The following is a 57719-nucleotide window of genomic DNA, read 5'->3' as shown; positions in this document are numbered from 1 at the left end:
ATGTTAAATCCCTTCAAAATCTACTGGAGAAGACCATATTATGGGAATGAGGACCTCCAAGGTAATACCGCTGTGCATACTGAAGTCCTAGACTCAACCATAGGGTACAGTTCTGCTCCTGAAGACTATATAGTTTCACAAGTTGAACATCCTCTCTAAACCTGTTAAAGCTGTGTCCCGTGTGCCTAAAGTATCATTCAAATATTTCATGAGATAATATTCTTTTATTAGCCATACACACTTATTCAAAATTAAAAACAGCATAGTTGGTAAGACATACCATTAAAGGACACAGAAAAACCATCCTTATATATGTGCTTGTATTACTGTAACAATCCTTGCTATAAAAAAATAAGAGTAAGGAAACCATTATTGACATTGTACTTATAATGAAAGGAAACTTCTGAAAATATGTTCAACCACTAAAAGTACAAAATTTGCCATAAACACCGGGATCACTTAGAAAAGGAAAATAAAGATTATTATTTAAGAAAAGGGAACATTTGTGTTTATATGTTTGCAGACAGAACTGTGTATATTTATTTGGATGCCTTAAATTGTCTAGAGCTTTTTTAAAAAATGTACTGCAGTTTGGGTGGTTTAAATCTACAGAAATTTGTTTTCTTATAATCTGGACGTCAAAAATCTAAAACCAAAGTATTAAGACCATATATACCTTTTAAGATTTTCTTTTTAAAGATTTTAATTGTTATAAAATTATTAGGTTCTATTATAACATTTACAAATGCGTTTTTACTAAACAACCCTCTCCTCCTCATTCCTCCACTAACTTGGACACTTTCCACTTCTAGAAGTTTCTGTGTCACAAGTATTCTATTGTGTGCCACCTCTTCTTCAATATTCTTTCCCTCTCATGGTCCCATGTCCAGCTTTATGGTCTACACACACACACAAACACACACACACACACACACACACACACACACACACCAAACACACACACACACACACACACACACACACACACCAAACACACATACACACACGCACACTCATCCAAAGCTATGAGTGATATATGAAAGTGAACATATAGTATTTGTTTATTTGAGTCTACCTTAATTTATTTAATGATTTCCAGTTGCATTAATTTTACTGTAAATGTCAGACTCTTTTCACTATTCAATTATGTCTGTGAATTGGGATAATTGGACTTCTTCTTTTCATATTTTTATCCCCTTTATATTTTTCTCTTGCCTTATTCCTCTAAGTAATATATTGAATATTACTTGCCTTATTCCTCTAAGAAATATATTGAATTAAAAGTAGAGAGAGTAGGCACCCTGTATTCTTCCAAATTTTAGAGGAAACATTGTTTTACCCCATTTAGTTTAATGTTGGCTACAGGTCTGTCATAAATAGTCCTTATTGTTTTGATTAATGTTTTGTCTATTCCAAATTATCCCAGGACATTTTTGTAGCTTTATGTCAGCTAGTGTGCCATATTTTACTATGCTAGTTTCATGAGACTAATAGATTAATATATACGTACATGCATATGCATATATATATGCCTGTACATACATACACTGATCAGTATTTTCTCTGAAAATAGCTACCTTTATTTTTCATTTTTAAATTAATATTTGAGTATTCCCCTTATCCTGGTGTTCTTTTTAAATTTTTTAATTGCTCCCTAACTCCATTTTTGTTGGCCATATCCTTCTCATTCTGGAGGCATCCATTGTAGTGTGGACGGCCTGCCAGAAGTAGTACCCTTTAAAAACCTGACCCTCTCTCCCCGAGAAGCTATCAACTGCTCATAACCCTTACATCTGAATGCACCCAGTCCTGTTGAATGAGAAATTTTGCTTGGATTTTCACCAGGAAAATTGGCTGGTAGTTTTCTTTTTCTGTTATATCTTTATCCAGATTTGTTGTCAGAATTATAACTGGCTTCATAGAATTAGCTTTTTTTTTCATTTGAGATGAGGCAGGGTGGCTATATTTAGTAATTTTCTTCCATGTTTTAGAATTAGCTTTTTATTGCTCCTTCTGTTTTTATTTTGTGGAAAAGTTTCAGAAGTGTTGCAATGTATTAGGCTTTCCTTTAATGTTTGATAGAATTCAAAAGTCAAGGCTTCGCCTTGTGGACTTATAATTATGCTGTCAATCTCATTGCTGTCTGGGTTTCTTTTTAATTTGTTTGTATCATCTTCTGGATTTAATTTCAGTAGAACATAGGAGTTGAGAATTTATTTATTGTTTTAGGGTTTTCCATCTTTTTAGGATAAAACTTTTCAATGTGTCTCATAATTGAATTCTGTTTAACAACTTCACTTTCATCTCTGGTTTTATTGACTTGAGTTTTTTCTCTCTTTTGTTAGTTTGGCTAAGATGTTGTGAAGATCATTAATCTTCTTGAAGAACCAAACCTTTGATTGGTTACATGTATTGTTCTTTTAGTTGATGATTCATTAATTTCTCCCTTAATCTTGATGATTTCTTGCTATGTGTTAAGGTTGGACTTACTTCTTTGTTTGTTTGTTTTATTGTTTTTTTTTTTTCTAGAGCACCATCATTATGTGATTCTCTTGAGATTTAAAAAAAAAATTGTTTTTTGCTTTTTTTATTGGATATATTTTATTTACATTTCAAATGTTATCCCCTTTCCCGGTTTCCGCTCCATAACCCCCTGTCTCATCTTCCCTCCCTCTGATTCTATGGGGGTGCCCCTACCAACTCCCTCCTGCCTCCTAGTCATGATATTCACCTACACTGGGGCATCAAGCTTTGGTAGGACCAAGGACTTCTCTTCCCATCGATTCCCAACAAGGCCATCATTGGGTACATAAGCGGCTGGAGACATGGGTCCCTTCATGTGTACTCTTTGGATAGTGGTTTAGTCCCTGGGAGCTCTGGTTGGTTGGTTCATATTGTTGTTCTTATGGGGTTGCAACTCCTTCAATCATTTCTCTAACTCCTCCACTAGGGACCCTGTTCTCAGTTCTATGGCTGGCTGTGAGCATCTGCCTCTGTATTTGTCAGGATCTGGCAGAGCCTCTCAGGAGACAGCTATATCAGGCTCCTGTCAGCTTGTATTTCTTGGCCTGTTTTTGTTTTTTTTTAATGACAGGATCTCACTATGTAGACCCAGCTGGCCTGGCACTTGCTGTGTTTACCAGTGTGGCCTCAAATTCACAGAGATCTTTCTGTCTCAGTGGAACTGGAGGTGAAGCAGTTATGATAAGAGTCCACAAAGAGTTAACAACCAGAACATAGGATTCTCCTGGAGATGGATGAAAAGAAAAGCATGCAGTCTAGGAAGCCCCTTTTCCCCTCACCCAAGAGACACTTGTGTAATTTACATGGAATCTACAAAAGTTTAGGACACTTTTGTGCTTTCCAATATGGGAGCAGACCTCTAATCAATACTAAAAGGTCCAGGGGAAGACTTCTGGAAGAACTGGAGAAGAGAAACCAAAGGTGATTTCTCCATGTTGTTTTGAAATATACAACAGGAAACTACCTGAATGTAGGAAATGAGGGTCTCTGGAATTTGATGGTAAGGAAACCAGCGCCTTCCTAATCTCTTTTTATCTTTGATCCCTCAACCCTCATAGCTTTTACTCTTTGCTTAGGTCCTTAAAGCTATCCATAGTAATAGCCAGTCATTTTCAGTTGGTAGCAAAAGCCTTTCTACAATTGAAGAATTATGGTAATTATAGGATAAAACAGAACAGAATTATTTATTAATACTTGGTATTGGTTCCAGAAGGGGAAAAGATTGCTTACAACAAACTACTATGCTATAACAACTGGACCTGTTTCTTAAAATATACTTAACAGATTTTACTTCATTAATTTTTTTTTGAGATAGTCTTTATTTTTTATTTTATTTAAAATTTTTATTAGATACTCTGTATTTACATTTGAAACATTATCCCCTTCCTCCCCCTACCCCAACTCACTTCCATGAAGGTGCTCCCTCTCCCAACCACCCCCTCCACCTCAGTGCCTTAGCATTCCCTTACATTGGGAAAACATGCCCTCCCTGGACCAAAGGCCTCTTCTCACATTGATGTCAGACACTGCTGTTCTCTGCTACATAGGCAACTGGAGTCATGGGCCTCTCAATGCGTGCTCAATGGTTGGTGTTCTAGTCCATGGAGCTGTGGAGGGTTTGGTTGGTCGATAATGTTGTTTCCATGAGGCCACAACCCCTTTAGCTCCTTCATCCCCTGTAAGCATGCTAAGCTGCATAACTCTGGTCCCTGAGGAGGCACCCCTATCTGGTTCCTGCCAGCAAGCACTTCACAGCATCAGCTATAGTGCTTGGGCCCAGTGGCTGCACATGGGGTGGACCCCCAGGTGAGGCAGCCCCTAAACGATCCCCTCTTCAATCCCTGCTCTTCCACTTGATCCTGTACCTCCTCCTTTGAGTACTTAGCTGATTTTAAATACACAAATTGTTCAAGGAGATCCTCTGTTTTCAAGTTTTTCAGAAAAAAAAATTAAACTATAACGTTCTAAAAATAGTTTGTGACTATCAGAGTAATATATTGAGTGGAGCAAAGGAGATCATTTGTTTTTCATGTTTGTTTTGTTGGTTTTTACTTTGCCAATTTCAAACATTTTGGTCAAAAATAAAATCTCCTATTTTTCAAAATTTGAGGAAAGAAATTTTGTTTTGAAAGAGGGTCTCATTGTGTGGCCAAAACTGACTTGAAATTCACTCTATAACCTACACCGGTCTCAATCCATGGTGAGTTTCCTACTTCAGCTTCTACAGTGCCAGGATTTCAAGAGTGAGTCACTAGTTGTGGGTGAAACTCATTAATATTTAAAAAGAAAATAAAGAGAAATTAATAGAAAGGATTTATACAGATGGAAAGAAGAGAGCAAACAGACGGCCGAGATGAGGGTGTGGTGGTGCTGAACCAAGGAGGATGGTGCAGACTCTCCCTGGTAACCGGGAAGGGAGATGTCCAACCTCCTGACGGTGATGCCACTTGTGGTTCCTCAGATTGGTGCGGACCCGCGTGAGTGACGGGTGGGGCCTGAGGTGAGCGCTGGCGGCCGGGAGGCGGGGGCGGGGCCTCCTGTGGCTCTGGCCTCCCGAGCTGGGGGGGGGGGATGGAGGGGGAGCGAGCTTGGCAGTGACGCGGGGCCCTCACGTGACCCGGGGCTGCAGAGCGACGCAGCCTTGGGTGCAGTCGTCACTCGCGTCTGGCCAGCAGCTCAGAGCTCGTCTGCGCGCGGCGGGCTGGCATCGGGCCCGAGGCGAGCGGGGCAGGTAAGGGGCCCGCACGCAGCGGCCCTGAGGGCGACGGCCCGGCCCCGCGCGACGGCGCCGCGGCTTTGTGCACGGCCGACGGAAGGCCGGCCGCGCCCGCCCGGGGAAGGGGCGCCCCGGGCCCAGGGGCGGGGACGGCGCGGGGGTCGGGGGGCAGGGCGGGGGCGGCTGGGCGGGAGAGCGCGAGGCCTGGCCCGGGAGAGCGGGGGGGAGGGCTGCTGGCGAGCGTGGGCGGCCGCGGCGGGGAGGGGGATGGGCGGTGGGTCCGCCGACGGGGGTGCGGTGCCGAGCCCCCCGCCGACTCCCTCCCGTCCCACCCCTTCTGCAGCTCTACTAGCCGGAGTCGAGGCGGCGCGTCTCGCAGAGAGGATTGAGAGGAGGACGTCGCGGCGAGGGATAGGCCCAGGTCGGTTCAGGGGCTGTGGGGGAGGGGGGAGGGTGGAGAAAGCCCGGTCTGGGCCGTCAGTCCCCTCAAATTCCCCTCATTCACCCCTCCCCACCTACTATCCCATGTCCCTCATTCTACCTCCCAGCTCCCCTTCCACCACCCACCATCCCCACAATTTCATCCTCCATTTTGATGCCTGCAAAAACCTTGGAGATAGATCTGCAGGGAAAATGGTGGGCTGTGGGGAGGAAGGGTCTGGGACTGGGGGCCCCCTAGAGGGCGTGTTGGGCCTTTCAGGTAGAAAAAAAATAAAATTTGAAAAACAAACATATGGACATCCAAGATAGGGAATGGAGGAAAATGGGCCTCTGTCCTCGGTGCTGAACTTTTGAATATTTCTCTTGTCTTCCAGGAGAAATGGAGCCCAAAGTGGAACAAGGAGTAAAAAATCTCAACATGGAAAATGACCACCAGGAAAAGGAGGAAAAGGAAGAAAAGCCACAAGATGCTAACAAAAGGGAGGCGGTTGTGGCCCTGCCTTTCGAAGCAGGAGAATACTGTGTGCCTAGAGGAGGTCGCAGGCGCTTCCGGGTTAGGCAGCCCATTGCTCACTATAGATGGGACCTGGTGCATAGGGTTGGAGAGCCCCAAGCAAGGATGAGAGAGGAGAACGTACAAAGGTTTGGGGGGGATATGAGACAGCTCATGGAGAAGCTGAGGGAAAGGCAGATGAGCCATAGTCTGCGGGCGGTTAGCACTGACCCCCCTCACCATGACCACCATGATGAGTTCTGCCTTATGCCCTGAGTCCTGAGGTTTTCTCTGAAGATGGTATGGGGACCCCTGCTTTCAAAACATACATGTTTGTGATGTACTGTTGTAATATTTTTGGTGTTAATAGTTTCCCCATGGGTCTCCACCTCTGCCAGCTTCTAATCGAAACTTGTGTTTTTGACTCAGTCTTAAAAAATTTTTGTTAGCAGAATTTATCTATTGCATGGGAAGATGCTCATTATATATTGTGAAGCTAATAAAGCAGATTTAAAAGGCTATCTGAGTAGTTCTTTAAAGGCTACTTATATACATCTATACCCTTATATATGTCATACACAAAGGGAAAAGTGGTGGAATTAAATTGTAACATGATTAATGCTGGGCCTCATTCTGTGGAAGTAAGACAGATAAACATAGGGAACGTTTTCGTAGCCTGAGGCCCGTTTGGTTTCGGTTAAGCACACTTCCCAATGGTATAATAATACACATTTGGACCTATTTCTTTTTGTGTGTAGTTTACACACACCCCTCTCAGTACAATGTAGCTAGCGATCCCACCCACTCAGTCCCTCACCTGAGGGTTTGCTCATGTGTCATGATACACATATTATCATCTCTGAGCAAACAACAATGTGTTTTCCCATTCTCCCCCTGGTAACCATCATATTTAGATTGTTTCTAGTCAATGAATTTCCAAGATATCTGGGTGTGGAGAATAGAAGGGCTGATCCGTCTGGCTTTACTTGTCTTGGGTACATTCAGAGTAAGGCAAACATTTATCCTATAGTAAAGTTTCAGTGATAATCCCTTACTTCCCATTGTACATCTTTCATAAGTGGTCATATATTATTAAAATTGTATGCATTATGGGAAGGGACATGTGCATTAGGGAAAATTAATATCCAACCTGATTTGGCAATCAAAAATAATCACCCAAACTATGTCCTATAGTAACCTTTTAAGTCCTATAAAAGTAAGCCCCACATTATAATGGGGCCTTTGAATGTTCTAACGTGGTTTGCAAACAGTCGTGAAAATGCATTCCTCTATAACCTTTACAGTTGCTTTGAACAAAATTCATCTTGCTTCTTTAGCAAATCTGTGGGCCCTTCTTTTCAATTCTTTGGGTAAGAGATCTGGGAGCTGGAAACACTTTACCCAGATCCCAACCACCAGTAACAAAAAGGTAGGATCTTACACTGTCAACCCAGACTATAAAACACCTGCCACAAGCAGCTCTAAGGGAGAACAGATTTATTTTGGTTCCTGGTTGTATTTTAGTGTATCAATATGAGGAGGATGTTGTTCATCAGAGGAGCTCACACCATGCTATTGAGGAGTAGGGAAAAGAAAGAAAATTAACACCACTGCTTTTTTTCCCCTTCATTCTATCGCTGACCTGGCCAAGGGAACTCATGCTGGTCTCCTTAGGGGTGAGTCTTTTTCACCTTCATAGTAATCCTCTAGGCCTCTTAATCTAATCAATTTGTTGTGAGAAATATAGACTGACATATTTGTTTTTTTTTTGTACATTATGGAAAGAAATACTTTTAATCACTGAAATGGAGTCTCATAACCACATAGATTGAGCCAAGGAAATTTTTTACAAATTGAGAATGACATTGCCTTCTCACAAGTGAAGCAAGGTTTATCTGGTTTTCACCCATCCTCACCCAGTAGGCAAGAGTATCTGCATATTGTTCCCTTTAGGTACTAAGCAGTGTCCAAGACCAGGTTGCAGTGATCCTCTTGTGTCCTGATAATACCTGCTGATCATGTTATGATCTCTGCCTGACTGGAGGCAGACATGTTCGGAAGGAGTAAAATAATGATTGGATCTGGAGCTCTTATTTCTTTTTTATCCGAGTACTATTCCTAGCTGGACTAATAACTTTGAATGTATAACTTCTTCTGAAAGGGATTGCTTGTAATTTCTAAAAGAACATTGGACTTATTTAGACATGCTGAAATGTTCACGACAGTATGTTAATCTATTACCAGTGCAAGAAACACGGGAGTCTATTAAATTGTGGGTTTACACATGAATGTAAGATTCCACACAAGGTTCACTAAATAGGAACCTAGAACTTTCATTTACGGGGGGAGGGGCTTTTGTGGCTTTTATTTTGGCATGTAAACCACGAGGGCCGGGGGAGTCTTGATGGTGGGCGCCCTAGAGATTACACTGGAGTTCTGCAGGCTCCAGACAATAGCTGGGAAGTCAGGTGACAGAAACAATGATTCAGACTGATCACATGATTACAAAGCTGGACTCCAGCAGGGCTCCAGGAGGTCAGGCTTGGGTGTTTAAAGGAGCAGTGATATGGGAGCAAGCACTGGCCTTGAGCCACCTAGATGACTCCAAGGACAGAGCTGGTGGCTGGAGGGATCTCCTGTCCAAGCTTCACTTGGACAATGGGTTCCTGAAGGACCTGCCAGAAAACTTGGCCTTGCTGCCCACCTCGTCCTCGATTCTAAGGATCTGACTGTACTTGTCCAGGTGCTCAGATCAGCAAGGGACACCAGTCTTGATATGCCCAGTACAGAGCCATGTTGGCAGTGAAAGTGTCCTCAATCTCCCCAGGCCAATGGGACACCTTGACACCCCAGTCATTGGACTGGGCCAGCTTTCACATATGCAGGAACTCAGGCACAGAGCTGACCTAGCTTACTTTTAGCAGGAGGCAGTTGCAGCCTTGGCAATTCACTTAGGGTTGGTCACTGTGAGGTCATCCCCCATCACCTGGATGCCTGTACTGGCTGTGAACTTCTGCCAAGCATCCCAGTTGTCCTGGTCAAAGGGGCCTTCAATGGACACCACTGGGTAGTCCTGGATGAAGGACTTGTACAGGTCAGCCAGCTGGTGGGGTGTGATGTACCGGCTGAGGTTATTTGGAGACTTGAAGCCCAGGTCGTACTTGCCAGCCCTGTAGAACTCAGAGGCAGCCACACCCATACCAATGACAACCTGGGCGGTGTAGCCGGCCTTTGCAATTGCCGTCTTGAGCAGCTCCAGTGCTTCTTTGTTCTCCAGGATGTTAGGTTCGAATCCATCCTCATCACCCACACTGGTGGTGTCTTTCCCATACTTCTCCTTGATGACATTCTTCAGGTTGTGTTATACCTCTGCTCCAATGTGAATGGCTTCCCGGAAACTGGATGCTCCCACAGACAGGATCATTAGCTCTTGCATGGCCATCTTGTTGCCAGCATGAGAACTGCCGTTGATCACACTGAAAGCTGAGACCAGCAGGATGACTTCAGGGTTGCCCGCCAAGTCAGCAATGTAACAGTAACAGCCAGGGACACTCCCGGGATGCCATTTGCACCAAATTTAGATTAATTCTTGTGCTGTCCATCTCGATCATTAGCTGGTAAGTCTTCTCTTACTCCACAACATTCAGTTTTTTGCTAAGCAGAGCCGGTGCAATAGTGTTATTGATGTGCTAACAGCCTTTGAGACAGCCTTCCCCATGAAGTGGGCCTTATCATTGTCTTGGAGTTCTTAGTCCTCGTAGATGCTAGTGGATGCACCGCTGGGCACTGCAGCTCAGAAGAGACCTTTTGCAGTATAGAGATACACCTCAACAGTGGGGTTCCCATGGGAGTCAAGGATCTCTCTGGCCTGGATCCTGAGAATAGACATGGTGAACTTCTGTCAGTCAGATTGCTGAGAAGGAAGGAAAGAGGGTTCTGTAGACACTAAAGAGAGCCTTGAACTTTCATTTATTAATAAGCATCTTTGTTGATTCTGCTGCACATTGACATTTAAAAGATTACTGATAGGTATATACTTATCTCAATATTTAAAGAACTATAATTAACTTGTAGTGTTTTTCAGTGGATCATTCAGGGATTAGAAATAATATGCTTATTGCAATCACCTTTGTTTTTTCCTACAAACCCATATTTCTTGACCATTATTGCTCCAGAACTGTCTGAAAAGATGCAGACACAATTTTTCCACTCTAAATCTTTATTTGTGAAAATGCCATCTTAAGATGTCCACTTCTGTAATAGAATAGAACACCATGACTGAACATAACCTGGGGAGAAAAGATTCGATTTCACCTTATTAATTATAAGTCCATCTCTGAGGGAAGATATAGCTGGAACTCAGGTAGAAACTGATGCACAGGCCATAGAACAATGTTGCTTACTGGTTTGCATTCTATATATGATTTACTTCTTCTATGCATAATAACTCATACTTCTTTCTTATATACCCCAGGACCAGCTGACCAGAGGTGGTCCCCCTGACAATGGGCTGTAAGATACTAGGCGTAGCTTACATCTTGATGGTGGCTTTGTAAAAGATTTTGAGGCAGAGGACTCAGATAAATCATCCTAGACTTCTGACTCAGAATTTCTGGAATTATAAAGTCATAATGGTGCTTTTCCGCCCGCTCCCCCCCCCCCAGCGCCGCTCTGGCTCCACCGCGCTGGCTCCGCTCTGTCAGGCTAGCGCCGCTGTCCCCAGCCGTCACCATGATCATCTACCGGGACCTCATCAGCCATGACGAGCTGTTCTCCGACATCTACAAGATTCGGGAGATCGCGGACGCGCTGTGCCTGGAGGTGGAGGGCAAGATGGTCAGTAGAACAGAGGGTGCCAGCGATGACTCGCTCATTGGTGGAGATGCTTCCGCTGAAGGTCCGGAGGGCGAAGGTACCGAAAGCACAGTGGTCACCGGTGTTGACATTGTCATGAAACATCACTTACAAGAAACCAGCTTCACAAAAGAGGCCTACAAAAAGTACATCAAAGACTACATGAAATAACTCAAAGGAAAACTCGAAGAACATAAACCAGAAAGAGTAAAGCCTTTTATGACTGGGGCTGCAGAGCAAATTAAGTACATCCTTTCTAACTTCAATAACTACCAGTTTTTTATTGGTGAGAACATAAATCCAGATGGCACGGTTGCTCTCCTGGACTACCGTGAAGATGGCGTGACTCCATTTATGGTTTTCTGTAAGGATGGCTTAGAGATGGAAAAATGTTAACAAATTGGATCTATCGCCTGTCACCGTAATTGGCTGCTGCTTACCATCTATACAACACCAGGACTTAGGACAAATGGGACTGATGTCATCTTGAGCTCTCATTTTGACTGGGATTTATTTGGAGTGGAGGCACTGTTTTTTAAAGAAAAACATGTCATGTGGGTTGTCTAAAAATAAAGTGCATTTAAATTAAAAAATAAAGTCATAATGGTTTATATGTTATATTTGTAGTGAATGATACATAGCAGTAAATAAAACATTACATTTCCGAATGTATGTGTAAATGTGAGAGCTGTACATGTCTATGTGTGTGAGCAGTTATGCGCTCATGAATGCTTGTGGAGACCAGAGGACAATCTTCTGTGTTACTGTTCTCAGGTACAGTCTACTTGTTTTTAATGATTTGCCTTTATCTTGATGTTTAGCCTGCATGTATTTGAAGGTATCAAACCCCTTGGGGATAAATTATGGAGTTATTAGTGACCATGTGGGTACTGAAAAATTGAACCTAGGTCTTAACCCGTGATCCATCTCTTCAGCCCCTCCACCATCTTTTATTTACTTAATTATTTTTTGTGCATGGGTTTTTTGCTCTCATGTATGTCTGTTCACTATGCCTGTGCCTGGTGACTGAGGAGGTCGGAAGTGAGCATTGAATCCCCTGCAACTGGAATCATAGACAGTTGTGAATTGCTCGTGAGTGCAAGGAATTGAACTCGGGTCCTCCAGAAGAGCAGCCAGTATTCTCCACTGCTGAGTTATCTCTGTCGTTCCTATCATTTTAATATTTAGGATACAGTCTTTGACTTAAACTAGTCAAATAGGATAGGTTGGTTATTCTATTTAATCCCAGTGAGCCCCAGAGATTGACCTATCTCTACCCTCCCAGTACTGTGCTTACAAACACTTGACACCAAGTCAAACTTCCATATTTGTAAAACACTGGCTGTAAGGATAAAATTCAGGTCTCAGTTATTGCAATGCAATATCTCCACCCAAACCAAAATGTCGGTTATTTTTTTTTTAAATGTAGAAAAAAACTTGCACATTAAAATGTCTAGTTAGTATTAAAATTCTCCATGGTCTCATAAATGTTAACCCCAAACTACATAAACTAATGTAAAATAAATTATATGTCTAGGGAATACCTTTTGCTTTATTGGGTTGTAAAATAGCAAGAGGAACCTATGTAAATATTTCTACTAATTCATAACTTGCTTTACAAAATAACATGTGTTTGAAAAAAGCTGTCTCAGATTTAGTAATGGCCTGGAGCTACAGATGCTGAAAGTCTAGAAAATGCTAGGAGGAGAGCCAGTCTTTTATATGCAATAAAAAGTAAGAATAAGCTGAGAGTCAACAAGGGGTTTCACCTATATAACAGAGTAACAAAATATTTGTTTGATAACATGAAATTTGCATTTTGTAGATGTTTGGAAAATAATTATATTTAACCAGATTTTTCAAAATAACCTATTTATCCCTAGAAGAAGAAAAGAATTGCTAGATGACACAGAAGGCTGGAAAAACTTAGAAACATGCAGACATCGACCATGTAATTACCAGTCACACCATGGCAAACATCAACAGTGAAAAGTTATACTTTGGTACTCTTTATAGAAAATGTTAGAACAAGACCATAAGGTAAAAAAGGAGAGAACTGGTGTCAGAAGTTCTTTAATCATTTGATTTGATTATTTATGATGCAGCTTAGCAAAGAGACCTTCAAGTTATTCCCAAGAAGCTCAAATTTTGGATATTAATATGAATAGGTGGAGGCTATAACCAGTGGCTCCAGGGGAAACCTCTGAGGATTATAAATTGGTAAATATGACAGTGTGTATAATTTTACATTTCTGTGGATAAAGAAGTTGTCAGTGAAATATCTGTTAGCATAATACTGAAACATTTGGGATCATTAAATTTGTAGTCCATATAATCTCTATTTCCATGTAGGCATTGTTATAGAACTGTTTTAGGGGAAAAAAATTGATGATGGTATAGCAGGACCTTGTAGATATTTTTAATGTCTTGAGGTTGAAACAGGTAGAAGCTGAATGACAAATTTTACATAGTAGTGAAGGAAGTTGTAAAACTAAAGTTAGAAATGTAGAGTAAGAGACAGCAGAGAGAAGAAAAGATGCTAACACAGGGTAGGATTGATTTTCTTTTGGACTATAGTATCCAGATGGCACGGGGAAGAAGAGGCATTAAGAGCAGGAATTAATTAGTGAATATTTGGGATACTAAGGTACATGTTTAACTAGAAATAAAAATTTTCAGACAACAGGAAATGTTTAGTAAGATCTTTCAGTAGAACCAGAGAATAAAACTGACTTTGAGTGTCAGAGGAATAAAATGTACCACACACTTAGAAGCATAATTAAATGAAGAAGCCCATGTTAAAAAAAGACAATATAATATTTATAGCTCCATAAGAACGAGTAGAAAGAAAAAATATAAAGATGGGGGTTTAATATGTTATTAATATATTAAAAGTTATCAACACATCACCAATTTCGAACATATTAAAACATGTTTTTAATATGGCTGCTTTTCATCAGCAAAAATAATCAGGAGGTGCAAAAGCGTAAGGATAAGAGCATAGTGTTAGTCTATCCGCACTGTGTAAATACTGTGACAGCTGACTTCATGCTAGTAATATATTGTTTAATGTGGAATTGAGAAAAAAATGTATACAAGAATCTATCAGGAGTGCACTGTCAGCTTAACAGTCTCCCTCATAAAATTGATGGAAACAGGCACAGTACCATGTAAGGAAAATGAAAGACAAAGCTGAGAAAATGGAATATCCTTTGTAAAGTAGATCTAACCTAGGTGTTAGGTTAGAGAAAATTTGACCAAGTCAGACAGGCAGACTACAGATGTATGCTGTAATCGTGTGAGAACTGACCACACAGACAAAGTGGAGGTGGAAGGAAGAGAGTATGCAGACATGGCAATCATTTGAGGGAGTGTTTGAACAAGCATAGACTTTGGAGTGAGGAGGCAAACCATAGTTCAAATATTGACACCTCTACTTAGAAGTCCTATGACTTGGAACAAAGTTGCATGACATTCTCTCTTAGCTGCACTTCTCTTACTCATAAAGCATCAAAAATGTTCATTGAGATGCGTATCATAAAGCAAGTCTAGTAAATGTTAGTTCTTTTAAAAAAGATATTTATTTATCTTATTTATATAAATACACGGTTACTGTCTTCAGATACACCAAAAGAAGCTATCAGATTCTGTTTCAGATGCTTGTGAGCCACCATGTGGTTGCTGTGAATTAAACTCAGGACTTCTGGGAGACAGTCATTGCTCTTAACCGCTGAGCCATCTCTCCAGCCCGGAATGTCAGCTCTTAATATTATAAAACATTCACAACATGCAGAATGAAAGCAAAAAGATTTCATTCACTAAAACGAGTACCCTAGTATTTAAAAGTTAAGAGAATTTTTGGGATTTAATAAGTATTTATTGATCCCAGGTGTAATAATCTGTCTTACAGAGTGGTGTACAATATTTGAATCCTTGATGAACTTAGAAAATTTGAGATTTTACGTCTAGTTCATATCAACTTTAATTCCCAAGTAAAGTAGTGGTTGATCAAATATTTGAGATTTAGACTGATTAGAGATTCAAGATATTCTACCAAGTCTACAGTGACCATAAACCACATATGGCTACTTAGAATTTAAAATGTTTATAATGTAAATGGAGATATGCTAAAAGTATAAAATGGTTACAAAATTTAAAAGCCATTAGCATCTTGTTGATAACTTTCATCATTTATTAAATATCATGCCATTTTGAATGTTCTGTCAAAATACATTTTTCTTTATTTTTTATCATACAAAATGTCTTAAACACAGCCTTCTCTCCCTCCTGTTCTCCCAATTCCTCCTCTACCTTCCCTTTCCTTCGCATTCGCTCCTCCTCTGTTTCCCTCCAGAAAAGCACAGGCCTTTCAGGAATATTAACTGAACAAAGCATAACAAAGTTACCATGATACAAACACTCATATCAAGTTTGGACAAGGCAGTTCAGTATGGGGAAAATGCCAGGTTAAAAAGTCAGAGACTCCTCTACTTCCAGTGTTAGGAGTTCCCCCAAACCGCAACCTAAATAAACATAGTGTATGTGCAGAGGGCCTAGTTCAGACCCATGCGGGCCCTGAGATTGCTGCTTCAGTCTCTACGAGCCCCTATAGGTCCAGGTTAGTTTATTCTATGTTTTCTTGTGGTGTTCTTTACCACTCTGGCTCCTACAATCCTTTCTCCCCCTCCTCCACAGGTTTCTCTAAGCTTTGCCTAATGTTTGCCTGTGGGTCTCTGTACCTGTCTCCATCAGTTACCGGAGGAAGTCTCTCTGGTGACAACTGGACGTGCCAACTAGTGTGCTCATTATGCAGGTCTTATATAGGTGAACATATTGTTCAAATCTCAACATTGATTGGTTTGCTCCTTTGGCATCTTGCATAGTACTTTTAGATACTATGAGAGCTAGTTTCCAGGGAGGAGGTTTACAGGCCATTTCTAGTTAGGTTCCTTCAAATTCCTGAAGTATGTGGTGTCTTCAGCAACAGGGTTTTACCTCCAAGTTCCAGGAAGTAACAAAGGGCATTGGAAATAACCTATGTGGTTACGGGAGTCTCTTGAAAATCCTAGCCAGAAACAAAAGGGAAGGTTTTCCATGCTTGGCACTGCTTAGTTGGTTGTTTGCTTGCTTGCTTGCTTGTTTTGTTAGATAATCCATGACTCTAAAACGTTTTTAAGTAAATCTTTTTTTTTAATTTTTTAAACGACTTTATTTTGCAAAACAAAGATAAATGTACAGATTTTAAACATTTTTGCTTAAAATTATACATTTTTGTCAGTACTGTTTTTTCAGACATTAAAATAAATTTTACATAAAACCATGTGAATATGTTTTATAGTCAGTACTTGATTTTTTTCAAGGGCTTGACAGTATGCATTGAAAACCTACTAGTTGCAATAAGCGTAAAGTACATGCAAAACAAAACGCAACATGGAAATAGTCAAAGTCTTCTTGTTTTGTGAATATATGTATATTTTTTGTTTTCTTTATTTCTTGGACTTCATACAGTCTGTGAGTTGTTTCTGGGGGAGTGCAAGCCTCTGGGGTTAGCATCCCACTATCAGTGACTGCATATTATGTCTGTTCTTTTGTGACTGGGTTATCTCACTCAGGATGATCTTCTCTAGATGCAGCCATTTTCATAAGAATTTGGTAAAGTCTTTGTTTCTGGTGGCTGAGTAGTATTCCATTGTGTATATGTACCACAATTTTTGTATCCATTCGTCTGCTGAAGAACATCTGGGTTCCTTCGAGCTTCTGGCTATTATAAATAGAGCCGCTATGAACATTGTGGTGCATATACCTTTGTTGTGTATTAAAGTGTCTCTGGGGTACATGCCCAAAAGTGGAATAGCTGGGTCTTCAGGTAGTACTATATCCAATTTTCTGAGGTATCGCCAGACAGATTTCCAGAGTGGTTGTATTAGCTTGCAACCCCACCAACAGTGGAGAAGTGTTCCTCTTTCTCCACAGCCTCGCCAGCATCTGCTGTCATCTGAGTTTTGTATCTTGGCCAATCTGACTGGTGTGAGGTGGAATCTTAGGGTTGTTTTGATTTGCATTCCCCTGATGGCTAAGGATGTGGAGCACTTCCTCAGATGTTTCTTGGCCATTCGGTGTTCCTCAACTGAAAATGATTTGTTTAGCTCTGTACCCCATTTTTTAATAGGGTTATTTGATTCTCTGGTGTCTAGCTTTTTGAGTTCCTTGTACACCTTGGATATTAGGCCTCTATCTGATGTGGTGTTGGTAAAGATCTTTTCCCATTCTGTTGGTTGCCGTTTTGTTTTCTTGACGATGTCCTTAGCCTTACAGAAACTTTGCAATCTCATTAAGTCCCATTTGTTAATCTTTGGCCTTAGAGCTTGAGCCATTGGTGTTTTGTTCAGGAAATTTTCTCCTGTGCCTATGTGTTCTAAGGTTTTCCCTACTTTCTCATCTAATAGTTTCAGTGTATCTGGTTTAATGTGGAGATCTTTGACCCACTTACACTTGAGCTTTGTACAAGGAGATAAGAACGGGTCTATTTTCATTCTTTTGCATGTTGAGTGCCAGTTGGACCAGCACCATTTGTTGAATAGGCTGTCCTTTTTGCATTGAATGTTTACTGCTCCTTTGTCAAAAATCAGGTGACCATATACATGAGGGCTCATTTCTGGATCTTCTATTCTATTCCATTGATCCACCTGCCTATTTCTGTACCAGTACCATGCAGTTTTCAGCACAATTGCCTTGTAATATAGCTTGAGATCAGTGATAGTGATTCCTGCAGATGTTTTTTTGTTGTTGAGGATGGATTTCGCTATTCTATGTCTTTGGTTATTCCATATGAAATTGCACATTGATCTTTCCAATTCCATGAAGAACTGGGTTGGAATTTTGATGGGGATTGCATTGAATCTGTAGATTGCTTTTGGTAGGATGGCCATTTTTAAGATGTTGATCTTTCCAATCCATGAGCATGGGAGATCTTTCCATTTTCTGAGATCCTCCTCAATTTCTTTCTTTAGAGGTTTGAAGTTCTTGTCGTACAGGTCCTTCACTTGCTTAGTTAGAGTCACACCAAGGTATTTCATAGTTTTTGTAACGATTGTGAAGGGTACCTTTTCCCTAATTTCTTTCTCCACATGTTTGTCCTTTGAGTATAGGAAGGCTACTGATTTGTTTGAGTTAATTTTGTATCCGGCCACTTTGCTGAACTGGTTTATCAGCTGTAGGAGTTCTCTGGTGGAATTTTTGGGGTCACTCAAGTACACTTTCATGTCATCGGCAAAGAGTGATGTTTTTATCTCTTCCTTTCCGATTTGTATCCCCTTGATCTCCTTTTGCTGTCTAACTGCTCCAGCCAGGACTTCCAGTACTATCTTGAATAGGTAGGGAGAGAGTGGGCAGCCTTGTCGAGTCCCTGATTTTAGTGGGATTGCTTCAAGTTTCTCGCCATTAAGTTTGATGTTGGCTGTTGGTTTGCTGTATATTGCTTTTATTATGTTTAAATATGGGCCTTGGATTCCTGTTCTTTCCAGGACTTTTAACATGAAAGGGTGTTGGATTTTGTCGAATGCTTTCTCAGCATCTACTGAGATGACCATGTGATTTTGGTCTTTAAGTTTGTTTATATGGTGGATTACATTGATGGATTTCCTTATGTTAAACCATCCCTGCATCCCAGGGATGAAGCCTACTTGATCATGATGAATGATGTTTTTGATGTGTTCTTGGATTTGGTTTGCAAGGATTTTGTTGAGTATTTTTGCATCAATGTTCATAAGTGAGATTGGTCTGAAGTTCTCTTTCCTTGTAGGGTCTTTGTGTGGCTTAGGTACTAGGGTTATTGTAGCCTCAAAAAATGAGTTGGGTAATATTCCATCTGATTCTATCTTTTGAAATAGTTTGGCGAATATTGGTGTTATATCCCCAATAAATGTCTGATAAAATTCTGCACTGAACCCGTCTGGACCTGGGCTTTTTTTGGTTGGGAGGCTTTTGATGACTTCTTCTATTTCTTTAGGTGTTATAGGGTTATTTAGATGGTTTACTTGGTCCTGGTTAAACTTTGGGACCTTGTATCTGTCTAGAAATTCGTCCATTTCCTCCAGATTTTCCAATTTTGTGGAGTATAAGTTTTTGTAGTAGGATCTGATGATTTTTTGAATTTCCTCAGTTTCAGTTGTTATGTCACCACTTTCCTTTCTGATTTTGTTAATTTGGATACTCTCTCTTTGCCCTTTAGTTAGTCTGGCTAAAGGTTTATCAATCTTGTTGATTTTCTCAAAGAACCAACTCTTTGTTTTGTTGATTTTTTCAATGGTTCTTTTTGTTTCTATTTGGTCTATTTCTGCCCTAATTTTGGTTATTTCTTGCCGTCTACTCTTTTTTGGTATATCTGCTTCCTTTTGTTCTAGGGCTTTTAGCTGTGCTGTCAGGTTGCTGATGTGAGTTCTCTCCAGTTTCTTCTTGGAAGCAGTTAGGGCTATGAGTTTTCCTCTCAATACTGCTTTCATTGCATCCCATAGGTTTGGGTATGTTGTGTTATCATTTTCGTTGAATTCTAGAAAGTCCTTAATTTCTTTCTTTATTTCTTCTTTGACCCTGCTATCCTTTAACAGAGCGTTGTTTAGTTTCCATGTGTATGTGGGCATTTTGTTGTCTTTGTTGTTGTTAAAGACCAGCCGTAGACCATGGTGATCTGAGAGGATGCATGGGAGTGTTTCAATCTTCTTATATCGATGAAGGCTCGTTCTGTGCCCAATTATGTGGTCAATTTTCGAGAAGGTGCCATGGGGTGGTGAGAAGAAGGTGTATTCTTTTACTTTAGGATAGTATGTTCTGTATATATCTATTAATTCTAGTTGGTTCAAAGTCTCTGCTAGTTTTGCAGTGTCCTTGTTCAGTTTCTGTTTCCCTGATCTGTCCATTGGTGAGAGTGGGGTATTAAAGTCTCCCACTATTATTGTGTGGGGTGAAATGTATTTTTTGAGCTTTAGTAGAGTTTCTTTTGTGAATGTGGGTGATTTTTTATTTGGAGCATATATGTTAAGGATTGAGAGTTCCTCCTGACAGATTTCCCCGGTAATGAGTAAAAAGTGTCCTTCTTTATCTTTTTTGATAACTTTTGGTTGGAAATTTACTTTATTCGATATTAGAATAGCCACTCCAGCTTGCTTCTTGGAGCTGTTTGCTTGGAAGTTTTTTTCCCACCCTTTTACTCTGAGATAGTGTCTGTCTCTGTCTCTGAGATGAGTTTCCTGTATGCAGCAAAAGGCTGGATTTTGTTTATGTATCCAGTCTGATAGTCTATGTCTCTTTATTGGGGAGTTGAGACCATTTATGTCAATAGATATCAAGGAATAATTGTTTCTGTTTCCTGCCATTTTTGCTTTTGTGGGTTGAGTTGTGTCTGTGTTTTTTTCTTCTTTTAGTTTTCTTGTTTAGGAGTTTTCTTGTTTTTACTAGGCTGTATTTTCCCTCCTTGTATTGGGTTTTCCACCTATAATTCGTTGTAGTGCTGGGTTTGTGGTCACATATTGTGTGAATTTTGATTTGTCTTGAAATATCTTTGTCTCTCCATCGATGGTGATTGATAGTTTTGCTGGGTATAGCAGCTTGGGCTGGCACTTGTGTTCTCTTAAGGAGTGCATGATGTCTGTCCAGGCTCTTCTAGCTTTCATAGTCTCTGTTGAGAAATCGGGTGTGAGTCTGATTGGTCTGCCTTTACATGTTACCTGACCTTTTTCCCTTACTGCTTTTAGTATTCTTTCTTTACTTTGGGCACTTGATGTTTTTACTATTATGTGTCGGGAGGTATTTCTTTTCTGGTCCAACCTATTTGGAGTTCTGAAGGCTCCTTTTATGCTCGTGGTCATCTCATTCTTGAGGGTAGGGAAGTTTTCTTCTATGATTTTGTTGAAGATATTTACTGTGCCTCTTAGTTGATACTCTTCTCCCTCTTCTATTCCTATTATCCTTAGGTTCGGTCTTCTCATTGTGTCTTGTATTTCCTGGACATTTTGGGTTAGGAGCTTTTTGATTTTTGCATCTTCTCTGGCTGTTTTGTCTATGTTTGCAATGTTGTCTTCTGCCCCCGAGATTCTCTCCCCGATCTCTTGTAATCTGTTGGAAATGCTTGCTTCTGTGACTCCTGATTTCTTTTTTTGGTGTTCTGACTCTAGGGTTATCTCTTTTAGCGTTTTCTTTATTGTGTCAATTTCTGTTTTAATTTCCCTCTTCCATTCCTTTATTTCTTTGGTTCTGTTTTCCTCTCGTTCTTTGAGTTCTTTGAGTGTTTTTCTTGTTTCTTCTTTAAAAGCTTCTGAATCTTTTTGCTTTTCCTTTCTTTCTTGTTTAAGTAACTCTATCAGCGTCTTGAGGCATGATTCAGGTCTGTGTCTTCTTTCTCTGGAGTGTTTGGAATTCCGATGTTTGCTACTATCGGAGAGCTGGGTTCTGGTGTTGCTAGATTGTCTTGGTTTCCTTGGAATATACTCTTTCTCTTTCCTCTTGTCATTTTGTTGTCAGTGATATGTTCTTGCCTTTCCCTTGTATCTGGTCTGTGTCCCTGGTACACTTTCCGTGTGCACTCCGCAGATATCTCTCTACTCCCCGGCAGCCCAGGTTCCGGGTGGCAGCTGGGCCAGGCTCTGCTCTGCGTCCCAAAGTCGCCTCTGGGTGGGAACAGACGTTCCTAAGATCTGTTCCTGGTCACAGATACTCAGCCTCTCCAAGCCACCTTTCCGGCTGGCAGGTGGGCCAGGCTCTGCTCTGCGTCCTGAAGTTGTCTCCGGGTGGGAACAGAAGTTCCTAAGATCTGTTCCTGTTCACTGGATCGGGGAGGACAGGGCAGGGCAGGGCAGGAGGTGCCCTTTCCGTGTGCACTCCGCAGAGATCCCTCTGCTCCCCAGCAGCCTAGGTCTCCCACTCACCAGTTGCTCAGCCTGTACGAGCCGCCTTTCCGGCTGGCAGTTGGGCCAGGCTTTGCTCTGTGTCCTGAAGTCGTCTCCGGGTGGGAACAGAAGTTCCTAAGATCTGGTCCCGGTCACAGTTGCTCAGCCTGTACGAGCTGCCTTTCCAGCTGGCAGTTGGGCCAGGCTCTGCTCTGCCTTTAAGTAAATCTTAATCTAGTGTAGGGAGTGAAAGACTTTTTTATAATATAAATTTTAAACCCTTGAAGAAAGTGATTGAAGAAGACACTAGATCTTCCATGTTCAGGGTTGGTAGAATTAATATTGTGAAATTGACCATTCTACCAAAAATCAACGTACAGATTTTATACAGTCCTAACAAAATCCTCAACACAGAAAGAGAAAAGAAAACCTAAAATTCACTTGGAACCACAGAAGACCCCTGATACCCAAAGAAATCTGAACAATGCTGGAAGGATTGCCATACCAGATTTCAATCTATATTACAAAGCCATAGTAATAGAAAAGCACGGTACTGGCAAGTGGAACATAGTACAAGTCCCAATCATGAATGCACACAACCACAGTTATCTGATATTTGATAACAATGTTAGAAACAAACACTGTACAAAGAAAGCATCTGCCACACACTGTGCTACGAAGCTTGGATGTTCACATAGAAGAACTGAATTAGATTAATATCTACCACCTTGCAGAAAAACTAACCCCAAATGTACCAAATACCTAAATGTGAAAGCTGAATTGAATTGTAGAAACTATTAGAAGAGAGCACAGGCAGAAACCTACAAGCTACATGTCAAGGAGTGGACTTTCTGAGTAAAACTTCATCCTCTCAGGAATTAAGACCAACAACTGACAAATAGGACCTTAAAAATCTCTAGAGCTTCACAGCAATAAACAATAAAGAGAGCAAAAAAGAATCCCATACAGTAGGAGAGAATCTTCTCTAGCTATATAGAGGATTAATATTCAAGATAAACAAAAAACCTTATAACCCAGAGTCAGAACAAAACGAATGAACCAAACAAACAAATGTGCCCTGGATACAAAAAGAAGGTTTTTACATACAAAGAAAGACAATGAAAGCGCAGAGACTGGACTTAGGGGTTCTGTGCCTTCCAGCATCTTGTACAGCAAACCCTGACTTGTGATTTTACCCCCAAAATATTGTCTTCAGTAGTGACTGAATCTGCCACTGTCAAAATAAGTTACTTGCATTTATTCCAAATAATCTCATTTATTCTTAACTGTTTATGCAAATTGTGTAAGATTTTTATGCCCAAACCTGAAAAATGATTTCTTAGTAGACAAAAGGCCTCCACCCATCCTCGAATTGTGTTTATTTACATAAGAAGATCATACAAAAGCACCCCCCCGAAGTCCTAGCAGGGCAGCTGTGAGCTGAGGGGAAGTAGAGATGGCATGAGCAGGTCCAAATGACCTCAAGTACTATGGCCTGTAACTGGAGACTGCTAAGCCCTGACTTCTGGTGCAGAGATCATCTGCAGGGTTTCACCCTTGGTTTACTGAGTGGGGCTGGGATGATGCTGTTTCCCTCTTCTGACATGCAGTGCAAAGGGGAGATCATGTACACACAGTGTTTATTTGGAGTTTTTCTTTTGGCTTTCCCCCCTCTATTTCAGTTATGAAATTTTATGCATGGATTTCACATCTCCATAGCTAGACACCTCATGGGCATTATGTCTCTTAAAAGGTCGGTTTCATTATGCAACATCAAGGCTATTTCAGCCTTACTTTTCTAGAATGTGTTTTTCAGTCATTTCTTCAAGGAAAACTAAATGATTTAGTTGAAGAAAAAAGAAAGAAAAGCCAGGAAATATCTTTAAAAGTGTTCAACGTCCTTAGAAATTTAGGAAATGCATATTTAAACATTTATTTGCTTATTTTATGTATGTGAGTACACTTTAGCTGTCTTCAGACACACCAGAAGAGAAAGCACATTGGCTCCCATTACAAATGGTTGTGATCTACCGTGTGGTTACTGGGAATTGAACTCGAGACCTCTAGAAGAGCAGTTAATGCTCTTAACTGCTGAGCCATCTCTCCAGCCCTAGGAAATGCATATTAAAACTACTTTGAAATGTCATCTTACCCTAGTCAGAATGGCTAATGTCAAGGAAAAAGCTGAGAATAAATGCTAGCTAAGATGTAAGAAAGGGGAAGCCTCATACACTTGTAATGAAAGTGCAAACTGGTGCACTAAGGAAACCCATGTGGAGAATTCTCCAAAGGCTAAAAGTAGATCTGTCAGATGGCCCAGCTATGTTATTTCTTGGCAGATGCTCAAAGGACTCTCTATCCTACTCTATGAAAATGTGCTCAGTCATGTTTATCCTGCTCTATGCACAGTATCTGGGAAATAGAGACAGTAGGAATGTCTTTCAACAGATAAATGGATAATTAAAATGTGACACGGGTGTAGAGTAAAATTTCTTTCAACAAACACAGCCTTACTTCATAAAATTTGGCTTATGCTATATATACTATTTGTTTACTTCTTTTTGCTCAATAATTCAAGATAGTTCATTTGACAATAGCCTTAAAATTATGTGTGATGCACTCCTTTGCCAGGGTCTATGTAGGTGAATTAGCCCTTTGTGTAACCTCCCCAAGCCTCAGGTCCTACATTCAGTTCCCTGCTATAGTTTGGATACCACTGCCCTCACCATCCCTAACTTCTTAAGAGATAAAGGAAGACACTAGAAAATGGAAATGACACCACACGCTTATAATATTGTGAATATATTCAATGCAATCACAATAAAAATTCCCATCTCATTCTCACAAAAATACAAAAATCTATGCTAAAATTTATATGAAATCACAAAAGACCCCAGTTAGCAAAAACAATATGAAACAAAATGACAATTCTGGAGAGATTACTGTTTCAGACTAAATATATATTATGGAGCAATGAATTTGAGAAAGAGCAATGGGGAGTACATAGAGGGGAAGGGGAAATGATGTCATTATAATTTTAAAAAATTAAAAAAAACATTCCAAAAATATAAAACCAAAGTTATTTGAGACAAAGTTGTTAAATGAATTAAATGAATTAAAATTTAATATAACTATAACAGCACTTAAAGAAAATATCAATGATTATTCAATTCAGGCTTTGTAAAGACCTCTCTCAGCATACAAGGCAAAAATTAAGTAGAAAATTGCTGATTTATTTCACAAAATTTTGTACTACAAATGTAGTATAGAAAAGATAAATGAAGTAGTGAAAAATACTGCTTGGAAAGGAAATTATCAATAATATAAATATATAATTCATTAGGGTAAATCATATACAGAAAGCATAGAAATATGAAAATAGACAAGAACAGAAGGCTTACTAGACTTGCCATAATATTTATCTGGGAAAACCAGCTTAACTCAAGCTGCAAACCCACTGAGCGGGTCATTAAAGTAACAGAAACATGGTTCTAGGGGCTGAGGGGTTAGCCTGGTGCCATCATGGTCCAGTTGTGGTGAAGGATTTGCTCCTGTCTTCAGGTGGCTTGCTTCTTGATTTACACTTACAGGCAGAGAAAGTCATTTTTATGTCCCTTCTACTTTTTACAGACCTAGGAATCATATCATGAGGACCTCACTCTCATGACCCAATCAATCCCAAATACTTTCAAAAGGCTCTATTGGCAAATATGGGGGATTGGGGCTTTAAGTAGGAAATTTGGGTAGATACAGTCATTCACTCCATATAAATCAATAATCAAGAAAATTCAAATGAGAACAAGAACATTTTCAAGTATCAAGTTTGAAAAAATTTATTTACAACTAATATATTTTACTTTCTTTTTCTTTTTCTGTTCTCATTCTACAGGAGCTCACTCTTTAGCTTAAGCTGACCTTGAACTCTCTACCTAGAACACACTGGCCTTTAACTCGTGTTGGGTTTGCCACCCTAGCTTCCTGAATGCTGGAAATCCAATTGTGACCTACAACAGCAGGTTAGAAGAGCTAACAGGGTCTGAGCATTTATAGTGGAAGTGCTTCACACTCAGATTCCTTTACTACATAAATTACAACTTACGTACATACAGATACTATTGTAAGGGTATTCAAGTTATCCATTAGAGGACACAGCCCAAACACTCTTACTGAGATACTTCTAGAAGCGGTGATTTTGTATTGATGGTGACAGTGAGTGAGAGTTGGTATAACTTTTCAGGAATATAGCTTGGAAACGTGTATTAAAAAGTCTAAAAGTGCACAAATATATAAGTACACTCTGAAGAGGCCATCAGTTTGAGAGGACTGGGAGACAGGAGAGGGACTGGAGGAGGGGGACATGGCAGTGTTGTAGGGAGGAAAGGGATGACATGAAGTGTTGTATATACAACAGAGGACTGGGTCTGGATTCAGTCAGAGAAGAGGGGGTGGGGACATCCTCATGGAGACGTTGAGGAGGAGGAGGTATGGGATGTGGAACAGTCAGAGGGTGGACCAGGAGGGCATAAAATCTGGAGTATGAAAAAAATTAAATAAAAATTTAAAAATTGTAAATACAAAAACCTTTAAAACAAGTCTGTAATTTTCGAAATGCTATGCTCATATCCCCATTAAACAGTCACAGACATGACCTGTGTACAGGCTGTGATTACAGCAGAAGGTACTGTTGGCGGTACTTAAAGAATCATTGGCTGAAACAGGTTTAAACATTAAGGAGGTTTATGATGTTACATGCTATAACCAGGGCTGATAGATTTAGCGAATAAATGATGTTATCAAGGGCACAAGTTATTTATATCTCTAGCCAATTTTGCAATGCTTGGTGTGAGCTTCATCCTAAAGCTCAGTGTTTATCCCTGATATAACATGATGGTTGAAGATGATGGTGATTGTGGCTACATTCATTTTTATTTCTGACCCTCAGAAAACAAGGGAAAAATCTTTCTTGCCAACTCTGGGATTAAAAAGCTATCTTTTCCACATGACTGATCCATTAGAAGTTCGTTCTTCATTTACAACCAATAGCCGCCACCAGGTAATATTTATGTCCTGGCACATCCAGAATACTTGAAGCTCAGTTCCTTTAAACAGGTAGTGAGGTGGGATGGTGAGGGACACATCGGGAGGGCTGTGAATGGAAAAACTGCTATTGGGTGTTTACTACACCAGGAGCCTCGAAACTCGGAACAGCTCAAGGTAGTTTGGGCCCTCAGAGGTCTCTGGGAAGGAAATAAATGACAATAAGAAGACGGACCAAATAAGTTTTGGAAGAAAATAGTTCATTCTGCTGACAAGCAGGGAGAGGAGAGTCAGAAGTGGAGAGAGAGAAAGAACACGTGAACTAAGTCTGACTAAGATCTTCATATGATAGGCTGAGGGGCTGAGGGGTCCTTGGGAAGTTAAAAACCAAAAAGGGAGGGTGGGTTCTGCTCATTCAACTTGCAAGGTACAATAAGGCTTCTGGATCAGGGTGAATGAGTTTCATGTGTCTGCTCCCACGGAATACCTACAAAAACATTGAGCTGGATCAAATGTAGGGAACTCCAAGGCAAAAGTATTTACACTTGTCACTCTTCACATACAGGAAACCTCCTTTTGTAGAATGTTGTCACACTTGAAGAACCAGTATCAGATGTGCTTGCTAGGCTGATCTTTTTCTACAGCAGTAGGTAGAAAGTTTGCACAGAATACCATTGCACAAGATCCTTGGAAAGTGAGCACTTTGGTTGTCTTAGCCTCACATCTTGCCAATGTTTGCAAGGGCTTTCAATGGGCATTGTTTATTTATTTAGTAGTCTCATAGCATAGGTGCCAGAGCATTCACTATTCTCCTTCCTTCAGTCCACATTTCTAGATCTCCTGCCTATGGGAGGTAGTATTGCTCACCTATCAAAATTCAACTCATAACCTCTCTTATGAAGTTGTTATACCCACCCAGGATATGTTTCTTACTTTGACTCTCACCCCATGAGCTAATATTTTGTACCTGTTTTGTATCTCTCATAGCCTTTAGGCCATTAGTGTGATCTGTGAATTGGTTTCTTTGTTTCTCTGATTGTTCTTTCTTAAATCTAGTCTCCACAAGGAAAGTGAGTATTGCCCCCCCTCCAGTTATAGCCTCTAAATGTCTCCATTGTGCTCAAATACTTATTACAGATCAAATATTTACCATAGCTTTCAGGTCCTACAAGACCTGGACCATGGCCACCTAACCAACATAGCCAACCCCACCCCTCCATTGCTAGCATCTAGTCCAGTGCCTGACAGTTGACATACCCCAAGCAATTGTAGGTCAAAAGGTAAGACGTTGTCATTTTTTACACTTCAACAACACCGGATTATCAGAAGCACAAGGAGCACCAACCTGCATTTTTTTTTCCTGGTTCATGGGATGGGTCAGGCATCCCCATCCCCCATGGAAAATAGTTCTTTCCTACTTGATCGGTATCTACATTTTCTCAGCAAAAATGGCATATCCTTGATTATTAGCTGGCAGTGGTCGGTGTCAGCATTTGTCTTTCCAGTATATTGTTTTGAAGCAGGAAATGTAAAGACTTCAGGGGTAGAATGTTAAATATCAGCGGGTAGGAAATCAATCTTCTGGGAAACTTTAGTGGACGTAAGAGTATTCTCTGTAGTTTTGTTTGGTCTCTGCATGTTTGTATGTTATATAGCACATTAACTGTTGAGGAGGGTTGAAAAACAGGCACTGTGATTTAGTATAGTGAGTGTAGCAATGGCTCATGGGAGTCTTCATGTCTTCAATTCTGCTGGAGGATAAATCACTTCTGTGCAGTTTGATGGGTGTAATGTCAATGGTTTCTGAAATTTCTTTATTAACACAAAGTTCCCAGTGTTTTACAACACAGGTGACACCAGAATTTTGAAAAGTCAACTCTTTACCGTGACATAAGAATACATCAATTTCCAAGTCTACCAAACTCACTCAACCCCATCATCGTTCAGTACCGTGAGTATACTGGGATATGTACTCGTTAAGATAAATAAGAGGCTTCTATAAATGTTATAATGTTTCTGCAAGTCTGAGGGATGGACATATAATCTTCCGTATTGTGATTAAGATTTAGGACAACTATGAGAATCACATTTTGTCTGATTCTCTTGGAAGAAAAATATTTTCTAATGTATCCAGTTCAAAAGGCTTCATAAGGGTGAGAAAATTGTTTAAGAGAATCATACTAACTTTTGAATTGGAAAGGCCTCATCAAGTATTACATGTTTTAAAGTAGTAATAATTTTCATAGTATGCATTGTTTGGGGACTTGTGTTGTCCTGTGGTAAATATTTCTAATGGATATGATGACACAAAAATGTAATGGTTATAAAAAATAGCAATGAATAAAGTTTCAACATTAGAAACATTTCTGTTGGTAGTAATTAGGTTTTTGAACAATTGTTGCTTATATAAGGAATATTTTACCATCATTTTAAGTGACAAAAAGCCATACAAACCATGTGTTTTATGAAAATATGTAAGACCCCACAATATGTGTGTTTGTCATTAACATACAAAATAAAGTTATTCTGTTTTCCTTTCTGTATTAAATGATGTTTATATTTGAAATTTTAATAATTAATTGATAAAATACAAACAATGTGTACAGTAGCCTGAGAAAATATTTATTGACAAATTAGCAAATGATAATTTTAGACCTATCCTAAGTTAGTCTCTCTGCATTAATTAATTGTCAGTGAGATAATGTCTCACTATTCTTCCTATGCTGATGTGAAATCTCTGGACTCAAATAATCTTCTTGCCTCAAACTTCTGAGTAGCTGGTACTCCAGACATATTCTACTGCTCTTGGCTAAATTGTGTGGGGTTGGACCCACAACCTCAAGCCTATTAAGCAAACGTTCTACCTATTACTGAACTACATACAAACACTTTACTGATTCTAACAAGAACCAAAATGACTTAAGACTTTCAGTTTTGGATCTAGGACTGTACTTAAAGCTGCTATTCCCCCAACTGGGCTTCTTTGTGTGGCCTCAGTGGGAGAGGATGCTCCTGGTGACTTGATGTGCCAGGGTGGGGTGGTACCCATGAGGAGTCTCCCTTCTCAGAGGAGAAGGAGAGGGGGATGAGGAGAGGGTTGTTTGAGGGGAGATCAGAAAGGGTCTGCTATTGGGAGGTGACACGAATAAATAAATTACTGACAAAAAGAACTTTTGTTCATTCTTCAATGATGATTTATAGGTAGCTAATGGTTGATAGAGAGATCCTTTCTTTAGTTGTGTATCAACTATTGAACTTCCCATGTTCACATAAGTAAAATCTGACCCATGTGTTATAAATCACTCCAATAAAACATAATAGTTCACAAACTAAAAAAACAAAGAGGCGACTAGTTGGAGAGAGGAAGGAAACAAGAGAGAGTTGCAGAGGGCAAATATGATCAAAGTATATATGTATGAAAATGTTATGAAACATGACTATGATTAATTTAAATATGTTTAAAACTAAGAATGCTGGTTTTGGGGATAGAGTGCTTCCCCAGTGTGTGTCAGGCCCTGGTTCCAAACTTCACCATTTTCAAAAAATAAAAATAAAACCAATGTTGGTTTCTATGTTATGCTCCAGACTTAATATATTAGTAGATCTAGAGTAAAGCCTAGTTTTCAGCCTGTTGTTTAGATATGATTATTAGCACCCCAATACTACCAGTACCTCCGAGAGCCCCATGTTTATCACTTTCAAGGCTGGTGTTAATACCAGTTACCCATGGTTCAGGCCTCTGATCATGAGAGCCAATTTGGTACATTAAGGGGAGACTAGCAATCAGATACCGAATGCCAGAGTTATGAAAAGCACCACATTCTTTTCCTTTTTTTCTTTTTAATTGGATATATTTTATTATATTTCAAATGTTACCCTCTTTCCCAGTTTCCCCTCCATAACCCCCCTATCCCATCCCCACTCTCCCTGATTCTATAAGGGGGACCTGTCCACCCACCCGCTCCTTCCTTCCCGCCCTGATGTTGCCCCTACACTGGGGCATCGAGCCTTGGCAGAAACAAGGGCTTCTCTTCCTATTGATGCCCAACAAAGCCTTCCAAAAGCAGAGAATCTTTTTATTATATTTTTATTTTACGTTTTAAATGTTATTTCCTTTTCTTCCACTCCCCTCCCCCTCCCCCTCCCATTGCCTCCATGAAGGTGCACCCTCTCCCACCTCAGCACCTTGGCGTTCCCCTACACTGGGAAAACAAGCCTTCACTGGACCAAAGGGCTGTCCTCCCATTGATGCCAGACAGTGCTGTCCTCTGAAAAGCAGAGAATTTTTTTTCTTATAACTTTATTTAAAAGAGAGAGAGATACATGTACAGATTTTTAAAATCATTTTGGCATAAAACTCTAGCTCTGAATACCCAAAAAACAAGTCACGGATCATATGAAGCTCAAAAAAAGAAAGGACAAAAAGTGGAAGCCCAGGTCTGTAGAAAACAACAAGTGTACTCTCACAGTGGGGTACACCTAGACCTTAAATCATTAATAACTCAAAAGCTAAGAATGTAGCCTTGTGGAAATTTTTGATATTCAAAAATCATTATGTTTAATCTATACACACCAAGAAAAGCAGAGAATCTTAATAGATGAATTTCTCCAGGACTTACATAGAAACTTAGGGATTTGAAAAGAGCGCCACCTAGTGGTAATATAGCAAGGCTCGTTACACATATGTGCCCATGAATCTTCACAGCTCCAGAGTAAGGTCCTGAAGAAAATTGTTAGGATTGGTACTTAGTTGTTTGGCTGGTTAGTGTGTGTGTGTGTGTGTGTGTGTGTGTGTGTGTGTCCCTGTGTCTGTGTGTGTCTCTGTGTGTGTCTGTGTGTGTGTGTCTGCACACACACATGAGCATGTGTCTATGTTCTCTTTCCAACATAATATACGACTTTATAACTATCTTTGATGAAGAATTCTTCTACCATTAATCAATTAATATGATAAAATGTGTTTGTTACTTTTCACTGCAGTAGCATATAATAGAGTGTCGATTTAAAGGAAGGTTATTTTTGGCTTGTGGTTTGAAAGTTTCAGTCTGTGTTGGTAGTTATTATGTAGTGGAGTAACACAGGTCAGGAAAGTGTCCAGGGAAAGGGCAGAGAAAGAAGGTATGCCCGTGCTAGCAACCCTCTTTTTTTCCTCCCCACCGTGGATCCCAATGGAGAGACAGTCCATGGTTTTAAGGCATTTATTGTCATGGTGAAAAGTGGATGAATAAAACCATATCCCACTTCTCAGGGTGGGCCTGAGATTAAATACCTTTTGTAGGGAGGAGTGTCTGGGAAGGAAAATTTATTGGCTAAGTCCCCAGGACTTTAGGAACATCACTAAAATGGTCAGTTTCGGTTTAGGGATCTCTGGGCCATGTTTTAGAGGTACATGGTGTCTTCAGCAATAGGAATTTACATCCCACCTCTGGGGGTTAACAGAGGGCAACAACCCTGGCCAACAACTCAAGAGGGCTTCTCATGTCTGATATTGAGGCTTTTGTTAGGTTGTCTTCTGCTTTTGAGGGAGCACTGTCAGCCCAGATAAGAAAAATTCATTAAGACTATATATGTATATTTATATGATGAATTCTGTACATTATAGGCATTTACATTTTTTCTTTCTTTTTGGCAAATGGCTTTTCCAGAAGAAATATATATCTGTATCTCCATCTCCATCCTTCTCCAATGGCTATATCCACAGACCAGTCCTGCACCTAAGGCTGAGGGAACATTTCAGGAGAGGCTGAGGAAAGAGTGTAAGAGACAGAGAATGGGAGGATTTACTTTGAGACTGTGTCTCTTAGTAATGTCAGAAGCTACATTCCTAAAGTCTCAGCAATATGACTGCCCAAATGTAAGCTGAACAAGTATGACACTGATGGACATGCCAAAGTGGATGCGGGAATGAGAGATGAGGTCTCATACAAATCACCCCTTTAATCAACCAGTTATTTTTACTTTTATAAAAAATTCTAGATAATATTGAAATTATGAAAATTCTCAAATGTATATTCAGTATATTAATATGAACATATATTTATGAAAAGCCAATATCTAAATTTGTGTCAAAACTTACAGCAACTATTCTAATCCTTGTGTGTGACTTATGCATGCACATAAGTTCACATGTGTGCACATGTATGGGACCAGAGCATCATGTGGAGGCCAGAGTATGGTATTCTGTTTTCCTCTGTTGTTTTTCCACCAAGCATCTCTCAGTGACCCTGTAGCTCACAGACTGGGCCAGACTAACTGACCAGCAAGACCCAGGGAATCTCTTGTTGCCTTTGTCTATACTGTAATAATAGTTCCTTTCCTCACTAATCCCTAAAAACATGGACCAGTCAAATGAAATATAACTAATGTATATTTCAACATTCATTTCTACCAAACTAATAGATTTACTCATTGCAGCAGTACAATGAACCATGAAACTGGTATCACTCTCTGGTTAAGATTACAGGTTTCTTGTACACGTTTTTTTCAAGGGAAAAACCCAAAGTATAATATATATATATATATATATATATATATATATATATATATATATATATATATATATATATATATACATGTCTAGAACTTTTAGTATAGAGGTATTGGAGTTAAACATTCTTATTGGTATACATAATATAAATAAATTAAGGTTTATATGAATTATGTGTTGTCCTCACTGGTCTTCCTATTTGCACATTGTTAAGGTGCTTTTCTGTTCCAACATTTATAAATATGCTAAACAAAAAGCACATATATGTGGTGTTAAAGAACTGCCATTTATGTTAACTTGTCCAAAATAATTTAACTTATTTAGTATATTTAATTGTGTATTCAGTAAAAATATACAATTTAAATATATTGTATATGTTTTTACAAATGTAAACAAGTAAAGATCCTGAAATGTTTAATGAATAAACCAGAAACCAGAACTGGCTTAGAATGCATGATGCCACACATTTGACCTGTATGCTAGTTCGAAAATTCAATCCCACATGCTTCTCAACGAACTGTACAGCTATATCCATATTTCTTGGAATAAATGTAATTAAATAGTGATATATTCATATGAGATGGTGTAAAATTATTGTTTTATTTTTTAATTATCTTACAGAAATGTTTTATTTTATAAAAAAAGAAAGATCCAGGATATGTTTGGTAGAAGTGTAGCAGTATGGTAAAGGGGAAGGGGACACATCTTTGGGCCCAGGCTGAGGCATCCGTTCCCCCTGAGGGACCAGCCACATGAAAAGTATAGTATGGAATAGAGTTTATTTAGGACATGAAGAGGGGAGGTGAGGGGGTATTAGAGACAGAGAAAGGCTGGGTGGGGAGAAGAGGAAAGGGAGAGTAGAGGCTAGCCAGGAACAGATGGTTAGAGGGGGGAGGAGGAAAGAAGGTACAGAGAGGGTAAGAGAGTAAGAGATCAAGGAGGGGTCAAACAGGCCCTTTTATAGTGAGTCAGGCATACCTGGCTATTGCCAGGTAACTGTGAGGCAAAACCTACAAGAAATACTAACAGAAAACAGTTTTCCTTATGCCACTTTCATGCATAGTTTAGGTTGACTATCCTTCCACCCTTTCATCTTATTTTCATGTCCCCCTAACTTTATCTAATCCTCTGTCTTAGTCAGGGTTTCTATTCCTGCACAAACACCATGACCAAGAAGCAAGTTGGGGAGGAAAGGGTTTATTCAGCTTATACTTCCCACATTGATGTTCATCACCAGAGGAAGTCAGGACTGGAACTCAGGCAGGTCACGAATCAGGAGCTGATGCAGAAGCCATGGAGGTATGTTACTTACTGGCTTGCTTCCCCTGGCTTGCTCAGCCTCCTTTCTTATAGAACCCAGGTCTACCAGCCCAGGGATGGCACCATCCACAATGTGTTGGGCTCTCCTCCCTTGATCACTAGTTGGGAAAATACCTTACAGCTGGGTCTCATGGATGCATTTCCTCAACTGAGGCTCCTTTCTCTGTGATAACTCCAGCTTGTGCCAAGTTGACACAGAACCAGCCAGTGCACCCTCCTTCTTTATTCTTCTTTCTACTTTCACATCCCATGTTTTGTTACCACATTCACTGCTCTCCTTTAAAGCCTCCATTTACTCCTATCATGGGTAAATGGCATTCACTTGGCATCCACATACACATCCTACACTCATCCCTTCCCAACCCCTCAAGTCTCAAGTATACACATGTGAAACTTAGAAGCCAACAGCCACTTTGGACACATACCCTAATATGCAATCTAACTTATTCAGCCATAAAAATAAAATAAGTACATGTAGTATTTGTTTTGTTTTGCCTATGATGGCTCACTTAACATATTTCAGTTCCATCCATTTCCTGGCAAATCTCACCTTTTTATTTTCCTTCATGGCTGAATAAATTATATTGTGTCTATATACCACATTTTCATATCTGCTGATGGACATCTAGGTTGATCCCATTTCCTGCTATTGTGAAAAGAGCAGCAACAAACACAGATGTGCAAGTGTTCCCATGGTAGGACATAAAGTCCTTTGGGGCTATGCTCAGGAATAGTATAGCTGGGTCAGGGAGCAATAAAATGTCTGTGTTTTGAGAAGGCTCCACACTCACGTCCATAGTGGTTGCAGCAGTGGGCACTATTCTAGAAATAACAACGATGTGCCATCGCTGATTGTGAAACTTTAGTGTTTCTCCTTGCTTACATCATGGTATCCCCCTTGGAGGTTATGGATTTCCCCCACAGCACAAAGAAAAAAATTCTATCAAGTCATATGGTTAATCATGTACTATATGTCTATAATATTTAACATATTTTGGATACATTTGGATTTTCTTATATTTCCATTATAAAAGAAACAAACACAGAGCGAGTGAAAGGAAATATATTTCTACAGAAGTTTTTTTTTTTTCAACTTGAACACAAGCTACTTTTACATAAAATCAGAAACATCAAGACAAAGGGTTTCAAGGTTACAAAAATAAAATGTAAGTTACTAATGAACTTGTACTATGATGTCATCTCAGGTAAAAGAGATGGAATAAACATAGGGAATGACAGTACCCAAGATCAAAGTTTGACTCCATTTTTTTTCTTGCTAGCTGTTTAAGCTTGAAATGATTCCCCAAGCTTCAGGCTTTCCCCGTATTCATCTGTAAAGAGCCTGTGTTTCTATTATATGCATCCTGCGGTTACTAGGAACAGAGTTACGATAACATATAAGACAGTTTGTAAATGAAAAATCAAACTATGAGTGTTGATGTTACTCCAATACTTATTAAACAGAGTCTTGCAGAGATTGTACACAATCAGCACCCAGTTGTAGTAAGCACACAGACTGAAACAAGCATCACTCAGTGGGGAAATCATGCAAAAAAAAATAAGCTTTCACTGACAATGTGAAAGCATTACTTTTTCAAAAAATGTAAAACACAAAAAATATTTGTAGGGAAAACCTGGTTAGACCCAGATTTATAAGACATCCATCCATTAACCCTGTTACAGTGGTTTACAGAATAAACGTGTGTTCATTCTTCAAGAAAAATTGTTAGTCTCCTTATTTCCACCAATTATAGCATCTAACAAACTATCATATTAACTGTTTCACTCCCTCCCCAGGAATCAGCATGCTTTACAAGAGACGAACAAAGTTCTGCTTCTAAATCACATTGTGTTTAAACATGCACGAACGCAACATATAAATTGTTACAGCACGACTTTCTTCATATTCTTGACAGTTTTAAACTATGATTCCTTAGGTACACAGATGTCCCTTTTCCGACGCAGCGAGAGTTCTTTAAAAAGTCGTGGTAATTTCATAGGAATCTGGAAACGGGACAGACACGCGTCCAGATCCAGTCACAAGAGGCAGGATCCCAGCAATCGGTATAACTTGCCAGGAGAGAGTCAGAGTGACATTCCGGTTTCCCTTGAGACCGTGTCCGTCGTCAAAGAAAAAATACTTGCTTTTGACGTCTTTCAGGTCCAGCTTGGGGTTCTCGCCTCGCAGAAGGATCTTGTCCCAGAGGACCACCTGGTTCACGGCGTTGCTTTTGGTGGAATATTCTGCCGACAGATAAAGGAAGAGCTGCTTGACGTTCCAGTCGAAAGTCTTCTCCAGATCCGCAGAGATGTGGAAGGTGATGAAGCCCAGGTCGCTCTTTTTCCTGGGTCCAGTGAAGTCCTCCACTTTTTTGAGCAGGATCCTGGAGACGTGCAGGCGCACGGGCGCGCTCCGGTCTTTGAAGGCGGTGGTGAGGATGCAGCCCAAGGTGAGCGCCGCCATGACGCTGAGCGTGAAGGCGAACAGCGAGTTGGCCCGGGACAGCAGGGTGTTCATCTTGCAGAATGAATCGGCGGCTCCCTCCACGCGGGCTCCACTGGCGCTTTCGGGCTCGGCTCCGGCGTGCTGTTTGCTCCGCGGTCCCTCTGCCTTCCTCCGGCTCCCGCGGAATGCTGGGCGCGCGCACGCGTCCCTGGAGCGCGCACCGCCCACGAGGCCTCCCCCCCTCCCCCGCCCCAAGTCACTGGTTAACCCTACAACTACTGTCTGCTGATGCTCTCTGGGGCATCTGATGGAAAGCGGCGGCGTGGCGGAATGAGGGGCTTCAGATCAGGGGTGCCTTCGACTGTCTCAGCCCCACACCCAGACACAGTCACTGAAGGTCCCTGCTACCACATCCCCCAGCCCTGCACACAAAGCCCTGTCCAGGGAACCCTCCCCAGCACACTGCTGCCATCATGGCTTCCATACATCCTAGCCCCTCCCCTGGCCTTCTGCAACAGGCTGCTCAGGGCTGTGCTTCCCCCACCCCCCACCCTAGCTAATCTTTCTCTCTGCAGTCCATTCCCCACACAGAGGCCAGCCATCCCTACTATCCCCCACAGGAGCCCTGGCCGGGATGCTCCGCCCTCAACATACAGTCTTAGAGTCAGAGGTGGTCCAGGCTGTGTGCTGTGTCTGCCTTTCCCACCTCCCCCATCAGCCTGCTTGTTGTCTGCCAGGTTCCAGCCACTGGGCCTGGTGTCCTCTGCTCCTGGGTTAACTGGGGCACACACAGTGCAAGCACACCAAGACATGGCCTGTCTGTGCATGGCTTCTTACCATTTAGGTCTCCGTTCTAAAGCCATTTCCAGGAAAGGCTTTCTGTGCAATTCTGCGTTACGACCCCTGGTCAAGCTGTTCATTTTCTTCACACATCTTGTCTAGTTAGTTGTTTTCTTTTGCAGTTTTGCCAATGTACAGTGGCATATTCAAGGCCCTTCCTGTCCTGCTCTTCCTGCTGCTTTCCCAGGGCCTAGGCCAGTTTTCTGTGTATTCAGTACTGAATGATTATCAAGAAATTGAAAGATTTCCTGACACTCTAGAGAAGATGTAATATTTATAACTGAAAACTATGACAAAATTTATTAAATGATTTAAGATATTAAAAGATCTTGTTGCAAATAGATACCAGTACTTCTCAAAGCCCAGTGAATATCAGAATCAGCTGGAATCTACCCATCTCAATTCCGTGGGTTTTTTGTTTGTTTGTTTGTTTGTTTGTTTTAGTATTCAAAAGATTTGGACTGAACCCAAATAGCTTCGAGTTAATAAGCACCAGCAGAAGATTTTTGGGGAAAGGTTCCATACTTTGAAAAAATCCTGACTTCTTTTGTCAGTATCTTAATTCAACTAATTTAATGGAACCATGCAGAGTTCTGGGACAACTGGAAGGTCTTCAATTGATGTAATTGATCCAAGTGCCCTGAGAACACAATCTGGGGGTCACTAAACGCTAGAGAGTAGTCCCGTTCTTTAGAAGGATTGGCTTTCTTTCCTTCTTTCTTTTTTTTTTTTCCTTTTTAATGTATGTAAGCACACTGTCTTCAGACACACCAGAAGAGGGCATCAGATTCCATTACAGATGGTTGTGAGCCACCATGTGGTTGCTGGGATTTGAACTCGGGACCTCTGGAAGAGCTGTCGGTGCTCTTAACCACTGAGCCATCTCTCCAGCCTAAGGCTTGGTATGCTTTTTCTTTTATTTAGGTGAGACTGTTTCCAGGTGGTGCCCTAAAGATGAAACTCTGATGTCTTCACTCATACTCCTTTAACATGTCTCATAGAGTTGACACTTCACTGGCTTCTTCTGTAAAAGCCTCTGATTCTAATTAGAATCTTCACCCTTGCCTGTGGTAAACAGGACAGGTTTAAGTACCATTAATTTAATGCAGAGTTCTAGGAATTCTGAACCACATGATGATAGTTACTTTAAAGAACTCCCTGCACCTGAGACAACAGGATGCTTTCCCATGTAGGATCTCAACTTCAGAGTGCTTCTTGTGGTTCAGATATGTTAGGAATTGTTACTCGCTCGTATGGAGGAGACTGGTGGAAGGGTAGTGTTTTACTAAAAGTGTCCTCATAATGGGGACCAAATCTCTCCAGGAACTTATCCTACTAACTCTACATCAGACTTGTTTCTTCACTCTGAGCCTCAGATTTTGCAGTGCACATTAAACATCTTTCTCTGGTGCTATGGGAAAAGGCAGGGAAGGGAGAAAGCATTTGGAATAGAGATAATAGCAAGCAAATGGGAAAGACAGGCTCAATTCATGGGAAGCTGTGCAAGATGCCTTTTCTCTTCCCAGCTTTATTCTACAACTCCTCCTACACACCAAGTGATGGAACTGAGACTCCCCTAACAGATAAATGTGGGCTTATCCCTGTTTACAATGTGGCCAGTCCATGATGTTGTTAAAGTTATTAGCTTTGACTCAATAAAGGACGCAAAGTGCAGGGAAGTCCCCTATGCTGAGGGACAACTACACACAGTTCTCTGTTGGTTGCTATTTTTAGACATCTTTATGAGGTGTCTTCTGAGGTAGGTATCGTTCCTTCTTTTGCACAGGTAAGGAGATAGTTTTAGAAAGCAAAGTATATGCTCAAGGAATTCTGGGAAGATAACAACTTAGCAATGAGTCTATCTTGAAGGGACATTTGCTGGCTAAATTGTGGGGGGAAATAGCATATATATGAATATACATACATATGCATCAATAACAAAATGTGGTAACTTCTGAGAAAAATGTGAGCCTGACTCAGATTGATTTAAACATTTTATAAATGAGTAAGTGGGCAGGAAAAATCTTTACCATATTTCAAATGTCAAGCATTAATTTCAGAGAGAAAAATCAGACTTAGAAAAATAACACATGACAATACCATAGTGATAAGTGATTCAGCCAAAAATCATAAGTGGAAGCATAGTTGGCATCAGTTTACACAGCAGGCACTGAGTTGTCATGGTAACCACACCGTCGGAGGAAAGCTGGGAAAACAACAGTGATGTTAATCTGACTTCTAATATGTGCTAAGATCTGAGTAAGAATGTCATGACTTGGTTAATTAATTTCATGTTCTGTTCCTCATGATAAACATTCCTAGCAGCTCCAGTAACATAAATATGCATACATTTATGTGATTACAAATTCATATATATATATATATATATATATATATATATATATATATATCTTCTTCCCTTCTTTCTCACCACCCAATATTTCAGGTATGCATTATCATAAATTTACTGAGAGGTGAAATAAAGCCACACATCATTTTCATTTTGAACCATGTATATGAATTAAAGCTAACTTTTCTGTATTCTCTCAACAAACTGATTTTTTTATAGATTGTCAAAAATGAAAATTGGCATTTGATCCTTAGTTTCTGTATATTTTTGATGACATCTTAAAACATATGTGGGTGTACAGAAAAATGCATGTTAAGTAAGAAAGTACTTTTTACAAGCTAGAATTGTGCTTCTAACCATTTTTTTAGTCTCAACAATTGCTATTACATATTTGGAGAATAATTACTATTACTGACATTTTGGAGAATATATGATATCCTCTATTTGTATTTTTGGAACACTGTCATTTAAAAATCACTACAAAATATGAAACACTTGTGTGGATTATTTATGCACAAGAAGTTATGTCTGTGTATTAAATACTACAAGATGTTGCTACAATAATTAAAGACCCATTCAATTGGGAGGCACTTATGGTTTATGGGACAGAAGACTTGGATTATTTATATGTTAATTTCCCCCAATCTAAAGACTCATTGCAATCCCAATAAAAAATGTTATCCTCCATATTTAATGTGCTCCTCCATGTAAAGATGCTTCACTCAGGAACCAATTTCTGCTTTTTTTATATATTGTGCCTTCCCTTTCATTATCAGTTGATAAATGTATTTGCAAGAATAGCAAGGAGTTGCTCAGCTCAAGTCCTCTTCCTTCAAAACCCGTAGTAATGGTTTGTTCTGAGCAAGCATATTTTCTGCTCTGCATCTCAAGGATGGATCTTGCAGTAGATTCCCAGCTCTCTCTCCTCTGTTCATTTCTTCTTCCTACAATCTTGCTCTATGTTGCTTATATCACTACATGATGTCAAACTATAATTAAACATTTGAGCTTTGAGCCAATTAAGACAAATATCTATGGAAAAGAACACTCTGAAATGGTGATATTAGAGGAAGACTGAGAGATGATACAGCAGTTAACAGCATTTGTTTCTCTTACAAAGAATTTGGTTTGGTTTCCAGCACTTACACAAAAGCTCACAACCACCCACATCTCACTTTCATGGAATCCAATGCCCTCTTGTGGATTCTGCAGGCACATATGATGCACATATATGTATGGAGGCATTTACATATTCACATAAAGTAGAATAAATAAATCATTGACAAAAGGTGATTTTGGGCTCTTCCACAGGAGGCCTACATGCCACTGCCATGTGTCTGGTGATCCCTGAGAAGTTTCAGCACATCTTTTGAGTACTCAACACCAACATCGATGGGCATCAGAAAATAGCCTTCGCCATCACTGCCAGGAACGGTGTGGGGCGGAGATCTGCTCATGTGGTGTTGAGGAAAGCAGACATTGACTTCACCAAGAGGGCTGGAGAACGCACAGAGGATGAGGCAGAGCATGTGATCACCATGTTGCAGAACCCATGACTGTACAAGATCCCAGGCTGGTTCTTGAACAGACAGAAGGATGGGAAGGATGGAAAATACAGCCAGGTTCTAGCCAATGGTCTAGACAACAAACTGTGTGAGGACCTGGAGTGGTTGAAGGAAATCTGAGCCCATGGGGGCAGCCCACTTCTGGGGCCTTCGTGCCCGGGGTCAGCACACCAAGACCACTGGCCGCAGGGACTGTACTGTGGGTGTATCCAAGAATGAGTCTCGGGGCCTTTGCTGTTAATAGTTTATATACCTATGGGGGGAAAGGGTGATATTGGAGAGAGCAGGCAGATGGGCCTGAAACTGGAAAATGTATTGAGCCTGTCTATGATGCTGCACGTTGACAGTCAAAGTGTATCTTTTATCTGACGGAATCCCGTCTATAAACACAGCAGCTTTTTTTTTTTTTTTTTTTTTTTGGCAAGGTTGTCCTTAAAGTAGATGATGTGCAGTATTTCAGAACTTGCTTCTTTCAAATACACATTTAAATACAAACTTAAAAACACATATTTGGATTGAATATTTACCACGCTACCTTCTCAGGTTATTGCTTTTGAAGAACCTTATGGAGCCCCCAAGGTTAGAAAACTGACCACTGTTCCATATCAGATGAAGGGAGATCTTCGGATATGCCATTCAACCTTAGAATCCAGCAATGAGATGGAATATTCCATTAAAAGAGGAGAGTGTATATGGAGAAAGATCAGAGAGCATAAATGAATCAAGGCAGTGAACCCTCGATGAGTGGAGAGGGATGAGCGATGATGAAAGGAATCTATAATCCACTGGCAGGGGTGGGGGAGATTCCATAAGGTCTTCTTTGTCATAGATCATGAATATTACATTTACTCTATTTGAACTCAATAATAATGGCTCAACTTCAGATTCATATCACCTGGAATAATTCTAGAGTTTGAAAAAAAACCTAGTCAGACTGTGTGCATATGCTTTATTTTCCTTAAATGAAAACTATATGAACCATAAATGACATATTCCTGGGGGCTAGCACACCAATACATAGTCCTGGGGGCTAACACACCAATACAATCTTTGTGGAAGCATCTGGCAACACCTGCAAGTGAAGCAAGCAAGCTATCTGATACTTCGTCCATCTTAAATGCAGACCCCAGAGAGTCACTCCGAATTGATTCTGTATCACTCTCAGGTTTTAAAACTAAAAAATGTGAAGACAGATAGGTTTGCACAGTTTTCTCACAGTGAAATTCTAGCTTTTTTATCCTCCCATGCCCATTGCTGAAACAGAGAAGAAATTTGGAAAAGTACTCTTACTTAGCAGGTAGCAGCTTCATAGACCAGACTTGGTTCAGTGGAGAGCTCTCACATGAGTACTCCACTCCCTGAGAGCAGTGCACCATTGGGGTCAGGCGGGGTCAGGCGTTGTTGTGATTGTGTGTGTGTGTGTGTGTGTGTGTGTGTGTGTGTGTGCGCGCGCGCGCACGCGCGCACGTGCGCGCATGCGTGCAAGGTGCTGCAATCAAGAATTGTGCTGATTAATTTAGTCAGCTAGACACAAGCTAGAGTTATCTGAAAGGAGGGGAACTCAACAGTGAAAATGGCCCCATGAGATCTGGTTGTAAGGCATTTTCTTAATTAGTGACTGATGTTCAGCTACTGCTACAGTGCTATGCCTGCCTGTCTGTTATACTCCCCGGCATGCTGGTCATAGATTCTACTACCTTCTGGAACTGGGAACCCCAGTTATTAAGTGCTTTCTTCTATAAGTTACCTGGTCATGGTGCATTTTTTACAGCAGTAGAAAGGTAACTAAACACAGAAGGAAAGGGTTTATTTGGCTTATATTTCCAGTTCATGGTCCATCATTGAGGGAAGCCAGGGTAAGAACTCAAGAGGAACCATGGGAGGACACTGCTTTCCGGCTCACCCTCTAGCCCATGCTTAGCTTGCTTATATAGCTCAGTGCCATCTGCCTAGAGATGATATTGCTCACAGACGTCTGGTATTCTTATTAGGAGTGAGGCGATGATAAATGAAGTGTTTTTGAAACATGTCTTAGCCCTGACACGCAGACACCCATTACATTTGAAAGGTTATTGGAGTGTCACACCATGCCTCATGCACTGGGCAGTTCTCTGAAATACTGTTAAACACCTGCGTAAGAGCAAGGTCAGTTCTGTTTCCTGTACTAACAAATTTAGGCTCATTCTTACATGTTACTATTTTGTTGAGCATTGCTCTTTTGCGTTATGTTCATAGAAATATTAGCCTATTGTCTTTTCACTGTTATGTCCTTTTCAGGTTTGGGTGATAAGATGCTGGCATCACAGAATGAGTTTGAAGGGGAAGCTGTTCCTTCTCTGTGAACTCTGTGGAATTGTTTTAGAAACACTGGCATTAGCCTTTAAGACTTTGCTTAAACTCAGCAGTGAAGTCATCCATTCCTGAAGTTTCCTTTTCTGTCATTAGTGTTTTTGTCAAACTTAAAAAGACCAGATGTTTCTTGATTGCCCAAGAGTGAGGACACTGCAGCAATTTACTCATATGTAGCAGGTGACAGTGTATAGGTCACACCCTGTAGTAACTATCGTGACAATGGTGGCATGATGTGGGCTTCTTCCAGTTCTGTTGATAACCAGCTCTGTTACTGGTAACAGTGACTGATACTGGATGCTCCCGTAATGGGAAGGGATCTGAAGCACTTGCCCTCTGAGTTTATTCTAGTGCATGTACTGGGGCTTCATAGGGAGAAGCAACAGTGTGATAGGAAGCTGTATAATAGTGGCATAACATATACAGTGAGCCTTACAAGTGCAGATATAGGCACTGTTATTTATCAGGTTATGTGGCCATCTCCACTCACAAGTGCGATATCAGATCCCTGACCACACACACACACACACACACACACACACACACACACACACATTGCCTGTAGAAAGAACAGCAGCCAGCATGTTACATGTAGTCTTTGTGATGTCGTGCTCAATTAGGAATTGGATTAAGCATTAATAAGTTGCATTTGGAGCCAGGCACAATTTCTCTCAACTATGATGATCACAGAAACGAGGAAGAGTGATAATAGGCCAGAGTCAGAAAGTGTTTCCCAGGCTGGAGAGATGGCTCAGTGGTTAAGAGCACTGACTGCTCTTGCAGAGGTTCTGAGTTCAAATTCCAGCAACCACATGGTGGCTCACAACCATATGGGATCTGATTCCCCTTCTGCTGTGTCTGAAGACAGTTGACAGTGTACTCAAATACATGAAACAATAAATAAATCTTAAAAAAGAAAGTGTTTCCCTTGGCCTTCTTAGGCTGTGTGCCTTAAAAGTACAATTGTCCTAATTAGTTTTTCATTTTTATCGTGTTGATTTTTGAATTTTTAAATTATTATCTTATTGATTTTGAATTTTAAATTATTTATGTGAATGGATGTTTTGCCTGCATGTATGTCTGTGCACCACATGCATGCCTGGTGACTACAAAAACCAGAAGAGGGTATAATTAATGTAAGCCATTATGTGATGCTGAGGATTGAACTTGGGATCTTTGGAAGTGTAGTCAGTACTCTGAACTTCTGCTCCATGGTTAGGTTTTTTATTGTCAACTTGAAAGAAGTTTGAGTGCCTTGAGTTCATAACTTCAAAGGTTAAAGGTCATGTCCCTTCCTTGGTTTCTCAAAAATCTACTGTACAGCATGGCTCAAAGCGGGCAAAATGTGATTCCCTGGGAACCCACTGGCCACATGGGCCAGAGAAACAGGTAGGCTATCTTTAGAACTTTACTTTCCCTTCTCTGAACCAAATCCAACCCCTAGTCTCATTCCCAGCTCTGTAGCAGGCCACCTGCCGTGTCCTCTCCATTTTCTCTGTCCCCATCTCCAGTGGATCACACAGATCTTTTCCTAAGCATTCCTCATCATTTCAGCTCTTCGTTTCAGCAGCCAGCTCTTCACAAGCACTTCCTAGGAATTTACCAGCAGTACCAGCTAGGGAAGCAAATAATCCAGGGAAGCTGATAGAGGAGCTACACTCCCCCTCCTCTCTTCCATGTCCAATCCCCCGGTCTCATCACCAGGTCTGTAGCAAACTCTCTGCTGAGGCCTTTTCTCATTCTCTGCTCCTATTCCTACAAGACTAAGCAGATTCTTAGATACCCTGCTCTCCTCCCTCCTGGTGACCCTCCTCAACTCTCCCACCCCCACTTATAGTCCATCTCTATCTCTGTTAACTCCCAATACTAAAAAACATGTTCTGTCCAAAACCCCCAGAGGCTACCTGGCAGGATCTCAGAAACATTCCCTACCAGACAACACACAGCCACCACACTCTCCCAAGAACCAGAGAGGGCAACAGAGACCAAAGGATGAAATACTCACCCAACAAAGACAAGGTCAGATATGAGCACCTAGAATTACAATCATCTCAAACCTGCGTGCTGAGACACCACCATAAAAGCACAATTAGTAACAGCCAGGACAATATGTCTCCACAAGAGACCAGCAATGCTACTACAATAGGCCTTGAACAATGCAAACTGAAGCACAAGCGAAAGACTTAAAAATAGCTCTTATGAATATGTTAGAGGTCCTTAAAGAGAAAGTGAATGAATCCACTAAAGAAGTTTATGAAAACAGAAACAGTGGAAAGAAATAAAAACATACTTTAAGACATGGAAATGGACATAGGATTAATAAAGAAAATACAAACATAGAGAAAACTGGATATGAAACTTGAGGAACTCACCCAGGAACTTCAAAGGCAATCTTCACCACAGAATACAAGAGAAAATCTCAGTAACTGAAGACAATAGTCAGAGAAGATGTTAAATCTTAAAAAAAGAAAGAGTACATTGTTACCTGTTGTTCTGGATAGCTGGTTCGTTTTTTCTTTTTCGTTTTTGTCAACTTGACCCAAGTTAATTATCTGGGAAGAGGACACTCAATTAAGAAAATGACCCCTTCAGATTGTCATAGGCAAGTCTGTGTAGTGCTTTTTGTTTGTTTGTTTGTTTGTTTGTTTGTTTAGATTGACTTGGTAGGGCCCAGTCCACTGAAGGTGATACTAACTCTGGAAAAGTGGTCCTCACTTGTATGAGAAGCTTGCATGAGTCTGCACCAAATGGAGGGGGGTAGAACTGAAAGAAGTGAACCCATGTCCCCATTCTTTTTTTTAAACTTTATTTTAAAAAACAAAGATAAAAGAAAAAAATTTTAAACATTTTTGCATAAATGTATACAAATACAATTGTGTCAGTACTTGGCTTTTTTTTTTTTAAGGTTTGATACTCTGCATTAAGGTCTTACTATTTACAATGAGCAAATAGTACATGTAAAACAGGGTGTAACCCGAAATTAGTCAACATGTTCTTGGTGTCTAAGGATTGAGCATGACTTTTTTTTTTCTTTTCTTTTTTTCTTGAACTTCACACAGTCTGTGAGTTGTTTCTGGGGCAGTCCGAGCCTCTGAGGTTAGCATCCCACTATCAGTGACTGCATATTATGTCTGTTCTTTTGTGACTGGGTTATCTCACTCAGGATGATATTCTCTAGAAGCAGTCATTTTCTTAAGAATTTGGTTAAGTCATTGTTTCTGATGGCTGAGTAGTATTCCATTGTGTAAATGAACCACAATTTTTGTATCCATTCATCTACTGAAGGACATCTGGGTTCTTTCCAGCTTTTGGCTATTATATATAAAGCTGCTATGAACATTGTGGTGCATGTATCTTTGTTGTATATTAAAGTGTCTCTGGGGTATATGCCCAAAAGTGGAATAGCTGGATCTTCAGGCAGTACTTTGTCCAATTTTCTGAGGAACTGCCAGACTGATTTCCAGAGTGGTTGTATCAGTTTACAACCCCACCAACAGTGGAGAAGTGTTCCTCTTTCTCTGCAACCAGCATCTGTTGTCATCTGAGTTTTGGATCTTGGCCAAGCTGACTGCTGTGAGGTGGAATCTCAGGGTTGTTTTGATTTGCATTTCCCTGATGGCTAAAGATGTGGAGCACTTCCTTAGATGTTTCTCAGCCATTCCATATTCCTCAATTGAGAACGTTTTGTTTAGCTCTGTACCCCATTTTTTTAATAGGGTTGTTTGATTCTCTGGTGGCTAGCTTTTTGAGTTCTTTGTATACATGGGATATTAGGCCTCTATCTGATGTGGAGTTGGTAAAGATCTTTTCCCATTCTGTTGGTTGCCGTTTTGTTTTCTTGACCATGTCCTTAGCCTTACAGAAACTTTGCAATCTCATTAAGTCCCATTTGTTAATCTTTGACCTTAGAGCTTGAGCCATTGGTGTTTTGTTCAGGAAATTTTCTCCTGTGCCTATGTGTTCTAAGGTTTTCCCTACTTTCTCATCTAATAGTTCCAGTGTATCTGGTTTAATGTGGAGATCTTTGACCCACTTACACTTGAGCTTTGTACAAGGAGATAAGAAAGGGTCTATTTTCATTCTTTTGCATGTTGAGTGCCAGTTGGACCAGCACCATTTGTTGAATAGGCTGCCCTTTTTCCATTGAATGTTTATGGCTCCTTTGTCAAAAATCAGGTGACCATATATGTGAGGGCTCATTTCTAGATCTTCTATTCTATTCCATTGATCCACGTGCCTACTTCTGTACCAGTACCATGCAGTTTTCAGCACAAATGCCTTGTAATATATCTTGAGGTCAGGGATAGTGATTCCCACAGATGTTTTCTTGTTGTTGAGGATGGATTTAGCTATTCTGGGTCTTTTGTTATTCCGGATGAAATTGCACATTGATCTTTCCAACTCAATGAAGAACTGGGTTGGAATTTTGATGGGGATTGCATTGAATCTGTAGATTGCTTTTGGTAGGATGGCCATTTTTAAAATGTTGATCCTTCCAATCCATGAGCATGGGAGATCTTTCCATTTTCTGAGATCTTCCTTGATTTCCTTCTTTAGAGGTTTGAAGTTCTTGTCATACAGGTCCTTCTCTTGCTTAGTTAGAGTCACACCAAGGTATTTCATAGTTTTTGTGACGATTGTGAAGGGTACCTTTTCCCTAATTTCTTTCTCCACATGTTTGTCCTTTGAATATAGGAAGGCTACTGATTTGTTTGAGTTAATTTTGTATCCAGCCACTTTGCTGAACTTGTTTATCAGCTGTAGGAGTTCTCTGGTAAAATTTGTGGGGTCACTTAAGTACACTATCATGTCATCTGCAAAGAGTGATGTTTTTAATTCTTCCTTTCCGATTTGTATCCCCTTGATCTCCTTTTGCTGTCTAATTGCTCCAGCCAGGACTTCCAGTACTATGTTGAATAGGTAGGGGGAGAGTGGGCAGCCTTGTCGAGTCCCTGGTTTTAGTGGGATTGCTTCAAGTTTCCCACCATTAAGTTTGATGTTGGCAGTTGGTTTGCTGAATATTGCTTTTATTATGTTTAGTTATGGACCTTGGATTCCTGTTCTTTCCAGGACTTTTAACATGAAGGGGTGTTGAATTTTGTCAAATGCTTTCTCAGCATCTAGTGAGATGACCATGTGATTTTGTTCTTTGAGTTTGTTTATATGGTGTATTACATTGATGGATTTTTTTATATTAAACCATCCCTGCATCCCAGGGATGAAGCCTACTTGGTCATGGTGAATGATCATTTTGATGTGTTCCTGGATTCAGTTGAAAAGATTTTGTTGAGTATTTTTGCATCAATGTTCATAAGTGAGATTGGTCTGAAGTTCTCTTTCTTGTAGGGTCTTTGTGTGGTTTAGGAACGAGGGTTATTGTAGCCTCAAAAAATGAGTTAGGTAGTATTCCATCTGATTCTATCTTGTGGAATAGTTTGGAGAGTATTGTTATTATGTCCGCAATAAATATCTGATAAAATTCTGCACTGAACCTGTCTGGACCTGGGCTTTTTTTTGGTTGGGAGGCTTTTGATTACTGCTTATATTTCTTTAGGTGTTATGGGATTATTTAGATGGTTTACCTGGTCCTGGTTTAACTTTAGGTTCTTGTGTCTGTCTAGGAATTCATCCATTTCCTCCAGATTTTCCAACTTTGAGGAGTATAGGTTTTTGTAGTAGGATCTGATGATTTCTTGAATTTCCTCAGTTTCAGTTGTTATGTCTCCACTTACCTTTCTGATTTTGTTAATTTGTATACTCTCTCTTTGCCCTCTAGTTAGTCTGGCTAAGGGTTTATCAATCTTGTTGATTTTCTCAAAGAACCAGCTCTTGGTTTTGTTGATTATTTCAATGGTTCTTTTTGTTTTTATTTGGTCTATTTTTGCCCTAATTTTGATTATTTCTTGTCGTCTACTCTTCTTGGGTGCATCTGCTTCTTTTTGTTCTAGAGCTTTCAACTTGCTGTCAAGTTGCTAATGTATGCTCTCTCTTGTTTCTTTTTGGAGGCACTCAGAGTTATGAGTTTTCCTCTTAGTACTGCTTTCATTTCATCCCATAGGTTTGGGTATGTTGTGGTTTCATTTTCATTAAATTCTAGAAAATTCTTAATTTCTTTATTTATTTCTTCTTTGACCATGTTATTGTTGAGTAGAGCATTGTTCAGCTTCCATGTGTATATGGGCTTTTTGGTGTCTTTGTTGTTATTAAAGACCAGCCTTAATCCATGCTGATCTGATAGGATGCATGGGTGTATTTCAATCTTCTTGTATCTATTGAGGCTTGATTTGTGACCGACTATATGGTCAATTTTAGAGAAGGTTCATTGAGGAGCTGAGAAGAAGGTGTGTTCTTTTGTTTTAGGGTGAAATGTTCTGTAGATATCTGTTAATTCTAATTGGTTCATAACCTCTGCTAGTTTCACTGCATCCTTGTTCAGTTTCTGTTTCCATGATCTGTCCAATGGTGTGAGTGGGGTATTGAAATCTCCCACTATTATTGTGTGGGGCATAATGTATATTTTGAGCTTTAGTAAGGTTTTTTTATGAATATGGGTGCTCTTGTATTTGGAGCATATATGTTAAGGATTGAGAGTTCCTCCTGACAGATTTCCCCTGTAATGAGTAAACAGTGCTTTTCCTTATCTTTTTTGATATCTTTTGGTTGGAAATCTACTTTATTTGATATTAGAATGGCCACTCCAGCTTGCTTCTTGGGGCCATTTGATTGGAAGTATTTTCCCCAACCTTTTACTCTGAGATAGTGTCTGTCTTTTTCTCTGAGATGAGTTTCCTGTATGCAGCAAAATGCTGGGTTCTGTTTATGTTTCCAGTCTGATAGTCTATGTCTCTTTATTAGGGAATTGAGTCCATTTATGTTAACAGATATTAAGGAATAGTTGCTGTTTCCTGCTATTTTTGCTTTTAGAGGTAGAATTATGTCTGTGTGTCTTTCATCTTTTGGTTTTCTTACGTAGTTATTTTCTTGCTTTTTCTATGATGTATTTTCCCTCCTTGTATTGGGTTTTCCACCTATAATTCGTTATAGTGCTCGATTTGTGGTCAGATATTGTGTAAATTTAGTTTTGTCCTGGAATATCTTGGTCTCTCGATCTATTGTGATTGAGAGTTTTGCTGAATATAGTAACCTGGGCTGACATTTGTGTTCTCTTAGTGTCTGTATGATATCTGTTTAGGATCTTCTAACTCTTATAGTCTCTATTGAGAAATCAGGTGTGATTCTGACTGGTCTACCATTATATGTTACATGTCCTTTTTTCTCTCACTGCCTTTAGTATTCTTTATTTGTTTTGAACACTTATATTTTGTTTATTATGTGTTGGGAAGAGTTTCTTTCCTCGTTCAATCTGTTTGGGGTTCTGTAGGCTTCTTTTATGCTCATGGTCATCTCATTCTTAAGGGTAGGAATGCTTTCTTCTCTGATATTGTGGAAGATATTTACTGTGCCTTTTAGTTGATATTCTTTGCCCTCTTCTATTCCTATTACCCTTAGTTTTGGTCTTCTCATTGTGTCCTGAATCTCCTCTATGTTTTTGGTTAGGTACTTTTTGGTCTTTGCATCTTCTCTGAAGGGTTTGTCTATGTATTCTATGTTGTCTTCGGCCCCTGAGATTCTCTCTTCCATCTCTTGTAGTCTGTTGGTGATGCTTGCATATGTGACTCCTGATTTCTTTTTTAGGTTTTCCATCTCCAGGGTTGTCTCTTTTTGTGTTTTCTTTATTGTTTCTATTTCCATTTTCAATTTCTTCATCTGTTTGGTTGTGTTTCCCTGTATATCTTTGAGTGATTTTTGTGTCTCTGTTTTAAAAGCTTCTATGTGTTTGTGTGTCCTCCTGTGCTTGTTTAAAGGAGTTATTCATGTGCTTCTTGAAGATCTCTATTATCATTGTGAAGTATGATTTCAGGTCTGAGTTTTCTTTTTCTGGATTGTTTGGCAATCCAGTGCTTGCTGTGGTGGGAGAGCTGGGTTCTGATGTTGCCCGACTGTCTTGGTTTCCGTTGCTTATGTTCTTTTGTTTTCCATCTTGCTATCTGTGATTATACGTGGTCTTGTTGTCGGTGACTGGCACCTGTCTCTTCTGTGGATCTGAGAGCCCGTGGGCTCAGGAAGAAAATTGCTTCTGAGTGTTCGGCTTTTAGTAGGCAAGCAGTGAGTTCTGGTAGCAGTGACTCAGCTCTGTCTTTGTGGGATCAGGTGTGGGAGCTCTTATGAGGCTGCTCTGGGAGCTCAGTCCTGTGTCCACAGGTCCTGAGTACTACAGGCAGGGACCTGGCTCCTTCTCTAGGCCTAAATGGACCCTTTTCCAGATAGCACAGTACTTTCTGCTCTCTGAGAACTCCCGGTGTGCTCTCTCTGGACCTATGTGCCAGGCTCCCCACTTGTCCAGGTGTATGAGGGCCTGTAGAGCTGAACTTGAAGCACTGCCTTTTCAGGGCAGACCCCAGGCCTGTGCCTTACTGTGGGACTGTGCAATTAGTCCGTGAGCATGGGCTTCCTGGGCAGATCCTGAGTTCCTCTGCCAGAGGCCAGGTGCTTACTCTGGGCCACAGGGGCAGGTTTTCCGTGAACTCCACCTAGCCCTCTTTGTGCTTTGGTTACTCACAGCGCAATCTCACCAGGCCTGTGTCCCCAGATCACTCTTTTGGATTTTAGTGGACCCTCCTTCACTTGATTTGTAATGATGTTACCCCAAGTAACCCAAAATTTCCTTTTCTCTTCACACAACTTTCATGTTTTGTTTGACAAATCTCTTTCCCCTTTCTAATGGCCCCAGTATTTGGATATAGAGACTACCTCATTGGGAATACACAATTCTACCTAACCTGATGAATCTAGTAAAAGAGCAGACTGAATGTGATGAGTTCTCTTATAAATACATAAGGCACACACACACACACACACACACACACACACACACATGTAAAAAATTCATTAAAAGAGATTTTGTTTGGGTTTTAGTTACAATTTGGAATACTATTCTTTCTTTGTTGGTATCAGCTGTTATTCCTATAACATGCACCTATTCTTGCAAATATACTCATTATTAAAATGGCTGGGAACTATTTCTAAAAAGAAAAAAGTCATTAACCACCAAAAAGGAAGAGAGACAACTTTAAGTGGTGCTCAGGGAAGGGAACATTTCATGGTATTTCTAGAAATTCTTCTGCTAAGGTACAAACATTACTGCCGATTTTTTTCTTGGGGAAGGACGGGGAGTCAATAGAAAGCAATATCAGACTACTTGGTTTCCTTTTCTCCTGCATGTCCAGTGGGTTGCTTGACCCCACATGACTCCAACAATGAGAGGCCAGGTATCCTCTGGTCTTGAGAATTTATGAAGGGTAGGGATTTTCTTATCTTTCTTCTAGGCATTACCTTGGTCTATGCTGAGATGAGAAGGAGACTGTTTTTGAGATCCCATTAAACTTTTCTCACCTCCACTTAACCACCTTCATTTGGAATGTTCTTTAAATGGGTACCACTGTGTGCCATAAAAGTAGTATCATTGTCTTTTTCCCAGTAAAGTGTGTTAGTGCAGGGGTACTCTGAGAACATTTGGTGCAGATTCTATTAAGCTGGAGTGGTGATACCTCTTTCTCAACTGTGAGCCTTCTTATTGTGCCTTTAAAGCTTCCTTTTGTTTGAAGCACTGAGCTGATCCCTACAGCACTGTGTGTGCCAAACAGCATTCCATTAGATAGCTACATAACCTCAGCCTTTGGGGGTTTTGAGGACTGGGCCATTCTTACCTCTGTGCCTGGCTATAAATTACAATAAACATTATCCTTCACTTCCTTCCTACTCCTGCTTTTTTAGTACTGCGATCAAGGGTGTATATTTCTAAGTTAGGCACACAGGGGTTTAAGAAATGAGAGAGAAAGAGAGAGAGAGAGAGAGAGAGAGAGAGAGAGAGAAAGAGAGAGAGAGAGAGAGACCTAGGCCTCATCATAGGAAAGAGGTTAGTGTCTGTTGTGAATGTTTTTTAAGGAGAAGTGGGCAAATTCAAGTCACTGCATATAGGACACAAATGACTGAAACAAAGAGTAATTCCAATAATGTGTAGCCTGAAGAAGCAGTGAGTTCTCCTTCAGGAGCTTGGGTTAACAGTTACTTACAGCAACTTTGGCAGCTTTTGAGTGGCCATTTCTTTCTCTGGAGAAAATCTTTCTTTTCCAGTAACTTGTGCGCTCTCCTTTCTTGTGATAGTAAGTTAATAGGTCCAATCTTGTACAGGTCTCCTTCAGATAATTACAACCACTGACAGTTCAAGAGGGCAACACGAACTGTGTATTGCTCCACAGTGACAGAGTGGGGAACATCCTTAGGCCAAGGAAATTAAGCACTAGCATCCCAGAACTAATGTATGAATTTATTCCCAGGAGTTTAGTTAGCAGTTGAGAGACTTCAGCTGTGGATTGAAATTCCAGGTATCCAGAGCATGGGCAGACACTTCATCAAGCAGTCAAAGCGCGTCTCTACTTCCCCAGAATTTCAGCAAAGGCTACATAATAAAGTGTTGTTTCTCAGCCTGCTCCTCCTGGCACTCTCCCATTGTCAGACATCCCAGCAGTGAATGACTCCATAGTCGGGACAAGGGTCAGAGCCTGTGTAAAATCTACTTAATACTCAACTCCACAGTGTCTAGGAAAGTCTGGGTAAAACTGAGTTGGCCTAGGGCCTCAGGAGGGATTGCACATGAAATTAATACAATTTTGCGGGCAATTATTTGTGCTACTGAAAGTCAGCAAAGAAAGTATACACCCTCCAGCACTAGCCGTGCAGAATCAGATCAAGTTCTACATGTGTTGCATTGTCAAACCACTCACGGGGTCTGACCGAATGCAAACTGACTCCTAGGAAGCTTTGTCTTTAAGTTACATGGAGCAGATTGGGTTCTGGAGGTATAGAAAAGATAGGATAAGAAGAGCAACAGTTTAAATTAAAGATAAAAAAATAGGCAGGACCAAATGGAAAGATGGTTCACAATCAAAATGCATTGAGGTATTGCTACATGAAGCTGCAAAGCCTCTACTACACAAATATGTATAATGTAAAAGAATTCACCTTTTGTCAATGCTTCTTACAGCATAAAGACTGGAAACTTTTGAAATGAGTCTGAGCATAAAGTGACACATAGGCATGCGACTGTTATTAGTGTGGAGATGTAAATATATACATATACATATATACATATACATATGCATATATAAAATTCTTCATTACTCTTGCACGGAAAGTAACCAAACATTATTGGTTAAAAACATAAACATTTTACCAAGAAAACTACACATATATATATACATAGTAATAAGTTATACTAGTGAGATAGCAATAGAATACATTAATTGTATATTGATAAAATTATAAATAAGCATTTGTAATATGTAAATATATGTAAAGAAACATATATACATGCATATGTAATTATATGTATATTTCAACTGTCTAGGGGGTCAATATTCCCTAAAGATCAAAATGTTTAAATTTTCAAGTATTTGTATGACTCCAAAGTCCATATCCTTAAGTATTTGTAAAATATAGTTTTTCCTGTCTAAGGACTGGGGCTGCTCAGGTTACATAAATTTCCAAAAGTTTCCAAAATTTTCAAAGTTGTGTAGGCAAGCACGGGTTATATCCATATAATTAGAAGAATAAATGGAAATTTGTCTTTGCATGCATATAAACACACACACACACACACACACACACACACACATATATATATATATATATATTTGACAATAAATCCAGCCGCATGTATATGTTAAATATATAAAACATACTCACCTAATGCATGATTTTTTATTTACCTTTTCTGTATTTATCTTAGTCAGGGTCTCTATTCCTGCACAAAAATCATGACCATGAAGCAAGTTGGGGAGGAAAGGATTTATTCAGCTTATACTTCCCACATTGCTGTTCATCACCAGAGGAAGTCAGGACTGGAACCCAAGCAGGTCAGGAAGCAGGAGCTGATGCAGAGGCCATGGAGGGATGTCACTTACTGGCTTGCTCCCCTGGCTTGCTCAGCCTGCTTTCTTACAGAACCCAGGTCTACCAGCCCAAGGATGGCACCACCCACAATGGGTTGGGCCTTTCCCCCTTGATCACTAGTTGAGAAAATGCCTTACAGCTGGATCTCATAGAGACATTTCCTCAACTGAGGCTCCTTTCTCTGTGATAACTCCAGCTTGTGTCAGGTTGACACAGAACCAGCCAGCACAGTGTGCCTGCAGGAGTTTATGTGCACCGCATGCATCCAGATATATGGAGGCCATCAAATCATTATATCTTTTAGAACTGAAATTATAGACAGGTGTGTGGCACCTAATGAGAGTTCATTCTGAGATCTAAATCCAGGTCTTCTGCAAAAACTATAAGTGATTTTAACCTAAGAGGCATCTTTGTAGCCCCATTAAAGTACTTTTAAAAAATGGAAATAACATTTTTTAAACTTTTATTGTTCTTTGTGAATTCACACCATAGATCCCAATCTCACTCATCCCCCCAATCCCTTTGCATCTTCCCTCTGTCCTTACAACCTCCCCAACAAAGAAAATAGAAAACAAAACAAAACATAAAATAAATCTCATTGTGGAAGCTGTAGTGTGTCATACACATCTTTACTTGCAAATGTTCATAGCAATGGGTCATTGGTTGAGCTTGAGGCCTCTGGCTTCTGCTACACCATCAATACTAGATTCTCACCTAGACTCCCTTCAGATCTCCTGTGGTTGTCCTGTGTCGTGGAGATCCTGCAGCTTTGGATCTGCAGGACCAGGTCTTTCACATGCTCCAGCAGTTCATAGATGGGGTAGATGTTGGGGTGGGCCAACTCAGAGCCCTGGATCTGAGCCTGGGTGGTAGGCGGATTGGTTAGTCTACCAAGCTCTCCAGCACTGCCTTACTGGTTCACTGAATGCTGCAGCCAGCAAGGGCCAGTGCCAAATCTTTTGCCCTCATGCCCTTTGGATTGGCTCACCACCAGAGCCAGCTCTACTATGCTGCCCAAGCAAAGTACAGGGACCGCTCTCCTGAATGCTGTAGCCAGGGGTAGGTAGGGTTAACACTGCACAGCCCTTGGACATCAGCATGGTCCCAGGTTGCAGCCCAGACTAGGGAAGTCTGAGTGGCTTTTAGTAGTAACATGAGACATGGACACAGACCCCTGCTGCTGCATGGCCAGGGACTCAGACATGGCCCTCAGCAGCAGCACGGGCTGGGACTTCATCATGACCTCAGGTGGCAGGCTACTCACATCAGACTATTCCTCTCTTCCCTTGAGTTTCCAGTTCTGCATCTCTTCATAATGTTCAAACTGTCCTGCTTCTCTTCCTCTCCCATCTCTCCACCATCATTGTGGCTCCCACTGCTGATAGGCCACCTGGTAGACTGTCATC

The 57719-nt window shown here is 40.4% G+C and overlaps 2 protein-coding genes and 3 pseudogenes across 5 annotated transcripts; 3 read left to right on the top strand and 2 right to left on the bottom strand.

Annotated features, from left to right (window-relative positions):
- Positions 1 to 5165: 5165 nt before the first annotated feature.
- On the top strand, positions 5166 to 6692 carry BEX1 (brain expressed X-linked 1). Its single transcript, XM_080909782.1, has 3 exons — positions 5166 to 5254; positions 5583 to 5660; positions 6055 to 6692. The coding sequence occupies exon 3, from the start codon at positions 6060 to 6062 to the stop codon at positions 6447 to 6449; it is 390 nt and encodes a 129-aa protein (XP_080765908.1). The 5' UTR covers positions 5166 to 5254; positions 5583 to 5660; positions 6055 to 6059; the 3' UTR covers positions 6450 to 6692.
- Positions 6693 to 8820: 2128 nt separating this feature from the next.
- On the bottom strand, positions 8821 to 9784 carry LOC308415340 (alpha-enolase-like; annotated as a pseudogene). Its single transcript has one exon. The product of its transcript is annotated as an alpha-enolase-like (transcript).
- Positions 9785 to 10904: 1120 nt separating this feature from the next.
- LOC308414632 (translationally-controlled tumor protein-like) lies at positions 10905 to 11568 on the top strand (annotated as a pseudogene). The gene has a single exon. The product of its transcript is annotated as a translationally-controlled tumor protein-like (transcript).
- Positions 11569 to 36726: 25158 nt separating this feature from the next.
- On the bottom strand, positions 36727 to 37374 carry LOC308414355 (signal peptidase complex subunit 3; the record flags this gene model as incomplete). Its single annotated transcript, XM_080909582.1, has 1 exon — positions 36727 to 37374. The coding sequence occupies exon 1, from the start codon at positions 37267 to 37269 to the stop codon at positions 36727 to 36729; it is 543 nt and encodes a 180-aa protein (XP_080765708.1). The 5' UTR covers positions 37270 to 37374.
- Positions 37375 to 41718: 4344 nt separating this feature from the next.
- Positions 41719 to 42193, top strand: LOC308415025 (small ribosomal subunit protein uS13-like; annotated as a pseudogene). Its single transcript has one exon. The product of its transcript is annotated as a small ribosomal subunit protein uS13-like (transcript).
- Positions 42194 to 57719: the final 15526 nt, after the last annotated feature.

Source organism: Micromys minutus, assembly GCF_963924665.1.
Source record: "Micromys minutus genome assembly, chromosome: X".
NCBI lineage: Eukaryota > Metazoa > Chordata > Mammalia > Rodentia > Muridae > Micromys > Micromys minutus.
The sequence above is the reverse complement of the archived record's forward strand: the minus strand, read 5'-3'. Positions and strand labels throughout refer to the sequence as shown.

Excerpts from the sequence above, each read along its gene's own strand:
- BEX1 (XM_080909782.1), top strand. The coding sequence starts at position 6,060 with ATGGAGCCCAAAGTGGAACAAGGAGTAAAAAATCTCAACATGGAAAAT.